Below are 72,089 nucleotides of genomic sequence, written 5' to 3' on the forward strand. Positions count from 1 at the left end.
GTTCAGTTCATGTTGCTTTTTAATGGCTGCTCCACACACACACACTCCCAGGCAAAAGCAATCGAATACCTATACACAATACAATGATAACAGCACTATCAAACTCCATGTGCTCAGGCTAAGGCAATCGAGTACCTATCACCAATGTCAGACATAACAGAGTTGTTCCCAGTAAATAAACTTCTTGTATCCTCATTCCCAGCGTGTGTGGCTGCTGGGGTTATTCCCATTGTATTGGATTTCAGAGGTTTATCCTATTCTCAAAGTCCATGATTTCTGATCTTATTCACAATCCCAGTCTGTTTGATTGTTGATGTTTTTCCCATTCCCAGTGTGTGTGAATACTGGTATCAATCCCATTCCAAGTGTGATTGCATGCCTTATTCCCATTCCAAGTGTGTATGATTGCCTGTATTATCTTTTCCAGTGTATGTGAATGCTAAGTGTTAATTTCATTCCCAGTATATGATTGCCTCCCATTCCCAGTGTGTAATTATCTCCGTTATTCCCATTCTTGGTGCATGATTGCCACTGAGTATGTGCTTGTGTTATTTCCATTCCCAGTGTGTTATTGCCTGTTATTCTCAATTCCAGTGTGTGATTACCTGTTATTCTCATTCCCAATGTCTTTGCCTGCTATTCTAATTCCCAGTGCATGATTGTCTGTTATTCCCATTCCGTGTGCGAATGCCTGTTATTCCCATTCCCAGTGTGCGACTGCCTGTGTTATTCCTACTCCCAATGTGACTGCTTATGATATTCACGTTCCCAGTGTGTAATTGCCTGTTATTCCCATTCCCAGTGTAAATGCCTATGATATTCTCAATTCCTGTGTAAAACTAACTGACTGTTATAACCATTCATAATGCAACTGTGTTATTCACATTAAAGAGTGTAACTGCCTGTTATTCCCATCCGCAGTGTAACTACCTGTCACATTCACATTCCTGGTGTTATTCATACCTCCACTGCCTATAATATTCACATTCCCAGTGTTATTCCCATTCCCACTGCCTGTCATATTCCCATTCTGTGTTATTCCCATTTCCACTGCAGACGATATTCACATTCCCAGTGTTATTCCCATACCCAGTGTCACTGCCTGTGATATTCATATTCCCAGTCCCATTGTACCTGCCTGTTTTATTCCCACTGCCTGTGATATTCGCATTCCGTCTCGCTGCCTGTGATATTCTCATTGCCTGTGATAGTCCCAGTCCCAATGTTATTCCCAATGCTTGTGATAGTGCCAGTGCTATTTCCACTGCCTGTGATATTCCCAATCCCAGTGTCAATACATGTGTTATTCCCAGTCCCAGTGTTATTCCCAATCCCAGTGTCACAGCCTGTGTTAGTCCCAATCCCAGTGTCACTACCTGTGATATTCTCACTCCCAGTGTTATTCCCACTCACAGTGTCACTGCCTGTGTTATTCCCAGTCCCAGTGATATTCCCAGTCCCAGTCACACTACCTGTGATATTCCCAATCCCAGTGTCACTACCTGTGATATTCCCAGTCCCAGTGTTATTCCCAGTCCCAGTGTCACTACCTGTGATATTCCCAGTCCCAGTGTTATTCCCAGTCCCAGTGTCGCTGTGATATTCCCAGTCCCAGTGTCACTACCTGTGATATTCCCAGTCCCAGTCACACTACCTGTGATATTCCCAATCCCAGTGTCACTACCTGTGATATTCCCAGTCCCAGTGTTATTCCCAGTCCCAGTGTCACTACCTGTGATATTCCCAGTCCCAGTGTCACTACCTGTGATATTCCCAGTCCCAGTGTTATTCCCAGTCCCAGTGTCGCTGTGATATTCCCAGTCCCAGTGTCACTGCCTGTGATATTCCCAGTCCCAGGGTCACTGCCTGTGATATTCCCAGTCCCAGGGTCACTGCCTGTGATATTCCCAGTCCCAGGGTCACTGCCTGTGATATTCCCAGTCCCAGTGATATTCCCAGTCCCAGTGTTATTCCCAGTCCCTGTGATTTTTCCAGTCCCTGTGATATTCCCAATCCCAGTGTCACTGCCTGTGTTATTCCCAGTCCCAGTGATATTCCCAATCCCAGTCCCACTACCTGTGATATTCCCAGTCCCAGTGTCACTGCCTGTGATATTCCCAGTCCCAGTGTCACTGCCTGTGATATTCCCAGTCCCAGTGTCACTGCCTGTGATATTCCCAGTCCCAGTGTCACTGCCTGTGATATTCCCAGTCCCAGTGTCACTGCCTGTGATATTCCCAGTCCCAGTGATATTCCCAGTCCCAGTGTTATTCCCAGTCCCAAGGTCACAGCCTGTGATATTCCCAGTCCCAGTGTCACTACCTGTGATTCCCAGTCCCAGGGTCACTGCCTGTGATATTCCCAGTCCCTGTGATATCCCCAGTCCCAGGGTCACTGCCTGTGATATTCCCAGTCCCTGTGATATCCCCAGTCCCAGGGTCACTGCCTGTGATATTCCCAGTCCCAGTGTTATTCCCAGTCCCTGTGATATTCCCAGTCCCAGGGTCACTGCCTGTGATATTCCCAGTCCCTGTGATATCCCCAGTCCCAGTGTTATTCCCAGTCCCAGGGTCACTGCCGGTGATATTCCCAGTCCCTGTGAAATTCCCAGTCCCTGTGAAATTCCCAGTCCCTGTGATATTCCCAGTCCTAGTGTTATTCCCAGTCCCAGTGATATTCCCAGTCCCAGTCTTATTCCCAGTGATATTCCCAGTCCCAGTGTTATTCACAGTCCCAGGGTCATTCCCAGTCTCAGTGATATTCCCAGTCCCTGTAATATTCCCAGTCCCAGTGTTATTCCCAGGGTCACTACCTGTGATATTCCCAGTCCCAGGGTCACTACCTGTGATATTCCCAGTCCCAGTGATATTCCCAGTCCCAGGGTCACTCCCAGTGATATTCTCAGTCCCAGTGTTATTCCCAGGGTCACTACCTGTGATATTCCCAGTCCCAGGGTCACTCCCAGTGTTATTCCCAGTCCCAGGATCATTCCCAGTGATATTCCCAGTGTTATTCCCAGTACCTGTCTCTGTTGTCCTTCTACAATCGACTCCTCCCATCTCGACCGCGCCTTTGTGACGTGGGATTGGAGGGAGGAGCCCACCGTTACCACAGCAACGGCCAGGAGCGCCGTCAGAACCCCTCCGCCCCTCACTGGCCCTGGGCCTTGAATGTCACGTCACTCGTTTCCCCGGTAACAGACAACACCTACTGCGCGTCGCAGTGGACAAAATAGGCGGGCGGGCGGGCGAACTTGTCGGGTGTGCGTTTTGACAACACCTGTCTGAGCTTTCCCTATTTTTTTGGTTTGTGGAAGAGCGTCCATCGGTGCAGCCATGAGTGAGGTAATGACAACCCCCCGGGTTCTTCCGGGCATTAATGGTCAGTAATAATAACAACACTGGGGGGTGGGTGGGGGCTTCACAATGAGCCAGGCCCTGAGCCGCTGGACTATTCTCAATAATTGTACAGAATGTGTGAGCGACAAACGCTTGAAATCAGCCCCTGGCATTTCTGAAATCTGGTCTTGGTCAGAAAACAACATCAACACACACAGCTGGGAATGGAGTGGGGAGTGTGTCACTCGCTGAAAGTTTTCACCATTTCGTTGTGGACAGACCAGAACTCTCAAGTTTACCATAGCAAAATACTGCGGATGCTGGAAATCCGAAATAACAACAGAAAACGCTGGAAAAACTCAGCAGGCCAGGCAACATCCGTGGAGAGAGAAACAGAGTCAACGTTTCAGGTCGAAACCCTTCTAATCTAGAGCCGTCTTTTGTCTCCACTAGCCCCACCGCCATCTCGTCTGGTTTTGAATACCTCTTAATGTCTCTTTACTTCTCTTTTGTTCTTTCATTCCCCAGCCCCCAAACTGGCCTTTTAATCTGTTTCATTTCCTGTGTTTTTTCTCAGTCCTGACGAAGGGTTTCGACCTGAACCATTGACTCTATTTCTCTCTCCACGGATGTTGCCCGGCCTGCTGGGTTTTTCCAGCATTTTCTGTTGTTATTTCTCACAAGTTTACAGTTTGTATGTAGATCCGTTTTTGCTGAGAATTTGCTGTTGAGTAATTTCAGAAAGTGTATTACAGTAAAATTTACAACACAGAACCAGGCCATTGCCGGTGTTTCTACTCCACACCAGCTTCCTCCCACTCCTCTTCATCTCACCCCAACCACATAACTTTATTCCTTTCTCCCTCAGGTACTTATCTAGCTTCCCATTAAATGCATCCATGCTATTCGCCTCCACCACACCATGCGGTAGCGAGTTCCACATTCTCACCTGAAACGTTAACTCTGTTTCTCTCTCCATGGATGTTGCCTGGCCTGCTGAGTTTTTCCAGCGTTTTCTGTTGTTATTCCACATTCTCACTACTCTCTGGGTAAATAACTTTCTCCTGAGTTTCCTTATTGGATTTCTTCGTGACTATCTTATATTTATGTCCCCTAGTTTTGGACTCCCGTATAAGTGGAAACATCTTGTGGAGTTTGCACATTCTCCCTGTGTCTGCGTGGGTTTCCTCCGGGTGCTCCGGTTTCCTCCCACAGTCCAAAGATGTGCGGGTTAGGTTGATTTGGCTATGATAAATTGACCCTTAGTGTGAGGGGATTAAATACATGGGGTTACGGGGATCAGGTGGGATATGTGTCGGTGCAGGCTCGATGGGCCGAAATGGCCTCTATCTGCACTGTAGATTCTGTGATTCTGTGTGATCTTCTCTACGTTACCCTATCAAACCCTTCATAATTTTAAAGATCTCTATCAAGTCACCTCTCTGTCTTCTCTGCTCTAGAGAAGAGTCCTAGCTTGTTTGGTCTTTCCTGATAGTTGTACCCTCATAGTTCTGGTGGTATCCTTGTAAATATTTTTTGTACTTTCTTCAGTGCTTCTATATCCTTTCTGTAATATGGAGACCAGAACTGTGCATGGTACTCGAAGTGCGGTCTAACCAAGGTTCTATACACGTTTATTTATTTATTTATTTATTCCACAAGTGGAACCATCTTCTCTCCCTCTCCACGATTGAACCCCATTCATCATTTTAAAGCCCTCTATCAGGTCACCCCTCAGTCTTCTCTTTCCTAGAGAAAAAAGCCCCAGCTTGTTCAGTCGTTGCTGATAGCTTGTACTTTATCAGTTCTGCAAATCATCATTGTAAATCTTTTTTACACTTTCTCCAGTGCTTCTATATCCTTTTTGTAATGCGGAGACCAGAGCTTTGCACGGTACTTTAATTGTGGTCTAACCAAGGTTCCATTTAAGTTTAACACAACTTCTCTACGCTTTTGAATTCTATTTCTCTAGAAATGAACCCTTCTAGAAGTGCTTTGTTTTCACTTTTTATGGCTTTCTTAATTTGTGTTGCTACTTTTCATGATTTGTGTATCTGCATCCCTACATCCCTTTGTGCCTCTACCCCATTTAAACTTATTTTCCAAGGAATAGCTGGCCTCCTTATTCCTCCTACCAAAATGCACCACCTCACATGTATCTATATTGAAATTGATTTGCCATTGACACGCCCATTCTGCTAGTTTGTTAATGTCTTCTTGTATTTTGTCGCAGTCTCCCTCAGCATTAACTATGCCCCCCAATTTGGTGTCATCTGCAAATTTTGATATTGTACTTCCGATTCCTGAGTCCAAAATCATTTATATAAGTGGTGAACAGCAGTGGCCCCAGCACCAATCCCTGTGGAACACCACTTCAACAACAACAACTTACATTTATATAGCACCTTTAAGTGAAATGTCTCAAGGCACTTCACAGGAGCGTTACCCCACCTTCCTCCAGTCTGAGTAACTACCTTTAATCCCTTTTGTTTCTTAACTTGTCTCATTACCATTTCCTTTTGCCTTGCACCATCTCTTAATCTCTCCTGCCTTCCATCCTATCACAGACCTTCCCTTTTGTTCTTTCCTCCCCTCCCCCCTTTCCCTGCCCCTCCCCCCTTTCCCTGCCCCTCCCCCCCTTTCCCTGCCCCTCCCCCCCTTTCCCTGCCCCTCCCCCCCTTTCCCTGCCCCCCCTTTCCCTGCCCCCGCCCCCTCCCTGCCCCTACACTTGCTTAAAAACCTGTTCGATCTCCAGCTTTTTCCAGTTCTGACGAAGGGTCATCGACCTGAAACGTGAACTCTGTTTCTCTCTCTACAGATGCTGCCTGACCTGCTGAGTATTTCCAACATTTTCTGTTTTAATTTCAGATTTCCAGCATCTGCAGTATTTTGCTTTTGTACCTTTAATCCCTACTCTCTGTTTTCTATTTCATAGCTGGTTTGCTATCCACTCTGCTACTTGTCCCCTGACTCCACATACTCTAACCTTAGTCGTGAGTCTACTATGTGGTACCTAATTGAAGGCCTTTTGAAAGTCCATGTATATCAGATCCACTGCATTACCCGTGTTTACTCTTTCTGTACTTCTTCAAAGAATTCAATAAGGTTGGTCAAGCGTGACCTTCCCTTTTGAAATCTGTGCTGACTATTCTTTATTATATTTTTGGTTTCTAGATGTTTTTCTATTACATCTTTTAGTAAAGTTTCCAATATCTTTCCTACCACTGACGTTAAGCTAACTGATATATAGTTCCCTGGATACAAAAGCAAAATACTGCGGATGCTGGAAATCTGAAATAAAAACAGAAAATGCTGGAAATACTCAGCAGGTCAGGCAGCATCTGTGGAGAGAGAAACAGAGTTCACGTTTCAGGTCGATGACCCTTTGTCAGAACTGGAAAAAGTTGGAGATGTAAAAGGTTTTTAAGCAAGTGTAGGGGCAGGGAGAGGGAGAGGAGAGGAAAGAACAAAAGGGAAGGTCTGTGATAGGATGGAAGACAGGAGAGATTAGGAGACAAAGGGGATGATGGTGCAAGGCAAAAGGAGATGTAACGGGACAAGTTAAGAAACAAAAGATGGCTCTAGATGAGGTGTAACTGGCAGAATGAAAGACAGCTGCCATGTGAAAAAAAAATGGTGAGAGGTTATGGTCTGAAATTGTTGAACTCGATTAGGCACTTTACAGCCTTCTGGACTCAACATCGAGTTCAGCAATTTCAGATCATAACCTCTGCCCCTATTTTTTTCACATGGCAGCTGTCGATCATTCTGCCAGTGCCATTTACACTTCACCTAGACTCATCTTTTGTTTCTTAACTTGTCCCATTACCATCTCCTTTTGCCTCGCACCATCATCCCTTTTGTCTCCTAATCTCTCCTGCCTTCCATCCTATCACAGACCTTCCCTTTGGTTCTTTCCTCCCCTCCCCCCTCTCCCTGCCCCTACATTTGCTTAAAAACCTTTTACATCTCCAACTTTTTCCAGTTCTGACGAAGGGTCATCAACCTGAAACGTGAACTCTGTTTCTCTCTCTAACCTGCTGAGTATTTCCAGCATTTTCTCTTTTTATTTATTGTAGTTCCCTGGATTTGTTCTCCCTCCCTTAACATTAGCTGTCCGCCAGTCCTCCATCAGAATTCCCTTTTCTATTGAATTTTTATATATATGTGTAATAGTGCCTCTGCTATCTTCTCCCTCATTTCTTTTAGTTTGTAGGGATGTAATCCAGCTGGACCCAGGGTTTTATCCTCTCTACTTTTGACTAGTTTATCAATGATCTCCCTCTTTTCGATCTTAAATGTCTTGATATCCTTTTTGACCTCTTCTAATGCTATGCCCACCTTGTTAGTCTCCCTGGTAAATACCGAGGCAAAGTAAATGCTCACTATTTTTGCCATTTCACTGTCATTACCTATGAGTTTATCTTGTGCCTCCCTTAGTCACACTATCCCTATCTTAACTTTCCTTTTGTTATTTATGTGTCTATAGAATACTGTTTCTTTTTATATTCTTTGATAATTTTATTTCTTAATTCCTCGTTGCCTTCCTAATTGTTTTTTTGACTTCTTTCCTGAGGTCGTCTTATTCCCTTTTGTCATCCTCGCCTTTATTGTCTATCTACTTCGTTTTTTTCCCTTTAGATTCAATTTCACCCTTATCTCTTTATTCATCCACAGTGTTTCATTACTGGCTAGTTTGCTCTGGTTTTTTCAAGGAATATATTTCTTCTGAATGCTATCACTTTTTAAAATATTTCCCACTGCTGTTCTGGCTCTTTGTCAATATTTTTTCCAGTTTACCCACCTCAGTTCCATCCTCATCTTCTCATAATTTGTTTTTTTTTGCAGTCTATTACTTTGGTATTTGTCTTACTTATGTCTCTCTCAATCGTTATCTTAAACCTTATTATGTTGTGATCGCTATTGCTTAGATGCACCCTATGCTTACTTCTCCTATCTGCTCTGGTTCATTTCCCCATTACTAGATCCAGCAGTGATCACTCTCTTGTTGGGCTTCTTGCGTTCTGGTAAGAAAGGAGTCCTGTACACACTGTAAAAACTCCATTCCCTTTGGTCCTTTCACTACCTCTTTTTGCCAGTTTATTTGGGTGTAGTTGAAATCTCCCATGATATTATTCTGTCTTTTACTCATTTCATAGATTTGCCTACATATTTCTCCCTCCACTTCCCTTCCACTACAGGAAACTTTGTGATATCCGGCACCGACGGGACCGAGCTGTTGCCGATCTATCAAAACTGCCGGACATACAAAGTTAATGTTGAAGCATACGGAGGTTTTCATCTCCGTATCTGACAACAAACACTGTTGCTTAGCAACAACTTCTAAACAGTCGGCTGCAGCTGCAAGCGTCTCTAGCTGAAGCTGTTGCTATAACTACAGACCTTGCAGTGCTTGACTGGAGTAAAAAAAGCAACGAGAACTAAAAAAACTTATAGAAAATGGCTCCTGATTTTTGCCGTTAGATCGAGTATTCCGGACATATAACCTCCGGATAAACCAAAGTTTCCTGTATTAGGTAGTCTGCAGTATACACCTATTAGCATGATCAATACCTTCTTAACCTTTATCTCAATCCATATGGATTCTGTTTACATCTTAATGTTAGCTATGTCCTTTTTTTCTACTGCCATTTTGTTATGTCTAATTAATACAGCTACCCCAGCCCCTTCTCCCTTCCCTGTCCTTTCTAAATACATTATATCCTGCAATATTTAGCTGCTAATCTTGTTCTTTATACAGCCATTTTTCAGTCATCCTTATTACATCTGGTTCCTCTCTACAAATTAGTACCTCCAGCTCCCCTGTTTTGTTTCAGATGCTGTGCACGTTGCTGTACAGGCAACTTAATTTATTTTTATTAATCTTTCCTCTCACTTTATTTTTAACAGTTATTTTATACTTATGTTCTATAACTTTATCTGATCCCTGACCTTTTATGTTATCCTTATTCCTTTTATTGTTCTGACCTTTACTTTCATCTCTTATTTTTTTTTAATCTTCAGGTTGCTGTTATTTCTGCCAGATCCCTCCTTCTGTCTTACTAGTTTATAGTTTCATCTACAGCCCTATTTATCCTTTCCGCTAGGACCTTTGTCCCATTCCTGTTCAGGTGCAGCCTTTCCCAGCGGTACAGCTCCTTCCTGTCCCAGTACTGATGGCAGTGTCCCATGAAACGGAACACTGCAGAGATAAGAACATAAGAACATAAGAAATAGGAGCAGGAGTAGGCCAATCGGCCCCTCGAGCCTGCTCCACCATTCAATAAGATCATGGCTGATCTGATCCTAACCTCAAATCTACTATCACTCTCCATCCCACCCAAACCCATGTGATCTCCCGGGAGAGGCGAAAAACCACATAAAAAAACCAAATGGCCAATTTGGGAGAAAAAATCTGGGAAATTCCTCTCCGACCCATCTAGGCGATCGAAACTCGTCCAGGAGATCACTCTGTCCCTATATTTTCTACAGTACTTACCTTCTGTAAAAGGTGATCTCCACCCCAGCCAGAAACAGGAATAGAACCATCTCCTGAAATCTAACACATAATTAGAACACAAGAAGTAGGAACAAAACTGCTCCGCTACCCACAGGGCCATGACCGTTCCGAACCTAGACTCATGTCCAATTTCCTGCCCGCTCCCCGTTGTTGTGTCGGTACCTTTCTACCTAGACACAATTTAGGACTCAGAACTCAGATTCAAACATGAAGTGCTTTATTGGAAGGAAAGGAAGTTCTGGAAAGTTCCGAACAAAGAGAGCTAAACTTAACAGAGAACACCCAACCATTTATCTCCTGTGACAGCGCCACCACAGGTGGGAGGAGAACACACAATAGAACACACAATACATAACATTTCCTCCCCTCTTAAATGGAAGGGCCACAGTATTCCTCAACAGGTAAGTTACTTTCAATGCACTCAACGAACCTAGGGTAGAGGTAGACTGCCTCAACCCCTGACTTTACCCTGGGGTTTATTCTGCCCCAGTCTTGTGGGTAAGTCACTAAGCCTACAGAGCCAAGCGTCTTGGAGGCCGCCGCTCTCTGACAGGATACCGGCGGTCATCGCTGGCTTCCACAGCAGTAGGCATTGACACAGGCCTGGATGGAGAAGGTGCCTGTGTCAGTCGAAAGTCAGGAGTTTGCACAGGTGGAACAGTCTGACTTCCTGTGTTGGAGAAGAGCACCGTGGCAAAGGATGCTGGTTTGCGGTATCATCCGGAAACAGTTCAGGCCAACCAGCCGTTGGAGCCTCTGTGGCTGTTTCTGCTCCTAGCAACAGTTGATCTGTGTGTCTTCTCCAGACAACGTCCTCAGCAGTCTCAACCGTGTAAGACACAGGGCCCGTCTGCGCGATCACCGTAGCAGGAACCCATTTCGGTCCAGTGTTGTAGTTTCGAGCTAGGACGTGCTCTCCAGGGTGAAACCGTCTCTCCTTGGCTCTTTTCTCTCTCTTTTCAACTTGAGCTTGTTGTTGACAATGGACAACCTGTTCTGCCCTTGGAGGTTTGAGTAAGTCAAAACTTGTCCGCAACTGCCTCTTCATCATGAGCGAAGCGGGGGAAGTTTTGGTTGTGGCATGCGGCTCGTTCCTGTAGGACAACAGGAAGCTGTTCAGACGTTGGTGGATTGAACCCTGACCTTGCGATGCCTTCAAGGCGTGCTTCAAAGTTTGCACAAACCTTTCTGCCTCGCCGTTAGTAGAGGGATGATAGGGCACAGACCTGATGTGTTGGACACCATTCACATGCAGGAAGGTTGCAAACTTCTGTGATACAAATTGTGGACTGTTGTCACGAGTTGTTCCGGTGAGCCATAACGGCTGAACATCTCACCAAGTTTCTCAATTGTTTTCTCTGCCGTGGTAGACCTCTTCACAGCGACCTCCGGCCACTTGCTACGAGTGTCCACAACCACCATAAACATCTTCTCTTCGAAAGGACCGGCGAAGTCCACATGTACTCGCTGCCACACTTCTGCAGGCCAATCCCAGGGGTGTAGGGTTGCCAGCTGTGGAACATTCCGGACCCTTTGACATGGGGAACATGTTTTGGCTTTCTCCTCAATATTCCCATCGAGACCTGGCCACCAGAAGTAGCTTCTTGCCATTTCCTTCATCCGAACCATCCCACTGTGGCCTGTATGAAGTCCATTGACTCGGGAACAGTACCCGTGGATTGGAGGGTAGCTAATGTTACCCCAATATTTAAAAAGGGGGGTAGAGAGAAAGCAGGGAATTATAGACCAGTAAGCCTTACATCGGTTGTGGGCAAAATGCTAGAGTCCATTATTAAGGATAAAATAGCGGAGCACTTGACAAATGGGGAAAGGATCGGACAGAGTCAACATGGATTTACAAAGGGTAAATCGTGTTTGACTAATCTGCTGGAATTTTTTGAGGAAGTAACTGGTAAAATAGATGGGGGAGAGCCAGTGGATGTGGTGTACCTTGACTTCCAGAAAGCCTTCGATAAGGTTCCACACAAAAGATTATCATGCAAAATTAAGGCTCATGGGATTGGGGGCAAAGTATTAACGTGGATAGAGAACTGGCTGGCGGATAGAAAACAGAGAGTTGGAATAAACGGCTCGTTTTCGGAGTGGCAGGCAGTGACCAGCGGGGTGCCGCAAGGATCTGTCCTGGGACCCCAGCTGTTCACAATATATATAAATGATCTGGATCAGGGAATTGGATGCAATATTTCCAAATTCGCTGACGACACTAAACTAGGAGGAGGGGTGGGCTCTGATGAGGATGTCAGGAGGCTACAGTGCGATTTGGACAGGTTGGGGGAATGGGCGGATACGTGGCAGATGCACTATAATGTGGATAAATGCGAGGTTATCCACTTTGGGGGTAAAAACAGGAGGGTAGATTATTATCTAAATGGCAATAGATTGGGAGATGGGGAAGTGCAGAGGGACCTGGGTGTTCTTGTGCACCAGTCACTGAAGGAGAGCATGCAGGTGCAACAGGCGATTAAGAAGGCAAATGGTATGTTGGCCTTCATATCAAGGGGGTTCGAGTATAGGAATAGGGATACCTTACTACAGCTGTACAAGGTGCTGGTGAGACCGCATCTGGAGTATTGTGTACAGTTTTGGTCGCCCCATCTGCGGAAGGATGTTCTTGCCATGGAAAGAGTGCAGCGGCGATTCACCAGGCTGATACCTGGAATGGCGGGAATGACCTACGAGGAGAGATTGAATAGTTTGGGCTTGTACTCACTGGAGTTTAGAAGATTGAGAGGGGATCTCATCGAAACATATAAAATTATGGCAGGCCTGGACAGGCTGAATTCAGAGAGAATGTTTCCAATGGCAGGGGAGCACAGAACCAGGGGCCACAGTCTAAAAATAGCGGGCAAATCATTTAAAACAGAGATGAGGAAGAATTTCTTCACTCAAAGAGTGGTGAGCCTGTGGAATTCCCTGCCATAGAGGGCTGTGAAGGCTAATTCAATAAATATTTTCAAGAGAGAATTGGATATATTTCTGAAGGCTAAGGGGATTAAGGGTTACGGAGAAAAGGCGGGGACGGGGTACTGAACTGGTAAGATCAGCTATGATCTCAGACGAAGATCAGCCATGATCTCATTGAATGGCGGAGCAGGCTCGAAGGGCCGAATGGCCTACTCCTGTTCCTATCTCTATGTTTCTATGTTTCTATGTTGCAGTATAGGTTCCCTCAGAGGTGGCGGAATGATGACACAGCATCCCCAAAGAAGACAACCTGCCTGGACGGAGAGCTCATTTCTTTTTGAAACGTAAGGTTTCAAACTAGGAGAATCTCCTATAGCTCTCCCTCGAATGACATCGTCCATTACCTCAGACAGGACTGGATCGTTGCGGGTGTACCTTCGCACCTGAACTGCAGTGACAGGTGCTCCCTCCACTTGTCTAAAGTAGAAGATGTCTATCTGACGAGGCTCTGGGGGAGTAACAGGCAAGGGTAGCCTCGAGAGACCGTCTGCGTTGCCGTGCAAGTCTGATTTGCGATATTTGATGTCGTATGTGTGTCCTGACAACAGTAAAGCCCACCTTTGCATCCTGCTTGCAGCGAGAGACGGAATTCCGGTGTGGGGCCCGAAGATTGAAGTCAATGGACGGTGGTCCGTCAGGAGTGTGAACCTTCTCCCAAACAGGTACTGATGAAATTTTCGAATTCCAAAAACGATTCCCAAGGCCTCGCGCTCGATCTGCGCATAGTTACTCTCGGCCTTGTTCAAGGTGCGTGATGCGAAGGCGATAGGTTTCTCTTCACCCGAAGGCATGATGTGGGATATGACTGCTCCCACACCATATGGTGATGCATCACATGCTAGCTGCACGGGCAGCTTTGGGTCGAAGTGTGTCAGGACCTCCGATTTCAGCAATGTTTTCTTTGCTTGGGCGAAAGCTTCGTTGCACAGTTCAGTCCATTTCCATGTTTTGCCTTGACATAGCAACTGATGTAACGGCTTCAGCAATGTTGCTAAGTCTGGAATAAACTTCCCATAGTAGTTAAGTAGCCCCAGAAATGAACGTAACTGGCTCACATTCTGGGGTGCTGGGGCCTCCACGATCGCCTTGACCTTTGACGGCGCCTTATGCAGGCCAGTAGCGTCAATCACATGCCCCAGGTACTCAAATGAAGACTGAAAGAATTCACATTTGTCTTTACGAACTCTGAGTCCGTACTCTTTCAGTCGTTGTAGTGTCGCATCCAAGTTCAGAAGATGATCCTCCTCATTTGTCCCAGTGACAAGGATGTCGTCTAGGTAGCACTGGACTCCTGGCAGTCCACTCAAAATCTGATCCATTGCCCTTTGGAATAGAGCAGGGGCCGACGTAATTCCAAACGGAAGGTGGCAGTACCTGTATAGCCCCTTGTGTGTCACAATTGTCAGCAGCTCCTTTGATTTGTCATCGACATGCATTTGTAGATAAGCCTGGCATAAGTCTATTTTGCTGAACTTTTGCCCTCCGGCCAGGCCCGTAAAAAGATCCTCAATGAGGGGAAGAGGGTGCTTTTCCGCAGACAGCACCGGGTTAATAGTCACTTTAAAATCCCCGCAGATTCGAACAGATCCATCCTTTTTCAGGACAGGAACAATGGGTGTGGCCCATTTGCTCACGCTCACAGGCTCCAGGACTCCATTCTTGATTAAGGCCTCCAAGTTAGCCTCAACTTTTGGCCTAATTGCATAGGGTACAGGTCGGGCTTTGTGAAACTTGGGCTTGCTGTCAGGTTTAATGTCCAGTCTCACGCTGATCTTTTTCATGCTCCCAAGTTCCCCATTGAAGAGTTCTGCATGTTTGTTTAACACTGCAGTCAGACCTGACTCCCCTTTTGACATCATGCGGACTGCAGGCCAGTCCGGCGTGATTTTCTCTAGCCACGCACGTCCCAGTAGCGATGGGTAATTTCCCTTTACCACATATAGTGGCAGTTTTGCAGTCTGTCCGTTCAATGTAACTGTCACCTCAATGACGCCTCTCATGGCCACAGGTTCGCCGGTATACGTCTTTAGCACAATGTTTGTTGGCTGAAGGGTAAGATGCTTTAGCATTTTGTTGTAGACAGTGTCTGAAACAAGGGACACAGCCGCGCCTGTGTCCACCTCCATCCGCACTGATTGTCCCTCCACCAGTGGTGACACCCAGTAGCCATTTGAACCACCTGCAACCGTTAGTATGTGCACCTCTTCCTCCTCAGAGGTGTCGCTCCCCTCTGTTTTGCTTGTTCCATCATACTGCACTGAATGAACACTCTTTTTCCTCTCTTGTCCAAATACAGACATTTTGCTTCCATGCTTCCCATCTCTGTCTGTTCTTTTTTTACCTCTACAGGCGCGTTCAATGTGACCCTTTTTGCCACAATTTCTGCATTCCAGCTCCGTACACCAGCAGTCATTAGCGTGATGGCCCGTTTTCCCACAACGGTAACATGTGCCGTTCCGCGCACCTTTAGGCTCAGACGACACACTGTGAACTCTCCCTGTTGAACTCAACTGGTGAGCCTCCTTTTCCGCCATCTCCATGGAGACACTAACTTCAATGGCCTTTTCAAGAGTAAGGTTGTCCTCAGTAAGAAGGCGCTTCTGTGTGGCTGCATTTTGCAGACCACACACACACACACAAGTCTGTCTCTAATGGTGTCATTCAGCACCTCCTTGAACTGGCAGTGTTCCGACAACCTTTTTAAAGCAGCAATAAACATCGTCACTGATTCCCCCTCCTCTTGATTCCGTTTGTGAAATCTAAATCTCTCAGCAATAACCAGAGGTTTTGGTGAAAAATGTGCTCCAAGAATTTCCACTAGTTGCTTATATGTTTTAGTTCCTGGCTTATCTGGCTGCACGAGGCTGCGAAGTAAATTGAATGTCTTCGGCCCGATTACACTCAAAAAGCTAGGCACGACATTTTCATTTGCCACCGCATTCGCCAATACAAAATAGTCAAAACATTCCTTATATGCGCTCCATTGCTCCACATATTCATCGAAATCACTGATGTTTCCTAATATAGTAGCCATCTCACGTTTCAAATTAAATTTTCTGTTTACTCACTGCACCCGTAACGTACGTAGATTCATCCGCTCCCCGTTGCCACTTGTTGTGTCGGTACCTTTCTACCTGGACACAATTTAGGACTCAGAACTCAGAGATTCAAACATGAAGTGCTTTATTGGAAGGAAAGGAAGTTCTGGAAAGTTCCGAACAAAGAGAGCTAAACTTAACAGAGAACACCCAACCATTTATCTCCTGTGACAGCGCCACCACAGGTGGGAGGAGAACACACAATAGAACACACAATACATAACACCCGTAACCCCTAATTCCCTTTACTTCTAAGAAACTGTCTATTTCTGTTTTAAATTTATTTAATGATGTAGCTTCCACAGCTTTCTGGGGCAGCAAATTCCACAGACCTACTACCCCCTGAGTGAAGAAGTTTCTCCTCATCTCAGTTTTGAAAGAGCAGCCCCTTATTCTAAGATTATGCCCCCTAGTTCTAGTTTCACCCATCATTGGGAACATCCTCACTGCATCCACCTGATCAAGCCCCTTCACAATCTTATATGTTTCCCTTTTGTGTCAAACTACAAAAGTGGAGGCCAATGCACTATAAAAAGAACAGGGAAAGTGCTAGAAATGGCCAGTCAGTATCTGAAGGAGAATGTCATATTAATAACTTCAGGCTTAAGTATCCCTCCATCCCGAAACTTTAACCTATGTTTTCTTTCAAATGATGACTGATTGGCTGTGCATTTCCACCATTTTTAGTGGAAATCACATTTCCAGCATTTCCCTGTCTTTTTGTATAAACCACAGATCTGTGCTACAAAAGCTCTATCTAGGGTACAGGAAACTCTCTGGTATCCGGCACCGATGGGACCGGGATGGTGCCGGTTGATTAAAAATTCCGGATGACGGAGAGGGTTATCTACCGAGGCTATTTTTAACAAACAAAGAGTCAGACTCCTGTTATTGAGGTGTTCGGACTTCAGACAGCACCAAGAAGCTGAGTAGTGGCAGTTTGGAGAACTACCCCCACTGACTAACTCGGACACCGCGGGAGACTCGGATTAGGACTCGGCAACATTTCCGGTTATTGAGGTGTTTTCGGAGTATGAATTTTGCTGATTAATAGAGAATTCCGGATGTTTAGGTGTCGTTTAAACGAGAGTTTCCTGTATATCATTCAAAAATTTGCAAGACTGCATGCATCATTTTCTCCACTAGAACTAAAGAAATGTGAACATACCCGTGAAACATTTTTACAATTAAAGGAAATGGTCTGGATCAATCTTATTTAATCCTGTACCTATTATCCATGACTGTAATACAGATAGACTATCCTTTATCCGAACTTCCGAAAACCGAAAACCTCTAAAAAACGAAAGTTTTTTTGTTCAGCGTAAGTCGTGCGCACGACATGACCAGAATGGCGCACGACTTACGCTGAGCAGGGCAGAGGGTCACAGAGTTCCCTCCTGGGTAGGAGAGTGCAGGCCGAGCCGGGCAGTGTGAAGGAGGTACCGGGAGAGTGAACCCAACAATACAGCGGCCCGTCCGATAGCTGCAGCGGCCCGTCCGATATTCTTTTCTCCCCCCGAACCAAACTGCGGCCCGTCCGATATTCTTTTCTCCCCCACCCCCCGACCCGACCGATATTCTTTTCTCCCGACCTGACCCGAACCGCGGCCCGTCCGATATTCTTTTCTCCCCCAAACCCCCCCCCGGACCCCCCTGACACCCCCCCCGGACCCCCCCGACCCCGACCCCCCCCCGACCCCGACCAACCCCCCCCCCAGACTCCGCCCAACCTGAACCGCGGCCCGTCCGATATTCTTTTCTCCCCCCCGACCCCCAACCTGATTTGCGGGCCAGCTTAGTAGGAGTCAGCCGATATCTGGCTTTCCAGAGAAGCAGGAAGGGGAATGAGACACGGAACAGTCGCAAGAGGTAGCCTGAACTTTTTACAATTTATATTAAATACAAATTTCCCAGTCTTATAATAATACCTTCTGAATTCCGAAAACCGAAAGTCAGCTGGTCCCAAGGCTTTCGGATAAGGGATAGTGTACCTGCATTACCCGTGGCTGAACATGTGTATATGACAAGTTTGCATTGCGGTGATCAAATAAAAGTGACAAAATCGAGGTTGGGATTTTCATCCGTTACATTATACGTAGAATAATGGATGATTGTGTTATAAGATGAAGCTCAAAGAGTTTCCAAAATGGCATCCAAACAAAACACCCATCATGAAGGAAAACACAGAATTTGCAGCACAGAACCAGGCCATTCGGCGCAATCGGTGTTCATGCTCCGCACGAGGCAAAAAACAAAAACAAAAGCAAAATACTGCGGATGCTGGAAATCTGAAATAAAAACAGAAAATGCTGGAAACACTCAGTAGGTCAGGCAACATCTGCGGAGAGAGAGAGAGAAACAGAATTAACATTTCAGGTCGATGGAAGGTCAAGTGTTTCCAGCATTTTCTGCTTTTATTTCGTCAGGAAGGAAATTGTCTTAGATAAGCCTAAAGACAGATGGCTTCAGCTCCGACAGAGTGCCAGCTTGGCTCAATTGGTGACGCTCTGGAACTGGAGTGCACAAACTGAGTGATGCGCCTCAATAACTTCAAGGCTCAAAGTTAACTGGATAAAACAAGGCTTTTATTAGCAAAGAAAGATGCCTGTGTCTTCACCTAGCTTCACCTAGCATTCTGCTGCAAGACAAGCCTGGGCTTGTCTTAAGTAGGGCCAGGTATGGGCGGAGCCGACACACCCAATGGGGAGAAAGGGGGCGGTGCACTATATACAATACAAGGTAAAACACAGGAGCAGGCAATACAATATATGTAGTTAAATACAGAGTCTGATGAATGACATATTTCATCACACTGAGCTGACACTATAGTGCAGTATTTCAGAAGTGCTACATTGTCATAACTGCTATTCTTTGACTGAGGCGTTCAAAGCAAGAACGTGCATTTATATAGCGCCTTTCAGTACCCCAGGATGTCCCAAAACACTTCCCACCCAGCTCAGTACAGTAAACTCTTTCTTATCCGGCACCTATGGGACCAGGATGGTGCCGGTTGATGAAAAATTCTGGATAACAGAGGGGTATACAGTACCTACCAAGGCAATTTTTAACACAAACAAAAATAAAAACCACTGACTAACTCGGCCACCACGGGAGACTCGGACTCGGCAAAACGAGTGCTGGATGTATTTGGCAAGATTACCGGTATCTATTTTGCTGGTTATTAAAGTATTCCGGATGATTAAGTGCCGTTTAAACAAGAGTTTCCTCTTCTCTTGTTAGGCAGTCCCTCGGAACTGAAGATGACTTGCTTCCACACTAAAAATGAGTTCTCGGGTGACTGATGCGTCCAATGCGGGACCTACAGTCTCTGTCACAGGTGGGCCAGACGGAGGTTGAAGGGGCGGGTGGGTGGGGTGCTTGGGTTGACGTGCGCTCCTTGCGCTGTTTGCGCTTGGCTTCCGCTTGCTCCCGGCGAAGAGACTCGAGGTGTTCAGCACCTGAGGAAACAAGTTTATTGTAATTCTGAAGTGCAGGAAATGCGGTAGGCAATTTGCACACAGCAAGGTCCCACAAACAGCAATGATATAAATGGATAAATGGATAGATAATCTGTTTTTGATGGTGTTGGTTGAGTGATAAATGTTGGCCAGGACACGGGGAGAACGCACCTACCCTTCTTCAAAAGGATGTTCTACTTGCACCCAAGAGGGAAGACAGCCCCCAAACTGCCTTTTTTTTCATTTCCTGCCTTTTCTCTCAGTTCTGTAGCAGGGTTTTGACCCGAAACGTTAACTCTATTTCTCTCTCCACGGATGTTGCCTGGCCTGCTGAGTTTTTCCAGCATTTTCTGTTGTTATTAGGGAAGACAGGGACTTAGTTTAACGTCTTCTCCGAATGTTGGCACATCTGACAGTGCAGCACTCACTCAGTACTGCCCCTCCGACAGTGCAGCACTTACTCAGTACTGCCCCTCCGACAGTGCAGCGCTCACTCAGTACTGCCCCTCTGACAGTGCAGCACTCACTCAGTACTGCCCCTCCGACAGTGCAGCACTCACTCAGTACTGCCCCTCTGACAGTGCAGCACTCACTCAGTACTGCCCCTCTGACAGTGCAGCACTCACTCAGTACTGCCCCTCTGACAGTGCAGCACTCACTCAGTACTGCCCCTCTGACAGTGCAGCACTCACTCAGTATTGCCCCTCCGACAGTGCAGCACTTACTCAGTACTGCCCCTCCGACAGTGCAGCACTCACTCAGTACTGCCCCTCTGACAGTGCAGCACTCACTCAGTACTGCCCCTCCGACAGTGCAGCACTTACTCAGTACTGCCCCTCCAACAGTGCAGCACTCCCTCAGTACTGGCCCTCCGACAGTGCAGCACTCACTCAAGTACTGCCCCTCTGACAGTGCAGCACTCACTCAGTACTGGCCCTCCGACAGTGCAGCACTCACTCAAGTACTGCCCCTCTGACAGTGCAGCACTCACTCAGTACTGCCCCTCCAACAGTGCAGCACTCCCTCAGTACTGGCCCTCTGACAGTGCAGCACTTCCTCAGTACTGCCCCTCTGACAGTGCAGCACTCACTCAAGTACTGCCCCTCCGACAGTGCAGCACTCACTCAGTACTGCCCCCCCAAAAGTGCAGCACTCACTCAGTACTACCCCTCCGACAGTGCAGCACTCACTCAGTACTGGCCCTCCGACAGTGCAGCACTCACTCAAGTACTGCCCCTCTGACAGTGCAGCACTCACTCAGTACTGCCCCTCCAACAGTGCAGCACTCCCTCAGTACTGGCCCTCTGACAGTGCAGCACTCCCTCAGTACTGCCCCTCTGACAGTGCAGCACTCACTCAAGTACTGCCCCTCTGACAGTGCAGCACTCACTCAAGTACTGCCCCTCCGACAGTGCAGCACTCACTCAGTACTGCCCCTCCGAAAGTGCAGCACTCACTCAGTACTACCCCTCCGACAGTGCAGCACTCACTCAGTACTGTTTGAGGTGCCAGCCTTTTTTACCTATTGTGTAGATTTTCCTCTCCTACCCCTGAACTAGTTTAAATCTTTCCCCACTGTCTTAACTACCCTTTTTGGAAGGACACAGTTGCCTCTCCCATTTAGATGAAGTTCATCCCATCTGTACAGCCTTCCCTGGCTCCAAAAGTGGTCTCGGTAATCTGAAACCCTCCGTTTTGCAAAATCCTTCCAGTCTCTCATTGCAATCCTAATCTTTCTCTTCCTGTCCGGTCCACCACATGGCACTGGGAGTAATCCAGAGATTACTACCCTGGAGGTTCTGCGCCATAATCTAGAACTTAATTCCTTGAAATCCCTTTGCAGAATCTCAAATCTATATCATTCGTTCCTACATGAACCACAATCTCCCGTATTCGCCCTATGATGGTCCAAACCCTGGAACCTGGGAAGCAACATACCATTCGGGACTCTGGATCACATTTACAAAAGAAACTACCAAGGCTCACCACCCACCCCACCCCACCCCACGACTATAGGATCCTCCGCAATCAACACTCGTCTATTCTTACCACCTGTACTGGTTTCCCCATGGGTAACCACTTGCTCCGCAGTGCCTTGTAGTCCCCCATGATTACCTTTCTCTATGTCACCCTTTCTGTCCTCATCTGCATCTGGCTTTACCCAACCTCTCGTGTACAAACCAAGGTGCACCTTTCGTGACATTGAATTTCATCTGCCACTTTTTTTTTGCCCATACCACCATCTGATAAATATCTCCTTGTAGTTTCCTTTGGTCCCCAGAATTATTTACTATGCCTCCTATATTAGTATCCTCTGCTGTGAGGAGGATGTCGAGAAACTCCAGGATGATTTGGACATGTTGGGTGATTGGGCAGAAACATGGCAGATGCAATATAACGTGGATAAATGTGAGGTTATCCACTTTGGTGGCAAAAACAGGAAGGCAGATTATTATCTAAATGGCAATAGATTGGGAGAAGGGGAAGTGCAACGAGACCTGGGTGTCCTTGTGCACCAGTCGCTGAAGGTAAGCATGCAGGTGCAGCAGGCGATTAAGAAGGCAAATGGTATGTTGGCCTTCGTAGCAAGAGGGTTTGAGTACAGGAACAAGGATGTCTTGCTGCAGTTGTACAGGGCCTTGGTGAGACCACATCTTGAGTATTGTGTGCAGTTTTGGTCGACTTATCTGAGGAAGGATGTTCTTGCCATGGAAGGAGTTCAGCGAAGATTCACCAGGCTGATACCTGGGATGGCAGGAATGACGTATGAGGAGAGATTGGGTCGATTGGACTTGTACTCGCTGGAGTTTAGAAGAATGAGAGGTGATCTCATTGTAACTTATAAAATTCTGACAGGACTGGACAGACTAGATGCAGGAAGGATGTTCCCGATGGCGGGGGAGTCCAGAACCAGGGGTCACAGTCTAAGGATAAGGGGTAAGCCATTTAGGACTGAGACGAGGAGGAATTTCTTCACCCAGAGAGTGGTGAACCTGTGGAATTCTCTACCACAGAAGGCAGTAGAGGCCAATTCATTAAATATATTCAAGAAGGAGTTGGATATATTTCTTAAGGCTAAAGGGATCAAGGGGTATGGGGAGAAGGCAGGGACAGGGTACTGAATTTGGATGATCAGCCATGATCTCATTGAATGGCGGAACAGGCTCAAGGGGCCGAATGGCCTACTCCTGCTCCTATCTTCTATGTTTCTATATTTGGAAGCCAATCCCCCTAGCTTTAAATCTAAATAATTGATATACATGGCGCAAACCCTGTGTGACACTGCTACCCACTTCCAAGTGCCCTTAACTCCTGCATTGTTTATCCCTTCTAACTAGTTTTTAATCCAATTTGCTAAGATTCCTCTAATTCCACACCTTTTATTCTTCTCCAGTAGTCTCCTGTGTATAATGAGGAACACACCACCATTAGGATCATGCTGCAGCAGACTACTGGGAAGTTGAAACAAACATTCTGATGCCTTGACAGATCAAGTGATTGTTGCAATATAGCCCTGCAAAAGATTCTTACGTTCAGTCTGTTGCTTCTTGCATTACTTCACCATCCAAAGAGACATTTGCCATGTACTCATTGGCACAGGATCCAGAAGAAATGTGCGATGATAGGAAGAATCATAAGGCAGGTTCTCACTGGATAAGTGCCTGAAGGAGAAAAAATTGCAGGGCTACAGGGAAAGGGCGGAGGAGTGGGACTAGCTGAAGTGCACTTGCAGAGAGCCGGCATGGGCTCCATGGGCCGAATGGCCTCCTTCTGTGCTGTAATCATTCTATGATTTCCACATGTGCCCAATACAGTGAAACATTATACAATGTCCCACCATCGCCCTGAGTTTTACACTGAGTACCATGGATGCCATTCCTTTCCTTGACTACTATCTTATGTAGCCTCATACCAAATGAACTGTCAGGATACTGCAATGAAAGTTTAGTTGCAAATGTTTAAGTTACTGCAAGAGCTAAATGATACCTGTAACAACTTAATCTCAACGCATGTTTGCTTCTTGAATTAAGTTCCATTCTATCAGCGGTTTGTCAGCCCTTATTATGAGCAGAATGTATCAGGTACTATCAAGCTTGGCTTATTTAATTATATAACGGATATTCAAATGAATCAGTATATTGTCAGGTTCTTATCAAAATGTTACAATTATACATTTATTAACAATATACTCTTACACTTTTTTTTAATCAAAAAGAAGGATGATCTGAATCCTACAGAAAAGGAACCAGGAGTGGAGGCCGCAAATGAACCAGGAGTGAAGCCTGCAGCTGAACCAGAAGCAGAGGCTGCAGATGAACCAGGAGTGGAGGCTGCAGATGAACCAGGAGTGGAGGCCGCAGATGAACCAGGAGTGGAGGCCGCAGATGAACAAGGAGTGGAGGCTGCAGATGAACCAGGAGTGAAGCCTGCAGCTGAACCAGAGGCAGAGGCTGCAGATGAACCAGGAGTGGAGCCTGCAGATGAACCAGAAGTGGAGGCCGCAGATGAACCAGGAGTGAAGCCTGCAGATGAACCAGGAGTGGAGGCTGCAGATGAACCAGGAGCGGAGGCCGCAGATGAACCAGAAGCGGAGGCTGCAGATGAACCAGGAGTGGAGCCTGCAGATGAACCAAGAGTGGAGACTGCAGATGAACCAGGAGTGAAGCCTGCAGCTGAACCAAAAGCGGAGGCCGCAGATGAACCAGGAGTGGAGGCCGCAGATGAACCAGAAGCGGAGGCTGCAGATGAACCAGGAGTGGAGCCTGCAGATGAACCAAGAGTGGAGGCTGCAGGTGAACCAGGAGTGAAGCCTGCAGCTGAACCAGGAGTGGAGGCCGCAGATGAACCAGGAGTGGAGGCCGCAGATGAACCAGGAGCGGAGGCTGCAGATGAACCAGGAGTGGAGGCTATAGTCGAACCTGAAATTGAGCCAATAGTCGAAGGTGAACCTCCAGTTGCATCTGCAGTTGAGCCTGAGATTCAGCCTATATTTAACACTACAATTCAACCTCCAGCTCAACTTACATCTACAGCTACGCCTATAGGTTCAGCTAAGGTGACACAGGAGCCTTCAGTTACTGAAGAAAATTTTTCAAGCTGTTTTGAAGACCCATATACTCGATCTGTGATGTACATGGAGAAACATAATATTCTACAGATTTTTCAGGTTAGTGGGCTGTTCAAAGGTTTTGGGTTAGTACTGGCCTGCCTCATTATCTGGAGTTTAAATTTACTGCAGGAAACGGTTTCCCTTTGATGTTGCCTGTGTAATGTTGCATAGTTCTCCTTAGGGAAGAATGTGTTTGTGTATTAGAAATGGTTTGGTTCAGTTCTCCATTGTTACCCCTCTGCTCTGCCTCATTGCTCATACTGCATTACAGGGACATAGAAAAATAGGAGCAGGAGTAGGCCATTCGGCCCTTTGAGCCTGCTCCGACATTCAATATGATCATGATAGCAAAATACTGCGGATGCTGGAAATCTGAAATAACAACAGAAAATGCTGGAAAAACTCAGCAGGCCAGGCAACATCCATGGAGTGAGAAATAGTCAACATTTCGGGTCGAAACCCTTCTATGATCATGGCTGATCCTCTATCTCAATACCATATTCCCGCTCTCTCCCCATACCCCTTGATGCCTTTTGTGTCTAGAAGTCTTGGAATCTTTCATGAATAAGTGTACTGCTGCGGGAAGGTTACAGGTTCTCTACCTGGTCGGTGCTCAGTTAGCTGATCTTAGCCAGGGCTGCAGTAGGGCCCTTTCAGCTGGCATCAGTGTTCCCTGGGCTAGGAAGGAGAACGATCAGTCAAGTTTCCTGCACCAGCCTGCTATTCAGTGATTCCTGCTGATAATACAGCTGGAGATGTAAGGTGGGGACATGACTTGGCTCAGCTGTGATGCCACACATAGCGAAATAGCCTGCCGACACTCACTGTTCAGGTTCACACATGAAGAATGGCCACTTGGGTGAGGTCTTGGAGGGCAGCATGAATCTTACCCCAGCATAAGCTAGCACATTCAGAAGAGAAAGGAAGAAAATCGAAGGGGAATTAGAGTCATAGAATGAGACAGCACAGGAGGAGGCCATTCGGCCCATTGTGCCTGTGCCGGCTCTTTGAAAGAGCTCTCCAATTAGTCCCACTCCCCTGCTCTTTCCCCATAGCACTGTCATTTTTCCCTTCAAGTATTTATCCAATTCTTTTTTTTGAATGTTACGATTGAATTTGCATCCACCACCCTTTCAGGCAGCGCATTCCAGATCACAGCAACTCACTGTCGAAAAAAATGTTCCCTCCTCTTGCCTCTGGTTCTTTTGCCAATCAGCTTAAAAACACATGCACGCTCTAAGCTGTCCATAGATCAGATGCAATAAATTATTTAGCGGCTTTATGATATTATGATTTGAGGCAAGAAAGCATAGGTAGAATTCTGTGTCACAAATTAGTTAAAGTTCTTCAGTCTACATTATTTTGAAGCACCACAACATGTGATTTTGACCAATTTGTACCATTCTTTTACATAATCTTGCAAGACAGAAATTCCATACAATCAATTTGCGAGGATACATCTCGGCTCGATGATAACTTTGAATCGGTTCAAAAATGTGTTTGAATAAATTATGTTGGATTCTATAATGGCTACAGCATTGAATACCCCTGAATTGGTCCCCTGTTGTAGGATGACCCGGCCTCTTTAAAAGCCAATCATGAATCACTCTTGAATAATTTTATCTTTAATCCATTATGTTGCAGTTCTGAATTACTTGGATTGATAGAACAGATACTGGACATTCCACTCAATACACTGGTGGAGAGGGGTGGGAGGAGATTGTGTTAATTGAGTCTACCATATATACAGTACTGACTTGTACTACCTAATCCTAGGAATATTCAGCGCTCATTCGAGTAAGACAAATTGGCTTTGGAAGGTATAAATTTCATGTCTTCTAAACTCCAATGAGTATAGGCCCAACCTGCTCAACCTTTCGTCATACATCAACCCCTTCATCCCAGGAATCAACCTAGTGAACCTTCTCTGCACTGCCTCCAATGCAAGTATATCCTTCCTTAAATATGGATACCAAAACTGTACGCAGTACTCCAGGTGCGGTCTCACCAGCGCCCTGTAAAGTTGCATCAAAACTTCCCTACTTTTATACTCCATTCCCTTTGCAATAAAGGCCAACATTCCATTAGCCTTCCTAATTACTTGCTGAACCTGCATGCTAACTTTTTGTGTTTCATGTACTAGGACCCCCAGATCCCTTTGTACTGCAGCATTTTGAAATCTCACTCCATTTAAACAATAATTTGCTTTTTCATTCTTCCTTCCAAAGTGGATAACCTCACATTTTACCACATTATACTCCATTTGCCAAGTTTTTGCCCACTCACTGAACCTATCTGTATCCCTTTGCAGACTCTTTGGCCTAGAAATTCAGTTGGGCGCGCCAGCCGTTAGCGCCTTAGGAGGAGTAGATCTCGAGCGCTAGGCGCTTAGCGCCCGGGCGCAGCGCGATCTGCGCCTTGCCCCAACTTCAGTACACATTTAGCGCCGGCGCAAAGTCTTAGCGTGCGCCCTGCTGCGCGCGCAGATCATGACATCATTTCGTCGTGCAACGCCCTTTGTGCGCCCCGAACCGGAACTTCACTCGCGCCGGCCCATTGTGCACCGGGCGGCCCTAACGACTGTGAAGTGGAACGGTACACAGCCGAGGCGGGCCGCGGGGAGCACTAATTAAAGGGCACTTACCCTGCACTATAAAGGCCAGCCATTTTGCAGCATTCACTCTTGTGCAACGGTTTTTTGGAGAGAGACCAAGGAGGAGAGCTTACTGGTTTGGACCAACACTAGGACAGGTCTTTTTGGCTCAGGCCAGAGCTTAGCAATTATCTTTGCCTTCATTGCGAGCTCAGTGTTTGCCAGCATATAATGGGGGCTGCATTGGGTGCCAACGCTGACTTTCAGCCTTATGCCAGAAGGGCTTACAGACGCCGTGAGAGAGTGGCAGCCCTGGCTAGACGCAGAGGGGGCAACAGGCGTCGCCAACTGAGGCCTTACCCACCCAGGGTATACCGCCAGCAGTCCTCCTATCTGACCATGTCTGCCGCGATGTGTGTTAGGAGGCTGCGATTCAGAAGGGAGGTGGTTGCAGACATCTGCCAGCTGCTTCACAGAGATCTGCAGCCACAGCTGATGCGCAGGACGTCTCTGTCGGTGGCAGTGAAGGTGACGGTGGCTCTCAACTTCTGTGCCACCGGCTCCTTCCAATCCGCTGCTGGGGACATCACTAACATCTCCCAGTTCGCCGTGCATTGCTGCATCCGCCAGGTGACCGATGCCCTTTTCAGAAGGAGACATCAATTCATCTCCTTCCCCATGACCCTGGACAAGCAGCAGCAGCGTGCAGTGGGATTTGCAAGAATAGCGGGCTTCCCCATGGTGCAGGGCGCCATTGACTGCACGCATGTGGCTTTGCGGGCACCTCTGGAGCATGCCGAGGATTACCGCAACCGGAAGGGCTACCATTCCCTCAACGTACAGCTGGTGTGTGACCACAGGCAGCGCATCCTAGCTGTCAATGCCCGCTTTCCAGGCAGCAGCCACGATGCCTTTATCCTGCGACAGACAACTGTGGCTGACATGTTCCAGGCACAGCCTCACCCAAGAGGATGGCTTATCGGAGACAAAGGCTATCCTTTGTGTACCTGGCTCATGACCCCGCTCCGTGCGCCCACGACCCCTGCTGAAGAGGCATACAACGAGAGCCATCAAGCGACTAGGAACATCATAGAACAAACAATCGGCATCCTCAAGCAACGGTTCCGCTGTCTCGATCGCTCCGGGGGAGCCCTCCAGTATTCGCAGGAGCGAGTCTCCCAATTCGTCGTCGTTTGCTGCATGCTGCACAACCTGGCTATCCGCAGGACTCAGGCACTGCCACCTCACGTTGGACCACCACCTCAGGAGGAGGAGCAGGAGGAGCATGAGGACGACGAGGACGAGGAGTACCAGCCCAGGAGGGAGGCACAAGGTCCAAGGGCCGCCCGTCGGCGGCTTATTGAACGTCACTTCTAGGCCCCCTGTCAGGGAATGGCTTGCGCCAATGAAAGAACATGATTGCAGCTGCTCCGCAAGCCCTCAGCCGGTTAAGGCAACAAACACTTCAAAGATCAAACATGGACAATGTGAATAAATAAAATGCTTTATTGTACAAACTCAGGGCCCTTCCCACATGAAAACCAAAAACAGACGAAACCCCCAAAAAACACTCAAACACATTACTCGCTCCCACAACCTGGAGAGGATTAACAAAACAGTGCAACTAAAATGGCCGTCATCCTCGGCCTTCGTAAAAAACAAACATCACATCCTCGGCCTTCAAAAAACAAACATCCAATTCTCGGCCTCAAAAAACAAACACAACTGGCCACACATTCGACTTTTTGGCCCGCTAGGGCGATGCCTTGGCCATCTTTGTGTGGCCCCTGCCCGCCCTGCTGCTCCTCCTCAAAGTAAGGCCATTGGCTGCTGCAAGGCTGGGGGCAGGCTCCAGAGGGGCACATGTCGTGACGGCAGATGCCCTTGGGGGTCGGCCTAGTCGAGGTCTGGCCGTCGAGCGGGCGGCTGTTGAATGCTGCAGCTGTGGCTGGCCAGCATCAGTCGCTGCAGCAGCTCCTGGCAGCTCCACTGGGGGAGTGGCAGTGGCGGCTGGAGGAATGGGGGCAAGCTGGCGGATGGCAGGCGCTCGCTGGTTGCCTGAGACACTGGCACTCGCCCGGGCCAGCACTGCAGCATGCGCACCAATCTGCCGAGGGACAGACCGCTGTGCTGCTGCAGCGCGCCGGGTGCCCTGGCGATGCCTGGCTGACACAGCGAGTGTGGCAGCAGTGAGTGCCCGTGTTGACCTGTTCAGTGACCTCATCAGAGCACCCAGTGACTGCACGGCACCACTGATCAGCTGCCCACTCGCTGCCTGAGCTGCCCCGAATGCCGCCCGACTCGCTGCCTGATCTGCCCCGAATGCCGCCCGACTCGCTGCCTGATCTGCCCCGAATGCCGCCCGACTCGCTGCCTGCTCTGCCCCGAATTCCGCCAAACTGATGGCCTGTGAGGCCCCGACGTCGGTCACACTCCGAGAGAGGGACTCGATGGCCTCAGGCAACCGTGCCACTACCCCCATGAGCTCCGTGTGCCGGCGCTCCGAGTCCGTGGACAAGTCCTCGAGGCGTTCCATCTCCTCGGCGAAGACCATCTCCGGACTGGAGGCTGGACTCTCCCTCTGGGGAGAAGGCCGCCGAGCTGGCCGACCCTTCCTGCGTTGCTGGACGCCGCTGGGCCCAGCAATTGGACTCCCCTCCGACCCTTCCCCCCCTCTGGGGAGAAGGCCGCCGAGCTGGCCGACCCTTCCTGCGTTGCTGGACGCCGCTGGGCCCAGCAATTGGACTCTCCTCCGACCCTTCCCCCCTCTGGGGAGAAGGCCGCTGAGCTTCCACCCCCCTCCCCCGTTTCTGCAGGCCGCAGGTCCCATGAGCTCCCCTCCCCTCCGACACTTCCGCCACGCTCCCCTCCAGGGAAGACGTGTCCCCTACATTCGCATGGGTTGCCGCGGCTGAGGGTTCCCCTGATGGGCCGCCTTCCTCTTGCTCCTCCTCCTCCTCCTCTTCTGAGGGGCTTTCACTGGCAAGTTCAGGGACCTCCTCCTCACCATCTGAAAGCAGGAAGGCACAAGAGTAGCTTTAGAGTGAGGAGAGGGCGTCAGCGAGGGATGCATGAGTGGTGGCATTCAGCGCATTGGTCGGACAGTGGCAAAGGATGTAGATCTGATGCGCAAGTGGGACGAGAGAGGTCCAAAAGGTGATGTCCTTACCATTGGTGCCCAGAACAGGGTCGGCATCTCCACATGCAACGGGGCCAATCACCCGGCCACCCATGATGCGCTCCACGCGATGTTGCAGCTCGGTGAGCGGCTGGATCTGGGGTCGGCCTCCCCCGGTCGCAGTCCGGCTCTTCTTATTATTGGCCAGCTTGGCCTGCAAGAGAAAGGACGGCCTCTAAGTACAGTGTGTAGCCCTGATCTTGTGTGCACTGCCTCCCATGGTGGAATAGCCTGGCCAGTGTGTCGCCCTGATCTTGTGTGCACTGCCTCCCATGGTGGGATAGCCTGGCCAGTGTGTAGCCCTGATCTTGTGTGCACTGCCTCCCATGGTGGAATAGCTTGGCCAGTGTGTTAAGTGCAGAATGTGCAATTGATGTTCATGCCTGTCCCATAGCTGCTGGATGAGGGCTGGCCATTAGGGCTTTCAGGTCCCTTTGCCCATAATGTGAGGTGCACATGCAAGGATGAGGAGGACACTGGAAAGGGTACTCACCCTGACAATCCAAGTGAGGTCATTAAACTTTTTGCGGCATTGGACACCGCTCCTGGGGACCTCGCTGTTGGCTGACACCTTGCTGGCGACATGCCTCCAGGCTCTCCGGTAGACGCGGACCGGCGCCTTCCTGCCATTGTCCGGGTACAAAATATGGCGCCTCTTCTCCACAGCACCAACCAGCACACTCAGATCAAGCTCTGAGAAGCACTGCGCTCGTTCACGGGCCTTCTGCATGGCTTCAGGCGCTATTTGGGTCCAGCAGCAGTGTTCAGGCCTAGCTGGAGGGCTCCACTATCCAGGGCGTGGCAGCAGACCAAGTCGACCCTTCCCCCTTAAGAGCTGGCCGGCGCCAGGGTGTCTGCTGTCAGTCACGAGATGGCCGCACCTGCGCTACGCCCGGCCTCAGCGCTCTCGCTCAGCACCTCCGGCTTAGCGCCTAAAGAGAGGCGTGCAGCGCCAGTTTTAGCGCTCGAGCAAACTCTTAGGGCGAAGCTAATGAATATCGGAGAAGTGGCCTCGATTTTGCGCCGGGCGCAAACTTTAGCGGCCGCCCGACTTTACCGCCCCAAAAGTGGCTACAATGAATTTCTAGGCCTTTGTGTCCTCCTCACAACTTGCTAACCCACCTATCTTTGTCCAAGGAGAGGACATATAAATTGGCCAGAAAAGCAATAATCCTGAGGATTGGGAGCAGTTTAGGATTCAACAAAGGAGGACAAAGGGATTAATTAAGAAAGGGAAAATAGAATATGAGAGTAAGCTTTCAGGGAACATAAAAACTGACTGTAAAAGCTTTTATAGATATGTGAAGAGAAAAAGGTTGGTGAAGTCAAGTGTAGGTCCTTTGCAGTCAGAATCAGGGGAATTTATAATGGGGAACAAAGAAATGGCAGACCAACTAAATACATATTTTGGTCCTGTCTTCACAACGGAGGACACAAATAACCTCCCAGAGATGCCAGGGAACATAGGGTCTGATGAAAGGGTGGAACTGAAAAAAATCAGTATTTGTAGGGAAATGGTGTTAGGGAAATTGATGGGACTGAAGGCCGATAAATCCCCAGGGCCTGATAATCTACATCCCAGGGTACTTAAGGAAGTGGCCCTAGAAATAGTAGATGCATTGCTGGTCATCTTCCAGAACTCGATAGACTCTGGAACAGTACCCATGGATTGGAGGGTAGCTAATGTTACCCCACTATTCAAAAAAGGTGGTAGAGAAAAAGCGGGGAATTATAGACCGGTAAGCCTGACATCGGTAGTGGGAAAAATGCTAGAGTCCATTATAAAAGATGTAATAACAGAGCACTTGGAAAGCAGTGACAGGATCGGACAAAGTCAACATGGATTTACAAAAGGTAAATCATGCTTGACTAATCTACTGGAATTTTTTGAGGATGTAACTGGTAAAATAGATAAGGGAGAACCAGTGGATGTGGTGTATTTGGACTTTCAGAAGGTTTTCGATAAGGTCCCGCATAAGAGATTAGCGTGCAAAATTAAGGCACATGGGATTGGGGGCAAGGTATTGACTTGGATAGAGAACTGGTTGGTGGACAGAAAGCAAAGAGTTGGAATAAACGGGTCGTTTTCCGAGTGGCAGGCAGTGACTAGTGGGGTACCGCAAGGATCAGTCCTAGGACCCTAGCTGTTCACAATATATATTAATGATCTGGACGAGGGAATTGGATGTAATATCTCCAGATTTGCAGATGACACAAAGCTGGGTGGGAGGGTATGCTGTGAGGAGGATGTCATGAAACTCCAGTACGATTTGGACAGGTTGGGTGATTGGGCAGAAACATGGCAAATGCACTATAATGTGGATAAATGTGAGGTTATCCACTTTGGTGGCAAAAACAGGAAGGCAGATTATTATTTGAATGGCAATAGATTGGGAGAAGGGGAAGTGCAAAGAGACCTGGGTGTTCTTGTGCACCAGTCGCTGAAGGTAAGCATGCAGGTGCAGCAGGCGGTTAAGAAGGCAAATGGTATGTTGGCCTTCGTAGCAAGAAGGTTCAAGTACAGGAACAAGGATGTCTTGCTACAGTTGTACAGGGCCTTGGTGAGACCGCACCTTGAATATTGTGTGCAGTTTTGGTCGCCTTACCTAAGGAAGGACGTTCTTGCCATGGAGGGAGTGCAGCGAAGATTCACCAGGCTGATACCTGGGATGGCAGGAATGACGTGTGAGGAGAGATTGTGTCGATTGGGCTTATACTCACTGGAGTTTAGAAGATTGAGAGGGGATCTCATCGAAACCTATAAAATTCTGTCAGGCCTGGACAGACTAGATGCAGGAAGGATGTTTCTGATGGCCGGGGAGTCCAGAACCAGGGGTCATAGTCTAAGGATAAGGGGTAAGCCATTTAGGACAGAAATGAGGAGGAATTTCTTCACCCAGAGAGTGGTGAACCTGTGGAATTCTCTGCCACAGAGGGCGGTGGAGGCCAGTTCATTAAATATATTCAAGAAAGAGTTGGATATATTTCTTAAGGCTAAAGGGATCCAGGGATATGGGGAGAAGGCAGGGACAGGGTACTGAATTTGGATGATCAGCCATGATCTCATTGAATGGCGGAGCAGGCTCGAAGGGCCGAATGGCCTACTCCTGCTCCTATCTTCTATGTTTCTATGTATCATCAGCAAATTTGGCTACAGTACATTCGGTCCCTTCATCCAAGTCATTAATATAGATTGTAAATAGTTGAGGCCCCAGCACCGATCCCTGTGGCACCCCACTAGTTACTGATTGCCAACCGGAAAATGACCCCTTTATCCCGACTCTCTGTTTTCTGTTAGTTAGCCAATCCTCTGTCCATGCTAATATATTACCCCCAGCCCCATGCACTCTTATCTTGTGCAGTAACCTTTTATGTGGCACCTTATAGAATGCTTTCTGGAAATCCAAATACACTACATCTACTGGTTCCCCTTTATCCACCCTGCTCGCTACATCCTCAAAGAACTCTAGCAAATTTGTCAAACACAATTTCCCTTTCATAAAACCATGTTGATTCTGTTTGATTGTCTTATGATTTTCTAAATCTCCTGCTATTACCTCCTTAATAATGGATTCCAGCATTTTCCCAATGACAGATGTTAGGCTAACTGGCCTATAGGTTCCTGCTTTCTGTCTCCATCCTTTCTTGAATAGTGGCGTTACATTTGCGGTTTCCCAATCCGCTGGGACCTCTCCAGAATCCAGGGAACTTTGGTAGATTACAACCAACGCATCTACTATCTCTGCAGCCACTTCTTTTAAGACCCTAGGATGCAGGCCATCAGGTCCAGGGGACTTGTCAGGCCTTTAGCCCCATTAGTTTGTCTAGTACTTTTTCTCTAGTGATAGAGATTGTTTTAAGTTCCTCCCTCCCTATAGCCCCTTGATTATTATTATTGGGATGTTTTTAGTGTCTTCTACCGTAAAGACTGATCCAAAATAATTGTTTAGAGTCTCTGACATTTCTCTATTTCCCATTATTAATTCCCCAGTCTCATCCTCTGAGGGACCGACGTTTACTTTAGCTACTCTCTTCCTTTTTATGTACCTGTAGAAGCTCTTACTGTCTGTTTTTATATTATTTGCTAGTTTATTCTCATACTCTATCTTCTCCCTCTTTATAATATTTTTAGTCATCCTTTGCTGGTTTCTAAAAATTTCCCAATCCTCTGGCAACATTATGCCTTTTCTTTCAATTCGATACCATCCTTAACTTCCTTAGTTAGCCACGGATGGTTCATCCTTCTCATAGAGCCTTTCTTTCTCACTGGAATACACCTTTGCTGAGAGTTATGAAATATCTCCTTAAATGTCTGCCACTACTGATCTACCGTCTTACCCTTTAATCTATTTTCCCAGTCCACTTTAGCCAACTCTGTCCTCATACCCTTGAAATTGCCTTTATTTAAGTTTAGGACACTAGTTTCAGACCCAAGTTTCTCACCCTCAAACTGAATTTGAAATTCTGCCATGCTATGATCACTCTTTCCTAGGGGATCCTTTACTATGAGATCATTAATTAATCCTGTCACATTACACATTACCAGGTCTAAAATAGCCTGCTCCCTGGTTGGTTCCTCAACGTATTGCTCTAAGAAACCATCCCGAATACACTCTATGAACTCGTCCTCAAGGCTACCTTTGCCAATTTAATTTATCCAATCTATATGAAGATTAAAATCGCCCATAATTATTGTAGTACCTTTCTTACAAGCCCCCATTATTTCTTGATTTATACACTGTCCTACAGTATAGCTACTGTTAGGGGGCCTATATACTACTCCCACCAGTGACTTCTTACCCTTACTGTTTCTTATCTCCACCCAAACTGATTCTACATCTTGAGCTTCTGAGCCAATATAATTCCTCACCACTGCAGCGATCTCATCCTTTATTAACAGAGCTACCCCACCTCCTTTTCCTTTCTGCCTATCCTTCCGAAATGTCAAATACCCCTGAATATTCAGTTCCCAGCCTTGGTCACCTTGCAACCACGTCTCTGTAATGGCTATCAGATCATATCCATTTATTTCTATTTGTGCCGTCAACTCATCTATCTTGTAACGAATGCTGCGTGCATTCAGATAAAGAGCCTTTAATTTTACCTTATCATTTTTCCTTACTCTGACTGTATTTTCTGGTGCACTTTTATGCTTGTATGCTCTGCCCCTTCCTGATACATTCTGGTATCGTTACCCCAGTTGTTGCCCTGCTCTATTGCCTTCTCCTTTCTCTTTGCCTTCCTAAATACCCCTTTACCTGCACCCCTATCTTCTATTTCCAGCTTAGCTTTTCTCCTTTCTGATTCTACCCTCAGGTTCCCAGCCCCCTGCCAAGCTAGTTTAAACTCTCTCCAACAGCATTAGCAAAACCCCCCGTGAGGACATTGGTCCCGTTCCCATTTCCATTGGGGTGCTACCCGTCTGGCTTGTAGAGGTCCCAGCTCCCCCAGAAACGGTTCCAATTCCTCAGGAATCTAAAGCCCTCCCTCCTACACCATCTCTTCAGCCACACATTCATCTGCTCTGTCTTCCTATTTCTGTACTCACTAGCATGTGGCACTCGTAGTAATCCAGAGATTACTACCTTTGAAGTCCTGCTTTTTAACCTCTTTCCTTCCTCCCTAAACCCTGCCTGCAGGACCTCATCCCTCTTTCTACTTATTTCGTTGGTACCGATATGGACCACGACCTCTGGCTGTTCACCCTCCCCCCTCAGAATGCCCTGCAGCCGTTCAGTGACATCCTGTCTGCTCCCCTAATTATTGAATCCCCTATCACTATTGCTCTCCCTCTCCTCTTCCACACCTCCTGTGCAGCTGAGCCTTCCATGGTGCTGTGGACTTGGCTCTGGCTGCACTCCCCAGAGGAACCATAGCCCTCACCAGTACTCAGCACCAAATACTGGTTGGTGAGCAAGATGAGCTCAGGGGACTCCTGCACTACCTGCCTGGTCCTCCTCTTCTGTCTGGTGGTCACCCATTCCCTCTCTGCCTGCACATTCTTAAGCTGAGGGGTGACCACCTCCCGAAACATGCTATTCACGTAGCGCTCAGCCTCGCGGATGCACAGCAGTGACTGCAGCCGTCGCTCAAAAGCTCCGTAACCCGGTGCTCGAGCTGCTGTAGCTGACGACACTTCCCGCACATGTGGGTCGTCCAGACCACGGGAGGTGTCCAGGACTTCCCACATGGCACAGGATGTGCATTCCACGGGTGTGAGCTGCCCTGCCATACCTCTACTTAACAGACTATTTACTAACCTAGCTGGAATAAACTTAAAACTTTAAGAAAGCCAAGTATAAACACTTACCAGCTACTCACCAATCAGAACCCTCCCCTTGTGCCAACGTCACTTTTTGACTTCTGACGTCACTCTTTCAAAATTCTGCCGGTGCTGAGTTGGTACTGCCGCTGCCTCGCCACTCCTCCTAGGTCCGCTCTGCCGCTGCTGTAGGGCCTACCTACGCCTCGGGCTCCCTTTATACGCCGCCGCCGCCTCGCCACTCCTGGGTCCGCTCTGCCGCCGCCGCCGCTGTCTTGATCTCAGCCTTGAATATACTCATCGACTGATCATCCACAGCCCTCTGGGGTAGAGAATTCCAAAGATTCACAACCCTCTGAGTGAAGAGGTTGCTCCTCGTCTTAGTCCTAAATGGCTGACCCCTTATCCTGAGACTATGGCCCCTAGTTCTAGATTCTCCAGCCAAGGGAAACAGCCTCTCAGCATCTACCCTGTCAATCCCCTTCAGAATCTTGTATGTTTCAATGAGATCACCTCTCATTCTTCTAAACTCCAGAGAATATTGGCCCCATTCTACACAATCTCTCCTCATAGGACAGCCCTCTCATCCCAGGAATCAATCTCGTGAACCTTCGTTGCACCCTCTCTAAGGCAAGTATATCCTTCCTTAGGTAAGGAGACCAAAACTGTACACAGTACTCCAGGTGTAGTCTCAGCAAAGCCCTATATAATTGCAGTAAGACTTCTTGGGGGAGAAATTCGGTATAGCCCTGTTTGGGGCTCCATTAGCGGTCGTGCGCAAAGTTTAGCGCCTGGCGCTAATTATCGCCTCCGACAGCAAACTTGGCTTTTATCGCCCCCTGGAGGTGATTGAACGTTAAATCAGGCGCTTCACACCTGTCTTATGGTGCTAAGGCCGAGGAGCGAGGCGCTACCTCACAGCGCTGGCAAAGCTCATGTGATGTCAGTCAGCAATGGAACACAGACACACTGGCACCGTCCAATTCTTAAAGGGGAGTTCTGACGAATGGTCATTGACCCGAAACGTTAACTCTGTTTCTCTCTTCACAGATGCTGCTTGACCTGCTGAGTTTCTTCTGCATTTTCTCTTTTTATCTTAAAGGGGAGGGTTGATCTTGCTCTCCATCCACATCCTGCTCATTGCAGCCTTGAATCTCGGCCTGGAGAGACCTGTACATCAAATCTGCTGGAAAGAACAATGGAGAGAATCAGGGAAAGAGCTCAGAGTGCAGCCCCCACAGTCTCTTCTAAATCGATACAAGGAAGGGCAAATCAAAATCAACCTGCAAAGTGCTGCTCAGTACCCAAAACTCCTTCACACAGCGTTGAATCTCTCCAGAAGTCTCTCTCTCTCTCTCAGAATGCGTGGCGCAAAAATGTTACTGACAAAAAAAGGCAGGAAGCGGTCACCTTTAAACAGCGCTCCCCCAGTCCCTTTCTTACAGCATAATGCTCCCCTCAACCTGTTGTTGCTAGCGGCAGGCGGTAAGGCAGGGGGCGCCACTCAATTTCTGGTCTGGGGCGCTAACGGGACGTTGCGCCCTCGACTGACGTCACAATCTGCTGGTGCAGGAGATCGTGGCGGTAGTGTTTAGCGCTGCCGCAAAATGTCTAGTTAATTTCGCGAGCAGCGCAAACATCGTTGCGCTCGGGCGCTAGTTGCTTTGTGCCCCATTAGCGCCCTCTTAAGGCGCTAATGGGAGGCGCAAACAACTGAATTTTTCCCCCCTTTACTCTTATTCTCCAATCCCCTTGCAATAAAGGCTAACATACCATTTTCCTTCCTAATTGCTTGCTGTACCTGTATGTTAACCTTCTGTGATTAGTGTAAGAAGACTAGGACCCCCAAATCCCTCTAAATACCAACATTTACTAGTCTCTCACCTTTTAAAATGTATTCTGCTTTTCCATTCTTCCTACCAAAGTGGATAATTTCACACTTCCCCACATTATACTCCATCTGCCACCTTCTTGCCCAGTCACCAACCTGGTCTATGTCCCTTTGCAGCCTCTTTGCATCCTCCTCACAGCTTACTTTCCCAGCTAGCCTTGTAATTTTCCTACCTAGCCTTGTATAAAATAAGACAGTTTAATCTTCGTGACAGATCATGGTTAAGAGCATATGCCATTGGAGTGGTTGTCCATGTAATCTGTAATGTAGGTGTAACACTTTTTTAATTGATGCTACAATTCCTTCCAGACTAAATCATCATGAACTAGATAGATGGATGCACATCACAAAGTCACATGTCGCATCGAACTAAAAAGCAAAAATCTCAACATCACTGCCCACACATGATTGGATATGTTTCTGAAGCAACTACATTTGAATTAGGTCACCTTCAGTTTTATTCAGAGTTAAGTTCAGACTAGTTTAAAATTCTATTTTGCCTTCATCTATCAGACTGAGTATTTATTGGTCATAACATAAAAACAAGCGAGAGTATCTTCTGAATGTCAAAGATAGGGAACTATTTAGGGTATTAAGGGTAATGGCGTGAAATAATTGACACAAAGCCAGATTTACCTATGTAATTTCTGTACTTGTCAAAGTTGAAGACATCAGTGACTGGAAATGTAAACCTTTTTAATGGAAATGTAATCCTTCTTAACTTCTGGTCAGCATCAAGTATTTTCAGGTTTTACACAGCAGAGTGAAAGGCAGAGGAAAGCTCCGTTGACTCTGTTCCAGTAATTGTCCGCATGCCCGATATGAGACTCCCAAAAGAAGCGCTCTACTCGGAGCTCCGGCATGGCAAGAGAGCCCCAGGTGGGCAGAGGAAACACTTCAAGAACACCCTCAAAGCCTCCTTGAAAAAGTGCAACATCCCCACCGACACCTGGGAATCCCCGGCCCAAAACCGCACAAAGTGGAGGAGAAGCATCTGGAAAGGCACCGAACACCTCGAGTCTCTTCGCCGGGAGCAAGCGGAAGCCAAGCGCAGGCAGCGCAAGGAGCGCACGTCAACCCAAGCACCCCACCCACCCGCCCCTTCAACCACCGTCTGCCCCACCTGTGACAGAGACTGTAGGTCCCGCATTGGACTCATCAGCCACCCGAGAACTCATTTTTAATGTGGAAGCAAGTCATCCTCGGTTCCGGGGGACTGCCTGAGAAGAAGAATGGGGCTGAAATTCGGCTCGTGAGCACAGAGGGAGAAGAAAACTGGGATTGGACTCCACGTGCCCTGGGTTTCCCAATGGGAAGGGAAGGAGATGCCCGGTTCCATTATACAAGCCCCATTAGTGCATTTATTTGGGGGCATGTTGGGTGCTCTTGTGAGATTGATATTAAGGAACACTGGGGGTGCAATTTGGAGTCATTGCGCTATTGGCTCAAGGTCAGCTGGAACAAAGCTGGGCAGCACGGTGGCATAGTGGTTAGCACTGTTGCCTCACAGCGCCAGGGACCCGGGTTCAAATCCAGCCTCGGGTGACTGTCTGTGTGGAGTTTGCACATTCTCCCCGTGTTTGCGTGGGTTTTCTCCGGGTGCTCCGGTTTCCTCCCACAGTCCAAAGATGTGCGGGTTAGGTTGATTGGCCATGACAAAAATTGGCTCTTAGTGTTAGGGGGGGATTAAATACATGGGGTTACAGGGTTATGGGGATAGGGCTTGTGTGGGATGGCTGTCGGTGTAGGGACCGGGTGCTAGGGTTTGGATGATCAGCCATGATCTCGTTGAATGGCGGAGCAGGCTCGAAGGGCCAAATGGCCTACTCCTGCTCCTATGTTTAAAGAAAAGGGCAGCACGGTGGCATAGTGGTTAGCACTGTTGCCTCACAGCGCCAGGGACCAGGGTTCAAATCCGGCCTCGGGTGACTGTCTGTGTGGAGTTTGCACATTCTCCCCGTGTTTGCGTGGGTTTTCTCCGGGTGCTCCGGTTTCGTCCCACAGTCCAAAGATGTGCGGGTTAGGTTGATTGGCCATGATAAAAAAAATTGGCCCTTAGTGTTAGGGGGGATTAAATACGTGGGGTTACGGGGATAGGGCTTGGGTGGGATGGCTGTCGGTGTAGGGACCGGGTGCTAGGGTTTGGATGATCAGCTATGATCTCATTGAATGGCGGAGCAGGCTCGAAGGGCCGAATGGCCTACTCCTGCTCCTATCTTCTATGTTCCTATGTTCTAAAGCAGAGTTCTGCAGAGGCACAGCCGCCCAAAGTCATTTGCAAACTGTCTGTCCTAACCGTTTGGTCAGACTAGTCCTCACTATTGGGCTGTTTTTGGTTTCTTTGCATTCCTCTGTACTGCTTGTTTCTTTGGATTGGATCAATATGTTCCCTTTTGTTTGCTTTCAACTTTATTGCTGCACTGCTAAGATATATCATCCAATGTAGGCTGTCCGCTGGACATTGGCAGACTCCTGCCTCATCTTAGCACAAATACACCGCAGAAAATGCCTGATTTCACCGAGACGTGCAAGTGCTGCTTTAAGGAGTTGCTCCTGCACAATCATGCTCTTGCCCAGCAAATCTTGCTTTTAATCCCTACAGGAATGTATTAGCGCTGCACAAACGAGGGGACCGCAGAAATTCCCTCAGTGCACCGGTAGTGCGAAATGCATCAGCACAAATACAGTGGCCCGGATTTTGCAGTGGTAATGATGGCGAAACTGTCAGCGTTCGCCCTCACTATCCCTCTGAAACTGACCGCAACTTCAGGGTTTAGCGCAAGTGCAGATAAACGCGGGATTCCAGAAGTTGCAGTCAGTCATTCCCTGCTCCACCACAGGTTCCGCTGTGGAACTCCCCATAGCTGGCAATCAATTGAAATCACACTGAAGGACAAAGATTCCCTTATTACGCTGGAATATCGCAGTTAAATAACCACCCACCCACCCCCCCACAACCCTGAAAATGTTAAGCCTTGTTGAAAGAGGTGTAACTGGGTTTTTAACAGTGTATTGACTGACGAACAACCATTCTAGCCATGAAAAACTAATTTTATATTTGTGGATTGTCAAATTTTTCCGTTAATATGATTAAGAATTATACGATTTTTAAAATAATATTTTTTTCTTTTTAAAAGTTTGTTCATGATATTTCAGCTTCTACCTTAATCCTATGTGCATGTCCCAATCTTTATTTTTGCTCCTTGTAACATTTCTAAAAAGTAAATTAGAACCTGTACATTTTACTTCTTGGTTTGCTGCCTGTGAGAATTCTGCAATGTGATTGGCTGCTTAGCCAGCTTGACGACATCACTGCTGCTGGACGCTGGAGATTCGTTTGATATGGCACCAGGTTCAAACAAAGGTCAGGAGAACTGAAATTCACGCCACAGAGATCGCTAGAGCTCTGACGCTTTGCTGCTGACCGCGAGTTCCGGGCCAATACTGTAGCCAAATCACTGTCAACAATTTCAGCTCCAACGTTCCTTAAAACCAAACTCGTAAGAGCTCCTTTCCGTACCGGTGTGATTTCTTTTCCATTCCCCAATGCAGCATTCGTTTGGCTCTCTGAATGTCAATTCAGTGCCAAACTGTGAGCAGTTTTACGCTGTGTACTCATGTTCACCATGAACTAGGTGAGGCTGCTGAAACATCTTTCATTTAAGATCCGTATACACAGCCGTTTGTACTGAATCTGAACCTAGGTCCCAGAGAGGAAGGACACTATTCTGCCTTATTGCACACCGACCACCACCCCCTCTGCCCTCCCCCCTGCCAATTAGCATTCAGTTGCTTTTGACTCTTAGAATCATTCTAACTTAGTGTTATTATGAGCCTGGAATGCAATGACTGGGGGCGATTTTGCCAGCCCTGGGGAGGCGGGTTTGGAGGCAGGACTGCTGGGAAAATGGCAGAATTTGGGAGCGGGTGCCCAACCCATCCCCCAACCCGCCTCCGTGTCATCTTCCCGGGAGGCGGGTAGCCATCCCGCGCCGGGTCCTGTCTCCTTGGAGGCAGGAAGGGATTAAAGCCACTTAATTGCCTGTTAACAGGTAGTTAACAGGCAGAAAATAGGATTATCCCCTTTTTACCCTCATAAGTGTGAGCTTCCCGAAGGCTCCGAAACCTGCCAGGGTCACCGAGGCGAGTAGTGGGTCTGCGGGGGTCAGAGGGGTCCAAAAGTGTGCTGTGAAGGTGAGTGATGGGTGCAAGTGTGGAGAGGTGAGTATCTGAGGTAAGTGCAAAGTGTCAGAAAAAGTGTACTTGCCTTTGTTTCTTCCTGCAGGCTTCAGTCGGTGGGTATGCGGAGAGTCTCGCACCTCCGCGGTGGAGATGACAGATGGCCGTTGCATTCTCCAATGCAGCAACCATCTAATTTCTGCTAAAGAAAGAGGTTTGATGAGGTCTTGAATTCAAGAACTCATCAAACTACAGTGAATGTCAGTGTTTGACAGCTTCACAGAGCTGTCAAACAATGACAAATCATCTGTCAAATATTTTTGACAGATGAAACGTCATACGCTGACGTTCTCTGTCACCGGCTTTCCCTTAATTGGCCTGCTAAGCCCGCTGGGCGGGCTTAACAAAGTCAATCAAGGAAAAATAGCGTGGGTTGGCCAGAAGTTGATGGAGACGGGACTGAAACCCGGCAAGTGGGAGTCCCGCCGCCAACAGCTCCCCATTGACAAAATCACCCCCAATGTGTCCGAAATTTCTTGTGAAATATTCTCTCATTTGAACACATTCACCAGTATGAACCTACGCAAAATAACTCAGAACTGAACCAAATATATATCTAGATTTGGACAAAATATTTCCTCATTTGTCCAACGAATACGAGGTATGTCATAGAAACATAGAAGATAGGAGCAGGAGTAGGCCATTCGGCCCCTCGAGCCTGCCCTGCCATTCAATGCGATCATGGCTGATCATCCAAATTCAGTACCCTGTCCTTGCCTTCTCTCCATATCCCTTGATCCCTTTGGCCTTAAGAAATATATCCAACTCCTTCTTGAATATATTTAATGAATTGGCCTCAACTGCCTTCTGTGATAGAGAATTCCACAGGTTCACCACTCTCTGGGTGAAAAAATTCCTCCTCATCTCTGTCCTAAATGGTTTACCCCTTATCTTTAGACTGTGACCCCTGGTTCTGGACTCTCTGGCCATCGGGAACATCCTTCCTGCATCTAGTCTGTCTAGTCCTGTTAGAATTTTATAAGTTTCAATGAGATCATAGTGGATGATAATAAAAATCTACACTGGTGAGACGGTTACATAAAATCACAAATGACTAAGCAATTATGGGTTATGGGCAGCCTTGTGAGTGGAGGTATTTGTCATCTCACACTAGGGCCAGAGGTACTAGCTGAGATATCCAGCTTCTTAAAGTGAATGAGTGGAAAAGCATGACTGGGCTGTGCAAACATGGAAAACTCTGGCTGTTTTATTAATAGTAATGCATAAGATGTGTTTAACTGAAGAAAAACGAATGTTAATGAATACCAGCTGAAAGCAACACTGGCAGAAGGCTGGAGCAAAGGAGATTCCCATGCCCTCATATTAGAATAGCACAATAGTGTGGAGTCTGTGGTCTGCAAGAACGAATAGAGTAACTGTAGTATAACAAAACAATTCTGGGAAAAATGTACATTAAATTTAAATCAAAAGTAAAATATCACAGCAAATAGAAAACAGATTTCCATTCCAGTAAGCTAAGTGGGCAGGCAAAGGGATAAATAATTATATTAATGGATTAGAGCACAGTGGGTTTCACTGTACAGTTTATACATACCTGCAATTAATTAGCTCACCCACGGCACTAATTTTTTATAAAGTAAACACATTTTTATTATCTAACACTTGTAAAATGAAAATATAATAAACTTGTAAACATCCAGATAGCTCAAGTGAGAGCACTCACGACTTGTCAGATTGAATTTCAAAATGTTAACGTTATAAACAAATGTCACAAGATTTTAACTATGTTTTATTTTACAGAGAATGACTGAAAATCTGGTGTACGAAAGACCAGACGACCCCCTTGAGTTCATGCTAAAACAGGTATGAGAAACACCACAAAAGATTTGCAAACGCATCTTTATAGATTGAAACACTGCTGACTGGGGTTGTCCTGATGCCTCAGCGGGGTAAATATACTGTGAGGTGTGGCACTGAGGCAAACAGACCAGGAAGTCCCCAATCAGATCCCTGGTCTGTACTGAGTTACCGGGCTGGAGTTTGTGAATGGAGGCGAGTTGGAGGCGGGACTGCTACTTGTCGTGTCAATGTCCCGCCTCCATCCGCACCTGACCAACCAGGGGGATTTTCCCCTGATTGACCCTGTTAAGCCCGCCCTGCGGGCTCAGCGGACCAATTAGGGACGAAGTCACTGACAGATCACGTCAACGTCAGACATGCTATCTGTCAAGACTTCTTGAAAGAAGAAATGTCAGCGTTTGACAGCTCTATGAAGCTGTCAAACACTGACATTCTCTTTAGTTTGATGAGTCTTTGTGTTGAGGACTCATCAAACCTTTCAAATTTGTAAATTTCACATGGCTATTGGAACGGAGATTCCAACAGCCATTCTATGAAATTGCCAAGCAGGATGTTGGCTCTCCCGATCCACCGCGGCTAAAGGTTGTATGAAGAAAACAAGGTAACTTATCACTCACCTTGCATACTTACCACTCCACACTTGCACCCATCACTCACCTCTACACCTTACTTCCAGGTGCCTCCGACCGCCGCAGACCTCCTTCACGTGTCCTCCAACCCGGCGGGGTTCTCCGAGGTCGGGAAGCCTTTACCTGTGAAGGTAAAATGGCACTAATCCTTTTTTCTGCCTGTTAACTACCTGATAACAGGCAGTTAAAAGGATTAAATGCCTTTCCCACCTCCAGGAGACGGGACCCGAAGCTGCACATCTTCCCGCCTCCTGGCAAAAGGGCACTTTCTCCGAGTTTACTGGCTGTCCCGCCTCCTCGGGGCTGGGAAAATCCAGCCCACCAGATCTCAACTGGGGCAGCTTTAAGGTGCTACAATTGATGTCATTGTTCCAGGGTTAGAAGGTTTTCCAGTTGCTGATGGCTGGATAACGCACACCCACAGTTGTTGGGCAAAGAGAGGATTGGGCTTGGGTGTTGTGTTTATCCCAGGATTGAATGAGCCACCCACCATTCAGCATTCAGGCCTACACATGGTGAAAGTCCATTAGGCTGAAGTACTGAACAGCAGTCAGCTCCTGTGGAGTTGTACCTGGTCATTTCACCTTTCATTTGAGACTTTAAAATGTTCCCTACCACAGATGTTAAACTATCTGGCCTGTCATTGCCAGCCTCTCTCTTTTTAACAATGGGTACTAGATTGGCCATTCTCTAGCCCTCCAACAAGCACACACACCTAATAGAGCCCTGACATATAATTTTTAGGGGCTCGGCAATGTTCTCCCTCATCTCCCTCAGGATCCTTGGATGTATCCGTCGGGCCTTGATAGTTTGTCTTCATCTAGCCTAGCCCAACGAAGTACAGGAAACTTTCTTTTATCCGTCACGGACGGGACCGACGTGGTGCCGGTTCATCAAAAATTCCGGATAACCGAACGCTATAGTAAAAGATACGGAGCTGAGAGCTCCGCATAAAGCAACAAACCCTGTTGCTTAGCAACAGCTTCAGAACAATCGGCACAAGTTGCAAGCGTCTCTGTAGCTTAGCAACAGTTGCAGCCACACCCTTGCACAGCAACAAATGGAGTAAAAAAAGTAATAAAAGTTACCTGAACCTACTCCTGAATTTTGCCGGTTAACCGACATTTCCGGTTATTTAGGGGCCGGTTAATCGAAAGTTTCCTGTATGTTGATAGTCTTGTTCAGGTCCATTGAACAGGGATACCTAGATACACTTATCTAATAATTTCCTTTTATCCATCATAATATCACTTGCCTCGCTGTTAACCACTTCAGGATTCACCCCTGTCAGATATTCTTGTCTCTGTAAAAGACCGATACCTCTGCAATTTTTTGATCATCATCTACAGACTGACAATCCTCTCCTCTCAGGGATCCCACCTCATGTTTAAGAATGATCTTTTACTGATATATTGTTAAAATACTTTATTGTTTTGATATTTTATAATTTTTTTCCCGCTTTCTTTATCCTGATTTTTTTGGCTTTCTTTATCCTGATTTTAACCTCTTTTCCTATTTCTCATATTCTCCTTTAGATTTTTCTTTATTATTGTTATAGTCCTTATAGGCCCACTCTTCCAATTTTACTTAGTTTCTAACCTCTTCATTTATCCATGGAATCCTAAGACTACTATTAGTTTTCTTCTGTGTTAATAGAATATACTTATTCTGAATTATGCAATCTCACTTTGAAAAACATCCACTGTTGCTCTACCACCTCACCTCGGCTAGCTCGCTCCTCATTTTTCTAAAACTGCCCTAATCCAATCTGGCGTTCTAGATTTTGTACTGACTTTTTCCCTTTCTAGTGGATCTTAAACCTTATCACACTGGTCACTGTTCCCAAGGTGTTGACTCAGGCTTAGCTCATCTACCTGATCCGTTTCATCACTCATAACCAGATCTAGTAACGCCTCTGCCCCTGTAGGCCTACTGCCATACTGCTTGAGGAAGGAGTCCTGTATACATTGATGAAAAAGACTACTGAGCACTTGGGTTGAGTATAAAACAAGGCTTTAATCAACTGTTTCAAAACCATGAGATTTCTAGTTACATCACTAGTTCCTGGTTACAGAAACATCCTGAGCAAGCTGGGCCCACGCCCGAGTATTTATACTCCTTGGACGGCGCCACCAGCTGGCCGCCCAGTGTTGCTTCATGAGTCATGATAAGATTCATGACATACATTTTAGGAATTCCATTCCCTTTGCTCTATTTACGCCTTCTCTGTCGCGGTCAATAAATTGATAATTAAAACCTTCCAGATCATTAATTTTGTTATTCTTACTCATCTCTCTAATCTGACTGAAAATTTCCTCTTTCATTTTCTTCCCACAATTGGGAAGTCTGTAATACCCCCGTACTAATGTAATAAGCCCTTTCTTCTCTTTAAGCTCCAACCATAGTGGCTCTGTCTGTACCCCTTTGCTGCATCAACCCTCTCTACAAAATGTTTTCCCTCTTTTACCAAAATTGCCACTCTGTGTCTTTTCTTATCTTTCTCAATAAATTATATCTTGATATGTTTATTTTCCATTCTTGTCCAGTTTTCAGCCAGGTTTCTGTTAATACTATTAAGTCTAGGTCTTCCTGTGAAATACTTGCTTCAAGTTCACCCAGCTTATTTTGCAAATTCCGCAAATTGTAATAAATGCATTTTAACTTGTTTTGGCTTTATTTACCACTGCTCTATTTCCCATTTTTTTGGTGTCTGAACAACCCCCTTTACTTCAGTCTTTTCCCCGTTTAAAACTAGTCCATCCACTCCATATCTTTCTTGCTAAATTGCTTTCTGCGTGAATATTATCCTCACCTATTTCTCACTTCACTATTAGCTGATCCTTGTTAGTTTTATTTTCCCAGCTCCCCTCTTCCTTCCTAGTTGAAATACTTTTGTCACTTCCCTATTTAACTGTTATGACCGTACATTAGCACCCTCCCTATTCAAATGTAGCCCATCCTTGCAGGATAGCTACTATCTGTCCCAGAACTGAGGCCAACAAAGTGGAATCCCTCTTCCTGACACCACACCTTTAGCAGTGGCCTTTTTTCTTCCCGCCCACAGGGCAGCGGCCCTTCATTCTGCCAGCGCAATTCACACTGCATCTAGAGCCATCCTTTGTTCCTTAACCTGTCCCATTACCACCTCCTCTCGCCTTGAATATCCCTTAATGTCTCTCAATGTCTCTTAATCTCTCCTGCTTTCTATCCTATCACTGACCTTCCTTTTTGTTCTTTCATCCCCTCCCCTTTTTCTCTGCTCCTAACTTGCTTTAAAATCTATCCCATTTCCTGCTTTTTTCCAGTTCTGACGAAGGGTTTCGACCTGAAACGTTGACTCTGCTTCTCTCTCCACGGATGCTGCCCTGGCCGGCTGAGTTTTTCCAGCGTTTTCTGTTGTTATTTCGAATTACTTAATCTTTCTTTGCTTCTCTATTCTAGCGCATGGCTGGGGAAGCAATTCTGAGATTACCACCCATGAAGCCTTGCTCCTAAAATTATTTCCTAATCTCCCAAATTCATTTTGTAGGACTACAATGTTTATTTACATCACTGGCTCCACATGGACCACGATAACTGATTGCTCTTCCTTTCCTTGCACAATCTTTTCCAGCCTATGTGATATGTTCCTTATCCTAACACCCGGGAGGCAACAAGGCATTCAAGACTGTCAGTCTAGACAGCACAACATCATATCGGCCCCTCTAACTATTAAATCCGCTATTGTTAATGAATTTCTAGCTGTGTTGTTAACCCCCTTTGAAGCATCTCCTATTTGTTGGAGTCATTGATATTTATTTGATGGCCCTGCCATAGTGCTCATTTTCCCCACAGGATGCTAGAACTTCAAATCTTTTTTCAGAGCGTAAGTTGTTCTGGGCACTCCTGTTTTTGAATCTTCCCTTCCAGGCTTTCCCCACCCCTCAGATGGTCACCTATCTTTCCTCTTCCACAGCCTGCTACCTATCTCTCATTGACGTGACTACTCTCTCCAAACTCTCGCTCCATAAATTGTTCCCTCACCCAATGTGTTGAATTGTCTCCGCCTCCTTATCAAGTTCTGAGATTTTGAGCTCGAGCGATGAGAGTTGGTGACACTTCCATTCAATGGATTCTGCTACAGAATGTCGATAATATTTTCTTCAAGAATTCATAAAGTGTTACTACTGACGTAAGAAAATTACTAGGCACTTGGTCTGAGTATTAAACAAGGCTTTAATCAACTGTTTTCAACATGGAGATCTAGTTGTGTCCTTCACTAGTTCCTGTTAAAGAATGTCCTGAGCAAGCTGGGCCCATGCCCGAGTATTTATACTCTCCCTGGACAGCGCCACCAGCAGGCCACCCAGTATCATTTCATAAGTCATTTCCACATGAATGACAAGATTCATGTCAACTAATTCTTGTCTAATTGTGATAATATTTCTATCTGCTGTTATGACATTTCTGTATTTTATCTCATGAACTAAACTGTATGACACAGAATGTGTTGATGTATTTTAACCTTAGTACAAGTCAGATATTTGCTTGCTCTAGAGTGGGCACAATAAGGTGAAATTCACAGTACACATTTGATGACTGGCTATTTCTGCTCCATAACAGGTACAGGCAATGATCTGGCTGCGTGACCACCAAGAAATCTGTGTGGAATAAACTGCGCTAGAGCATATTGTGCTATGAAAACATTATGTAGGAGTTGACGTGTTTTGATTTTAATCAAGTCTTCTCTTATTGTTTCTATTACTGTAATATCATGTGCAGTACAGTGTACAAATAGAGAACATAAGGCAAGTGAAAAATGACCACGAATTGAATGGCTGAGATAGTATCTCATTTCCTATCAGAAAATCAGGTCACCTATATTTGCAATCATGTATATTTTACATGTTTTTGTTGTTAAGGTGGTGCGGTGATAACTTAAATGTATTCTAAAGGACAATTAAATATCTGAAAGTATCATCTTTTTCACGTCATATTTGCTTTACATTTGCTGGTTTTGTGTTTTGCCTCAATTTTACTTTTCCTCCTATTTTTTTCCTGCCAGTTTTGCGATTTTGAAACCTTGTTGGGTTCGGCTTCCAGGCTCCTGGGAACCTTCTGGTACCATGCGCCAATGGGCATTAACTACGTGTGACCCTTGGCAGTGCGAGCCAGCAGTGCTATTTGACCTTATCCAATGTATACACTTGCACACGTCCAGCGGGGGGGGGGGGTGGTGTTGTTGGACAGCAATCAACAAGGGGAATTCTGACCTGTTTCCCCTCCCTAATCTGGGGCGCTGAGACCAGCTCTGGGCACCTCTGTTGCTGCCCTGGTCAAGATCGGCCAACTCAGCATAGACCAGATCAAACCTGGGACCTAGGTGGTCTGTATGACTCAGCTACTCACGGCCTGATACAGCTGAGGCCTCGGAGGAGCCTGTATCACTTTGTTCATTTGGATGATCAGCCATGATCTCATTAAATGGCGGAGCGGGCTCGAGAGGCCGAATGGCCTACTCCTGCTCCTATCTTCCATGTTTCTATGTTTCTCTCCGCCTGTTTACTCAGTAGGTATAATTCTCTGTCTTTCCGCTTCCACTGGGGAGCCTTGACCCAGTGGGAGTGCCTATTGGAAATTTGGGTGCCCGCTGGACATTTAAAACTAATGGTCGGCGAATCATGCACAGAATGCCCCCAGTGGGGGGCCTTGCTCGCTGGGAGAGTAAAGTCAGGCAGCCATCCCTCATCTGCCACCTTTTGATAGCAGGCTGTAGACAGGTCAGCCTTTACAGAATGTGCCACGACACATTCCCAGCCCCCCGAACTTGCTTTGTAATCTGTTTCATTTCCTGCTTTTTTCTCAGTTCTGACGAAGGGTTTCGACCTGAAACGTTGACTCGGTTTCTCTCTCCACGGATGTTGCCCTGGCCTGCTGGGTTTTTCCAGCGTTTTCTGTTGTTATTTTGGATTTCCAGCATCCGCAGTATTTTGCTATCGCTGACAAAAATAACTTGCCTAAAAAAAAAGCCAGAATAAATCTCGACTTCGCAATGTGATAACTGATACATGAGAGTGTATATATATATATATACACTAGCAGGCCGCCAGTATCATTTCATAAGTCATTTCCACATGAATGACAACATTCATGTCACCTACTGTCTTCCTGCAGGGATGAAGTAGAAAGCAGGAAGCTGCCGCAGTTGCTGAAGAGTGGCACCGCACCCACGATGGATTCCTCCATTCACTGATGCAGCTGTGAAACCGCACATTCAGGAAGTTTGTTATAGTGAAGGAAGTCCTCCCCATGGGATAGTGGTGCAGACTGCATGGAAGGAAGTGGTAGAGAGGGCGAATGCTGTGTCCAACCCTCTGGAGGACCTGGGTGCAGATGACCGAAAAGTTTATTAACATCAGAAAGGTAAGGTAAGCATTTCCCTTTAAACAGGCAGGTGGGAAAGGTAAGGGCCTTCCCTGGGCTGCAGATAGGCCTCCTCCACCTGCCTGTATGGCTGGCAAGGCTACGCAACATGCAGCAGATGACAATGGGCCGGATATTCCGATCCCTACGGGTGGGTACGAGCTGTGTACACACCCGTAGGGACATCGGAAATGCCGGTTTCAGGCATGCCAAGCGCATTTGCTGAAAACCGGCATTTCCGATCTGTCGAGAATGGTCTTGACAGATCAGAAGCCTGCCCTGGAGAAGGGCCTCTGTGGGGGGAGAGTTCCGCTTTCTGCACAACCTCCGCAAAGGTAAGTTTATTTTTAGCCCCGTAAAAAACTTTAATTATTTTTTTCAAAAAATTACATTTTTGTTTAAAATACTTAATTTATTGTCATTTCAAGTCATTTTAAAAATGTGATTTTTTAAAATTTAGTTAAAGTTTTACTATGTTTTGAGGGAGATTTTCATTCATATATTTAACAGGTCTTCCTGTCAAGTGTATGAAGGGAGATTCCCTTCTTTGATTGGCTCCCCATGACCCACGTGATCCCAGGGACACCGCGAACTACCTGCGCCTCTGGGATACGTGGGCCCTGCACACCTGGAGTTTGGGGAGGCCCAGCAGCGGAAGCGTGCGGGCCCCTGGAGCCCTCAGGTAAGGGCGTAGATTTTTCCAGATCGCAGGTCTCCGCCCACGGGAGGCCTGCGATCGGAAAATACGAGCCAATAATCTTGGGGTTGTACAGTAATATTCTCTGATTTGTCCAGGCACTGAAACACGGCCTATCCTGGTATCTGCATTTGTCTTAGAATCATAGAATGGTTACAGCACAGAAGGAGGCCATTCGGCCCGTCGAGCCCGTGCTGGCAAGAGCACTACAGCCAGTCCCACTCCCCCGCCCTTTCCCCATAGCCCTGCAAATTTTTCTCTTTCAGGTACTTATCCAACTCCCTTTTGAAAGCCACGATTGAATCTGCCTCCACCACCCTCTCAGGCAGTGCATTCCAGATCCTAACCACTCGCTGCGTAAAAAAGTTTTTCCTCATGTCGCCTTTGGTTCTTTTGCCAATCACATTAAATCTGTGTCCTCTGGTTCTCGACCCTTCCGCCAATGGGAACAGTTTCTCTCTATCTACTCTGTCCAGAGCCCTCATGATATTGAACACCTCTATCAAATCCCCCCATAACCTTCTCTGCTCTAAGGAGAACAACCCCAGCTTCTCCAGTCTATCCACGTAACTGAAGTCCCTCATCCCTGGAACCATTCTCGTAAATCTTTTCTGCACCCTCTCTAAAGCCTTCACATCCTTCCTAAAGTGCGGAGCCCAGAATTGGTCACAATACTCCAGTTGAGGCCGAACCAGTGTTTTACAAAGGTTCATCATAACTTCCTTGCTTGTGTACTCTATGGGTTCGATTGTGCCAGGCCCGAGGAGGCGGGATTGGAGGTGTGTGAGGTGTTAAAATTGCAGAAACTGGTGGGCGGGCCCGATCCCGCCTCCGAGAAATTTTCCCACATACGAGTTTTCTGACCCCGTCTCCATCCCACCTCCAAGAGGCGGGATAGGCCCTTAACAACCAGTTAAGTGTCTCTATAATTCCATTTTGAGAGGCCTTTCTGATTTTAACAGTTTTCCCACGTTCTGCACGCCTCCTCTGAAACACACCAGTGAATCCTGGCGGCAGCACAAGTGGATTGCTTACTAACAGCTGCAGCTCCACCATTAAAAAGGCGTTTTCACCAATCATCATTTGCAGGTGGCAGAACTTTGTTGTCTCAGGTCTGGGGGAACTTTTAGCAGGCAAACTCATTGTTGTGGAAGTTTGGAGCCTGACACCCATCTCCAGTGTGACCTCCTGGGAAACCCCTCTCCCCACCTTGAATGAGCGCTGACATGAATCAGTCATTCATGAAAGAAAGACTTATGAAATAATACTGAGCGGCCTACGGGTGGCGCTGTCCAGGGAGAGTATAAATACTCAGGCACGGGCCCAGCTTGCGCAGGACATTCTTAACAGGAACTAGTGAAGGACACAACTAGACCTCCATGTTGTAAAACAGTTGATTAAAGCTTTGTTTAACGCTTAGACCAAGTGCCTAGTAGTTTTCTTATGTCAAGCGCTTCCTCAACTGAGGCATATACCAGAAGAATGGGAACCATTTATTTTCTTTCCTCCTGGACATCAGATTCGGATGACGACCAGCCGCGGCAGCAGCAGAACCCTGACCAACAGCAGCACCAACTGCAGGAGCAACAGCAGGAGCTCCAAGCTGCTGCTCACCCACCTGAAGCTGCACAGGCCAGAAGGCGCCAGCGCATGGAAGCCCATCAGCACAGGAGATTCCCCCCAAACAAACCGAGGATCAGCTACCTCAACATGACTGAGCAGCAGTGCCAAAGGAGGCTCAAACTTTCGCGAGAGGTAGTGGGTGACATCTGTGCAATGCTGCAGCAAGACCTGGAGCCCAGAGGAGCAGGTGGACACCCCTTATCAGTGGCCGTCAAAGTCACCACCGCACTCAACTTTTTTGCTTCAGGCTCATTCCAGTGATCAACAGCAGACATCAGCGGCATCACCCAGGCGGCCGCACACACTTACATCACGCAGGTAACCGATGCCCTCTTTGCCATCGCGCACAATCACATCCATTTCTCCAAGGATCAAGCCAGTGTAACTACGCGTTCGGTTGGGTTTGACAATCTGGCAGGCTTTCCAAGGGTGCAGGGCATCGTTGACTGCACACATGTGGCCCTTAAGGCACCCCATCACAGTCCAGGTACTTGTCAACCGCAAGGGCTTCCACACCCTCAACGTACAGCTGGTGTGTGACCACAAGAAGGACATTTTGCATGTTTGTGCCAAGTACCCTGGCAGTTGCCATGACTCCTTCATCCTGCGCCAGTCTAGTGTGCCTCTGCTCTTCAGTCCACCAGACCCTGAAGACATGGCAAATGACGCCGTTGAGGAGGCCAGCCAACGAAGCTGAGGAGAGCTACAACTCCAGCCACATTTCCACCAGATCCATAATCGAGCAAACCATCGGCTTGCTGAAGATGCACTTCAGATGCCTGGATAGATCAGGTGGAGCCCTGCAGTACTCAGCTGCCAGGGTCTCCAGAATTGTCGTGGTCTGCTGTGCACTTCACAACATGGCACAGCATCGTGGATTGCAGATGCCTGAGGAACAAGTGGCTCATCACATAGCCTCCTCAGATGAGGAGGAGGAGGAGGAGGAGGAGAGCGACAATGACCAGCTTGCAGAGGCGCATCAACCAGTGGCGGCAGCATGCGAGCACATTGCTGCCTGGGATGCAAGGAACGCACTCATCTTGGCCAGATTTGCTTAGCCTAGCCAATCAAGCACTTTTGCCTCGCAGCTTCTTACCAGAGCATCGACAATGGCCAAGAACCTGCGGTTCCTACCACTCTGACCACCATACTGACAATTGCAAGTCATCCTAAGCCCTCAATGTGGAAGTCCCATTAGCGATATGACACACGCCACAACTGCAACAGTTGACATCAGAATTTTTAATGACAATAACCAACTGATGGCTTTTCAACATTAAACATAACATTTCACCCAAGTGACTACCATTGTGACTACTTGTGCATTATCTTCCTCTTATGCGTGCTCCTACGTGGTGCTTCCCCTGTGGCTTCAGCAGACGTGGAGGCCCCTTGCTCACTTTCTTGCTGCTCCTGTCTCGACACCTTTGGCGAGCGTCCTCTGGGGTTGTGAACCTGTGAGGGCTCGGCAACAGTCTGCTGCTCCTGCGGCTGTGCAGGGGTTGAGACGTCAATCTCAGTTGGGTGGGGACTCTGGTGTGGCTCTGACCGAGGGCTCTGCAGTGGCATGGTCGTGTGAGCGCTTGGAGAGGAGCCCCCACTTCCTTGTTGTATGCCACCAACATCCCTCTCATGGGTCAGCCCCACTTCAGAGCTAGCAAGTGGCTTGACAGCACCTTGCTGCAATTCAGGGAGGCCATGAGGACCTGTTTCTGTACTGGAAGTCCTACTCCCGAGGACTTGCCTGAAGGTCTGGTTGGTTTGCTCAAGAGCTGACCATCACTCCTCAAGAGATGTCAGTCTATTCTGAACAAATACCATGTTTTCCATACCCTGGCGGCTAAGCTCCTCCATGGACGTAGCCATCCTCTCCTCTACGGTAGCCATCCTCTCCTCTACGGTAGCCAGCCTTACCATGGAGGTAGCCATCCTTTCCATGGAGGTTGCCATCCTTTCCATGGTGATGCGTTCATGCGCCAATGCCTCCACAAAGGCTCTGCTCATGTTCACGATGGACTCCTCCATTCGCTCCACACTCGCAGCGACCCTGGAGACAAAACCTGCCAGAGACTCCTGCATCTCTTCCTGGAGTTCCAGAGTTCCAGCACCGTTCTACTTCTGGATGAACCCGGAGGCAGAGGGTCGACATGCAGCGGAGCCAAGCTGGCAGAGTTCTGCGCCCTCCGACTAGGACTCTCCACTGCTGTCCCTGTCTCCACCATCTGCTGATGCTCACTTGTGAGCTGTGATACACCAGGTGACAACACTACTCTATCTCGCGAAGGTACCACTGAGGTGTGAGTGTCTGCGCTGGTGCTGGGTGCGCTGAATTCTGCTGACGCTGCGCCCTCAGAGGCTGCAGCTTCCTCTGAGGAGTCTGGAGGCTCAGGCTCTTCCTCCTGGATAGTGGGGATGGGGGCTTTCGATGGTCCTGCGGGGGAGTAAAGGAAAGATTCAGAGATGTGAGGCCAAGGTTACATGCACTTTGAATAATGCAGATGATCAAAAGTCAATCTGTTAGAGCATCAGAATCATTATCAGTGACTCATGCAATAAACATAGAAACATAGAAGATAGGAGCAGGAGTAGGCCATTCGGCCCATCGAGCCTGCTCCGCCATTCAATGAGATCATGGCTGATCATCCAAACTCAGTACCCTGTCCCTGCCTTCTCCCCATATCCCTTGATCCCTTTAGCCTTAAGAAATATATCTAACTCCTTCTTGAATATATTTAATGAATTGGCCTCAACTGCCCTGTGTGGTAGAGAATTCCACAGGTTCACCACTCTCTGGGTGAAAAAATTCCTCCTCATCTCTGTTCTAAATGGCTTTCCCCTTATCCTTAGACTGTGACCCCTGGTTCTGGACTCCCCCGCCATCGGGAACATCCTTCCTGCATCTAGTCTGTCTAGTCCTGTTAGAATTTTATATGTTTCAATGAGATCCCCTCTCATTCTTCTAAACTCCAGCGAGTATAAGCCCAGTCGACCCTATCTCTCCTCATATGTCATTCCTGCCATCCCAGGAATCAGTCTGGTGAATCTTTGCTGCACTCCCTCCATGGCAAGAACATACTTCCTCAGAGAAGGTGACCAAAACTGCACACAATACTCAAGGTGTGGTCTCACCAAGGTCCTGTACAACTGTAGCAAGACATCCTTGCTCCTGTACTCGAGTCCTCTCGCTACGAAGGCCAACATACCATTTGCCTTCTTAACCGCCTGCTGCACCTGCATGCTTACCTTCAGCGACTGGTGCACAAGGACACCCAGGTCTCGTTGCACTTCCCCTTCTCCCAACCTATTGCCATTCAGATAATAACCTGCCTTCCTGTTTTTGCCACCAAAGTGGATAACCTCGCATTTATCCACATTATACTGCATCTGCCATGCTTCTGCCCAATCACCCAACCTGTCCAAATCATACTGGAGTTTCTCTGCATCCTCCTCACAGCATACACGCCCACCCAACTTTGTGTTGTCTGCAAACTTGGAGATATTACATCTAGTTCCCTCGTCTAGATCATTAATATATATTGTGAATAGCTGGGGTCCTAGCACTGATCCCTGTGGTACCCCACTAGTCACTGCCTGCCACTCGGAAAAAGACCCATTTATTCCAACTCTTTGCTTCCTGTCTGCCAACCAGTTCTCTATCCAAGTCAGTACCTTACCCCCAATCCCATGTGCTTTAACTTTACACGCTAATCTCTTATATGGGAGCTTATCGAAAGCCTTCTGAAAGTCCAAATACACCACATCCACTGGTTCTCCCTTATCTATTCTACCAGTTACATCCTCAAAAAATCCCAGTAGATTAGTCAAGCACGATTTACCTTTTGTAAATCCATGTTGGCATTGTCCGATCCTGTCACTGTTTTCCAAGTGCTCTGCTATTACATCTTTTATAATGGACTCTAGCATTTTCCCCACTACCGATGTCAGGCTTACCGGTCTATAATTCCCCGTCTTCTCTCTACCACCTTTTTGAATAGTGGGGTAACATTAGCTACCCTCCAATCCATGGGAACTGTTCCAGAGTCTATAGAATTTTGGAAGATGACCAGCAATGCATCTACTATTTCTAGGGCCACTTCCTTAAGTACCCTAGGATGTAGATTATCAGGCCCTGGGGATTTATCGGCCTTCAATCCCATCAATTTCCCTAACACCATTTCCCTACAAATACTGATTTCATTCAGTTCCTCCCTCTCATTAGACCCTATGTTCCCCGACATCTCTGGGAGGTTATTTGTGTTCTCCTTTGTGAAGACAGAACCAAAGTTTGTATTTAATTGGTCAGCCATTTCTTTGTTCCCCATTATAAATTCCCCTGATTCTGACTGCAAGGGACCTACACTTGACTTCACCAATCTTTTTCTCTTCACATATCTATAGAAGCTTTTACAGTCAGTTTTTATGTTCCCTGAAAACTTACTCTCATACTCTATTTTCCCCATCTTAATTAATCCCCTTGTCCTCCTTTGCTGAATCCTAAACTGCTCCCAATCCTCAGGTTTGCTGCTTTTTCTGGCCAATTTATATGTCCTCTCCTTGGATCTTATGCTATCCCTAATTTCCCTTGTTAGCCACGGTTGAGTCACCTTTTTTGTTTTATTTTTATGCCAAGCAGGGATGAACAGATTCTGTAGTTCATCCATGCGATCTTTAAATGTTTGCCATTGCCTAGCCACCATCAACCCTTTAAGTAACATTCCTCAATCCATCCTAGCCAACTCGCGCCTCATACCATGGTAGTTTCCTTTATTTAAATTCAGGACCCTAGTCTCTGAGTCAAATACTTCACTCTCCATCTTAATGAAGAATTCTATGATATTATGATCGCTCCGCCCCAAGGGGCCTCACATAACAAGATTGCTAATTAATCCTCTCTCATTACATAATACCCAGTCTAAGATGGCCTGATCTCTAGTTAGTTCCTCGACATATTGGTCCAGGAAACTCCAGGAATTCCTCCTCCACAGTATTGTTACTAATTTGGTTTGGTTTGTCAATGAGAGAGATGATAAACTATTCTGTCACCAGCTTGCTCTGATGCACCCGTCTGTCCGTCCCCCACTTGCGCATCCTCCTCCACTCCCACGATCTCCAGGGCCGCCTCCTCCCAGGGGGTGAGCTGGGCTACTGAGGGTGGCCCTCCTCCTGTCCTCGCTCTTTCCCTCTTATTGTGAGCACTCTTTTCCTGCAATGAGGGGGACAAGTGGAGTTTGAGTGAGAATGAAGGTGTGAGTGTAGAGAATCCATATCATTGATGGTTAGAAGGAGACAAAGATGGAGTGAGGTGGCAAGACCAAGGGCCCTCCCTGTGTGTTGTAAGTTGTTTTCATAGCATCACAGCGATAGGGAGTGTGAGGGCTGCATAGTCGAATAGTTAGGTGAATGTGACCATATAGAGAGAGGGAATGGGTAAGGGTGCAGGGATGTCAGTGTCAAGTGGGATGTGGAGGAAGAGGTTGTCTAAGCTGAGTGCTGGTGAGGAGAGGCAATGGGGATCAGATTGAGGGTGATGGGAAAGTCACACTCACTTTTCCAGTGCGCAGAAGGTCATGAAAGTAAACTAGCAAAAAATATAAAAACAGATAGCAAGAGTTTCTACAGTTATATAAAAAGAAAAAGGGTGGCTAAAGTGAACGTTGGTCCCTTAGAGGATGGGACCGGGAAACTAGTGGTGGGGAACATGGAGATGGCAAAGACGCTGAACAAATATTTTGTATCAGTCTTTACAGTTGAGGACACTAAAAATATCCCAACACTGGACAAACAAGGGGCAATGGGGGGGGGGGGGGAGGAGCTAAAGACTATTAAAATCACTAAGGAGATGGTACTCAGTAAAATAATGGGACTTAAGGCGGATAAATCCCCCGGACCTGATGGCCTACATCCTAGGGTCTTGAGAGAAGTGGCAGTAGGGATTGTGGATGCATTGGTGATTATTTTCCAGAACTCCCTGGACTCAGGAAAGGTCCCGGCAGATTGGAAAACTACTAATGTAATACCCTTATTTAAGAAGGGAAGTAGACAAAAAGCTGGAAACTATAGACCAGTTAGCCTAACATCTGTGGTTGGCAAAATGTTGGAGTCCATTATTAAGGAAACAGTAACAGAGCATTTGGATAAACATAATTTAATAGGACAGAGTCAGCATGGTTTTATGAAGGGGAAGTCATGTTTGACAAATTTGCTCGAATTCTTTGAGGATGTAACATACAGGGTGGATAAAGGGGAACCAGTGGATGTGGTGTATTTGGACTTCCAAAAGGCATTTGACAAGGTTCCACACAAAAGATTACTGATCAAGATAAGAAATCACGGGATTGGGGGTAATATACTGGCATGGGTGGAAGATTGGCTATCTAACAGAAAACAAAGAGTTGGGATAAATGGTTCATTCTCGGGCTGGCAATCAGTAACTAGTGGTGTTCCGCAGGGGTCAGTGCTGGAACCCCAACTCTTTACAATCTATATTAATGATTTGGAGGAAGGGACCGAGTGCAACATATCCAAGTTTGCCGACGATACAAAGATGGGAGGGAAAGCAATGAGTGAGGAGGACATAAAAACCTGCAAAAGGACATAGACAGGCTAAGTGAGTGGGCAGAGATTTGGCAGATGCAATATAATGTTGGAAAGTGTGAGGTTATGCACTTTGGCAGAAAAAAATCAAAGAGCAAGTTATTGTCTAAATGGAGAGAAACTGCAAAGTGCTACAGTACAAAGGGATCTGGGGGTCCTGGTGCATGAAACGGAAAAAGTTAGTATGCAGGTGCAGCAGGTGATCAGGAAGGCCAATGGAATCTTGGCTTTTATTGCAAGGGGGATGGAGTATAAAAACAGGGAAGTCTTGCTGCAGTTATACAGGGTATTGGTGAGGCCACACCTGGAATACTGCGTGCAGTTTTGGTTTCCATATTTAAGAAAAGATATACTTGCTCTCGAGGCGGTTCAGAGAAGGTTCACTTGGTTGATTCCGGAGATGAGGGGGTTGACCTATGAGGAAAGGTTGAGTAGGTTGGGACTCTACTCATTGGAGTTCAGAAGAATGAGTGGCGATCTTATCGAAACATATAAGATTGTGAGGGGGCTTGATCGGGTGGATGCGAGGAGGATGTTTCCACTGATGGGTGAGACTAGAACTAGGGGGCATAATCTAAGAATAAGGGGCTGCCCTTTCAAAACTGAGATGAGGAGAAACTTCTTCACTCAGAGGGTAGTAAATCTATGGAATTTGCTACCCCAGAGAGCTGTGGAAGCTGCAACATTAAATAAATTTAAAATGGAGATAGACAGTTTCCTAGCAGATAAGGGAATTAGGTTTTGCGGGGAGAGGGCAGGGAAGTGGACGTGAGTCTAGATTCGGATCAGCCATGATCCTATTGAATGGCGGAGCAGGCCCGAGGGGCCGTATGGCCTACTCCTGCTCCTACTTCTTATGAAACCTCTTCCTGCATTGCAGCCAGGTTCTGCGGCACATAGACAAAGAGTTGACCTCCTGGGCCACTTGCATCCACACAGCTTTCGTCTGCTGGGGAGGCTTCTTCCTCCCTGAGGCACTTCCTTATTTCCTCTTGCTCTCTCCACCAGAGCTTGCAGGGCGGAGTCATCGAACCTTGGTGCAGACTTTGGCCTACTGCTGGACATATTGGCTGGAGGAATCTATCACAGCAAAGGGCATAAGGTTTGCAGTCTGCAGAAGAAGCAAGGCTGCTTGCAGGCCTTAAATCCAGCAGCACTGATGACGTCATCGGAGGCAACTTTCAGGATGGAAAGACTAAGTGGGCCAGGGGTTCCCAAACGCTGGAAATCAATTGCCCAATTAGGGGAAAATCGCATATTTTTCCCACAACAAATTGGAGTCGGGTGGCTAACACGAAAAGCGGCTGACACGCCCCCAGCCCACACCAATGGCAAAATCGAGCCCTATGGCTCTATTAAGTCTTGTATCTTAGCTTAGCTAGTTGTTGTAATTGCATCGCGAGCAGGGATAACGTAGGTAGCTTTGCTCTGCTACAAGCTGTCCTTCCCTTTCAACCTGATAAGCTAAGTGCCCAGCGCATTCCCTGTGATCAAACTGAGGAGCCGCACAAGCACTCACTTCAATACATCGCCATGGATTCACATAATTAAAATGAAACTCTTGCGCATAATATGCACAGTTTAGGCCAGCCTAAAAAACACAGTTGAAGATTAAAATACTGCTGAGTTTAATTGGCGATTTGCTGCTATCAGTCTCCACCTAATTTCTTGATTCATTCTGTACTGGCAAAAACAAATCCTACCAGCTGCAAATCTACCTTTACATAGCCCTAGTTTCTTTGCAAAAAGCTGCAGCATCATAACCACATGAGGGCGCTGTTTCTCATTTAATCACAGTGAGCTTTATTTAACACTCATATATTGAGGGTTTGGTGCCTACCTTGATTGGGTTGCACAGAGGCAAGTAGTTTCTGCAGAAGCTCTGCACCTCCAACTAGTGGAACCATGATTTGATGGGGTATGGTGTGTGTCCACGTTGTGGTTCTCTTCTTAGGCAGTCCCTCGGAACCGAGGATGACTTGCTTCCACATTAAAAATTCGTTCTCAGGTGACTGATGAGTCCAATGCAGGACCTACAGTCTCTGTCACAGGTGGGGCAGACGGTGGTTGAAGGGGGCGGGTGGGTGGGGTGCTTGGGTTGACGTGTGCTCCTTCCGCTGTTTGCGCTTGGCTTCCGCTTGCTCCCGGCGAAGAGACTTGAGGTGTTCGGTGCCTTCCCGGATGCTTCTCCTCCACTTTGTGCGGTCTTGGGCCGGGGATTCCCAGGTGTCGGTGGGGATGTTACACTTTTTCAAGGAGGCTTTGAGGGTGTCCTTGAAGCGTTTCCTCTGCCCACCTGGGGCTCTCTTGCCGTGCCGGAGCTCCGAGTAGAGCGCTTGTTTTGGGAGTCTCGTATCGGGCAAGCGGACGATGTGACCCGTCCATCGGAGCTGATCGAGCGTGGTCAAAGCTTCGATGCTGGGGATGTTGGCCTGAGCGAGAACACTGACGTTGGTGCGCCTACCCTGCCAATGGATTTGCAGGATCTTGCGGAGGCAGCGTTGGTGGTACCTCTCCAGTGCTTTGAGGTGCCTGCTGTACAAGGTCCATGTCTCTGAGGCATACAGCAGGGCGGGTATCACTGCTGCTCTGTAGACCATAAGCTTAGCGTCGGGTCTGAGGTCCTGGTCTTCAAACACTCTCTTCCTCAGGCGACCGAAGGCTGCACTGTGGTTAACAAGATGGTGGCAACACACTCACATGCCACGGTGAGTTGTGGTGCTTACCATATATCCTCGTACTTAGAATAAAATTTTCTTGACATCGTCGGTAAAAGGGCAGAGTGGAATTTCTGCCTGCCCACGTGATCCCACCGGCGCCTGATCGCATTGAGCATAGGGGGGCGTCATTGACTATGGGGGGCGAGATTTCAGCAAGAATCCCACTCCTGACAGGCTCAGCCACTGGCCGGAAGGGGAATCGGGGTAGACTGCAGCAGTTAAATGGCTGCTGCAGCTGAAATGGCCAGACCCACAGCAAGTCACTCGAGGTGGGGGGGAAAGAGAAGTGCAGCTGTATTTGAATGTTAAACAGTGATGGCAGAAGGAAGAACATCATTTAGTGGAGGGGTTGGGGGGAGTGGGGTGATCTATAATGACCTAGGCTCCAAGAGTCTCAGAAGCTGTGGTGAAGACAATGGCCAGAAGACGTTGGGGGATAAATTGGGCTCTGCAGCTTTCCATACCTGTCTAAAGTTTCAGTAGTCTACAGGGAGTGAGCTGGCTGGTGCTGAAGTACTTTTTGGGTGACTTTGCTAAAACCAATTGCTTGCAGACATGGGTGGCCTGGTAGGTCTGCCTCTGGGAATTGAGCATGACTGGGAGAATGAAGAGAGGACATGCAGAGCAGGACAAGCTGCTAGAAGGGAGAGGAGGGGGGAGAAGGGCTCTCAGCAGGAGGCCATATCTGCAGAGGGTGTTTAGGGTTCAACTCTCTGATCTGAATTTCAGCGACGACCAATGCTTGAGTCGTCTGCGCTTCCCTAAAGAGATCGCGACTGAAATCTGCCAACTGCTGCAGCCACAACTGAAACCTCAAAGCAGGGCGAGGATGCATTGGCTCTGGCTGTCAAGGTGACTGTGGCTCAGCATTTTTATGCGTCTGCCTCCTTCCAGGCTGCTGCTGGAGATTTAAGCAACATCTCGCAGTTTGCAGTGCCCTGCTGTACAAGGGAGGTCACTGAGGCTCTCTACAGACAGAGAGACAGCTTGATCTCATTCCCTCTTGCCAGAGACAAGCAGGCGGAGCGAGCACGTGGGTTTGCTCAGATTGCAGGCTTCCTCATGGTGCAGGGTGCCACTGATCGCAGGCACATTGCTTTGCGGGCGCCTCGTGTCAGGTCTGCCATTTTCCTGAACCGAACGGGATTCCACTCCCTCAATGTGCAGCTGGTGTGCGACCACAGGCAGCGCACCATGCAGATCAATGCCCGGTATCCCGGCAGTAGTCAGCTGTGAGGAGGATGCAGAGAAACTCCAGTACGATTTGGACAGGTTGGGTGATTGGGCAGATGCAGTATAATGTGGATAAATGCGAGGTTATCCACTTCGGTGGCAAAAACAGGAAGGCAGATTATTATCTGAACGGCAATAGATTGGGAGAAGGGGAAGCGCAACGAGACTTGGGTGTCCTTGTGCACCAGTCGCCGAAGGTAAGCATGCAGGTGCAGCAGGCGGTTAAGAAGGCAAATGGTATGTTGGCCTTCATAGCGAGAGGATTCGAGTACAGGAGCAAGGATGTCTTGTTGCAGTTGTACAGGGCCTTGGTGAGACCACACCTTGAGTATTGTGTGCAGTTTTGGTCGCCTTATCTGAGGAAGGATGTTCTTGCCATGGAGGGAGTGCAGCGAATATTCACCAGACTGATACCTGGGATGGCAGGAATGACGTATGAAGAGAAATTGGGTCGATTGGGCTTGTATTCGCTAGAGTTTAGAAGAATGAGAGGGGATCTCATTGAAACGTATAAAATTCTAACAGGACTGGACAGACTAGATGCAGGAAGGATGTTCCCGATGGCGGGGGAGTCCAGAACCAGAGGTCACAGTCTAAGGATAAGGGGTAAGCCATTTAGGACTGAGATGAGGAGGAATTTCTTCACCCAGAGAGTGGTGAACGTGTGGAATTCTCTACCACAGAAGGCAATTGAGGCCAATTCATTAAATATATTCAAGAAGAAGTTAGATATATTTCTTCAGGCTAAAGGGATCAAGGGATATGGGGAGAAGGCAGGGACAGGGTACTGAATTTGAATGATCAGTCATGATCTCATTAAATGGCGGAACAGGCTTGAGGAGCCGAATAGCCTACTCCTGCTCCTATCTTCTATGTTTCTATGATTCCTTCATTCTGCAGCAGTCCTCTGTGCCAGCTGTATTTGACCCATCACGGCAAGTCAAAGGCTGGCTACTCGGCGACAAGGGCTATCCTCAAGCAATACTTCCACTGCCTGGACCACTCAGGAGTAGCCTTGCAGTACTCAGCTGAGTGGGTCTCGGAATTTGTGGTGGTCTGCTGCACGCTGCACGACCATGCCATTCTGAGGGAGCAGCCCTTGCCGCCATCCATCAGGCGAGAAGCCAAGGAGCAGAAGCACGAGGAGGAAGAGGAGGAGGAAGTGGAGATGGAGGAAGTGGAGGGACAGGATGAGGAAGGGAGGCTGCAATGTAGACAGCCTCTTTCTGCCCGTGCTCTGTGTGATCAAATAATTAATGAGCAAGACCAGTAACCTCAACCACAGCTCCTCATTCACCAACAGTCCCACTCCTTGCCTTTCCTCTATCACTGACCATCACATCGTCATCTTTCCCACAATGTACAAATAAAAGCCAACACAAAATACACATTCCAATCCAAATTTATAAATTATAAGAACATAAGAAATAGGAGCAGGAGTCGGCCATTTGGCCCTTCGAGCCTGCTCCGCCATTCAATGAGATCATGGCTGATCTTCTACCTCAACTCCACCTTCCCACACTATCCCCATATCCCTTGATTCCCTTAGTTCCCAAAAATTTATCGACCCCTGTCTTGAATATACTCAACGACTGAGCCTCCACAGCTCTTTGGGGTAGAGAATGCCAAAGATTCACCACCCTCCGAGTGAAGAAATTTCACCCCCTATGTCTTTACTTATACTGAGTTCTTTAAGTTCCTCATTCTCTCGAGACCCTTGGTTCTCCATTATTTCCAGAATGTTCTTGTGTCTTCTACCGTGAAGACAGATACTATGGGTTGGATTTTACCAGCCCTGCGGAGGCGGGACTGCTGGAAAAATGGGAAAAATTGGGAGCGGGTTCCAACCCTGCTCTCAACCAGCCTCCGAACCATCTTCCCAGGAGGCAGGTCCTGGGCTCGCGCAGGGACCCGTCTCCTAGCAGCGGGAAGGGGATTAGAGACAATTAAGAGTCTTATCCCCATTTTACGCCTGCTGATGCAGCCTTCCTGACGTCGGGAAACCCCGCCAGGGTCAGCGAGGCGAGCTGTGGGTCTGCTGCAGTGTAAGTGTGCAAATGACAGCTGCAGAGGTAGTGTGATGCGTGCAATGGTGCACAGGTAAGTATGACAGGTGAGAGAATGTAGTGAGAAATATTTTTATTCTGTTTATATGTATTTGCAGGTGACAAGATTTGAAGTTTCTGTGAAGTCTCATCTGATTGGGAGAATTGACAGATGGCTTCTGCAATCTCACATGCAGCTGCCATCTGTTTTCTCCTAAGGAGAGAGTTATGGTGAGCCTGGGTGCAAGGGCTCACCTTTGGACAGTGATTGTCAGTGTTTGACAGCACCTCAATGCTGTCAAACACTGACAATTCATCTGTCAAACAAGTGTGGTGCCTGTCACTTTACCAAAACCGGCAGATGAAGCGTCATGCACTGAGGTCATCTGACACTGGCTTTTCCTTAATTGGCCAGCAAGCCTGCAGGGCGGGCTTAACAAGGCCAATCGGGAAAATAGCATCAGGTCGTCAGACGTCGCTGGGGGCGGGACTGAAACCCGAAACCCAGCAGTCCCACCTCCAACGCGCCTCCAGAGGTAAGATCGCGGCCAAAGTATTTGTTTAATGGCCCAGAAATTCGGGTCGGGGGCTTCCCGCGGGTGCAAGCCCCCGACCTGCACTTACCTTGCGCGCCAGCAGTTGAGCTCTGGGCTCCCATGGAATTCCGCTCCGGGGCCTGCTCCAACTCCCGGCGCGCTGTGCTTGCGTGTCCCAGGGACGTAGTTAGTGTGATGCGTCCCCTGGGATCACGTGAGCCATGGGCAGCCAATCAGAGGAGGGAAAAGCCCATTCATAAGATTGACAGGAAGACCTGTCTAAACTTATGAATATACGGGCCCCAAAATAACAGTAAACCTTCAAATAAAAATTTTTTAAATCACACTTTTTAAATAAACTATAAATTACATTAAATAACTATTTTAAACAATAATTTAAATATTTGAAAAAAATAAGTTTATAAAAAAAACGGGGCTAAAAATAAACTTACCTTGCTTTAAAGTATTTAAAAATAATAAACCTGTGGAAAAAATGTTTTAATTTTAATTAATTGACCACTTACCTTTTAAAATGCAGGCCTTACGCCTGGTTTTTACATTTCTAAAATCTAAAGACTTACCCTCACGGAAAAGCCTGTAAAAAAAAACGTAAGTTCAAAGCACACGCGCAGACTCCCGCGCGCATGCGTTCGACCTCTGAACCCCTTCGTTCAGAGGAACAGAAGTGCCGGTTTCCCGCACATGCGTAATGCATGCAAGAAACCGGCACTTCCATCAGGCCCACGCGTGAGTACTCTGTGCGTACTCACGCGTTGGGACCCGAATTTCTGGGCCATTGTCTCTGCCATTTCCTTATTGCCCATTATAATTTCTCCTGTCTCTGCCTCTAATGGGCCCACGTTTACTTTCACTGATCTCTTCCTATTTACATACCTATAGAAACGTTTACAATCTGTTTTTATGTCTTTTGTTAATTTACTCTCATTCTTTTTTCTCTTTCCTTATCAATTTCTTGGTCCTCCTTTGCTGAATTCTAAAATCCTCCCAATCCTCAAGCTTACTACTTTTTTTGGCAACATTATAAGCCTCTTCCTTTGATCTAATACCATCTTTAACTTCTCTTGTTAGCCACAGTTGGACCACTTTTCCTGTGGGGTTTTTGTGCCTTAAAGGAATGTATATTTATTGTAAATTATGTATTAATTCTTTAAATGCTAGCCATTGCTTGTCTACTGTCATACCTTTTAATGTAGTTTCCCAATCTACCTTAGCCAACTCGCCTACGTAGTTTGCTTTGTTTAGATTTAAGACCCTAGTTTTGGACTTAACTAAATCACTTTCAAACTCAGTATAAAATTCTATCATATTATGGTCACTCTTCCCTAAAGGCCCCTTTACTACAAGGTTATTAATTAACCCTTTCTCATTGCACAAATAGTCTGTTCCCTAGTTGGTTTCTCAACATACTGATCTAGAAAACTATCTTGTATATATTCCATGAACTTGTCCTCCACAGTATTACTGCAAATTTGGTTTGCCCAGTCTATATGTAGATTAAAGTCCCCCATGATTACTGTATTACCCTTGTTATATGCACCTCTAATTTCCTGATTTATACTCTGCCCTACATTACAACTACTCTTTTTGGCAAAATTATAAGCCTCCTCCTTTGATCTAATACTATCTTTAACTTCTTGTTGTTTGGGAGCCTATAAACAACTCCCACCAATGTTTTCTGCCCCTTGCTGTTTCTTAGCTCCACCCAAACTGATTCTACTTCTTGATTTTCGGAGCTAAGATCTTTTCTCTCTACTGTCTTTATTCCATCCTTTATTATCAGGGCTACCCCTCCTCCTTTTCCATTTTGCCTATCTCTTCTAAAAGTTAAGTATCTTGTAATATTTAGTTCCCAACCTTGGTCACTTTGTAACCATGTCTCTGTTATGGCTATTAGATCAAACCTGTTCATTTCTATCTGTGCTATTAATTCATCTATTTTGTTGTGAATGCTTCGCGCATTCAGATATAGTGCCTTGAGCTTTGACTTATTTTTATTTTTCCCTAATGTCACCTTAGTCACTGATGCCCTATTACCTTTGTTACTCTCTCTGTCCCTTCCTGACCCACGCTGCTTATTTTTACACAAAACTCTACTCTGCTCTAGAGCCTTGACATTTCTCTTGCTGCTTTTAAATTTATTCTTTCCTGAATCCTCCCCCCCTACCTTTATTAGTTTAAAGCTCTGTCTACTGCCCTAGTTATTCGATTCACCAGGACACTGGTTCCAGCCTGGTTTAAGTGGAGCCTGTCCCAACGGAACAGCCCCCTCTTTCCCCAGTACTGGTGCCAGTGGCCTATGAAGCAAAACCCCTGCCTCCCACACCACTCTTTCAGCCACACATCTAACCTTCTAATCTGCTTATCCCTATGCCAATTGGCGCGTGGCTCAGGTAACAATCCAGAGATTATTACCTTTGAGGTCCTGCTTTTTAATTTGGACCCCAACTCCTCAAACTCTCTCAGCAGAACCTCATTCCTAGTTGTACCTATGTCGTTGGTTCCTACGTGGACCATGACAACTGGATCCTCCCCTTCCCACTCCAAGTTCTTCTCCAGCTGTGAAGAGATGTCTTTAACTCTGGCACCAGGCAGGCAACACAACCTTCGGAGCTCCCGGTCGCGGCTGCAAAGAACAGAGTGGGAAGGGGAGGATTCAGTATTTGGTTTTGTATACCCATCAGCCTTCTTCTGTAGCCTGACCCATTGAAGTCCTCATCTGAGTTCTCTGCAGCAGAACTAGTGTGCGACGTTGCCCTCCGGCGAGCTGGCACCTGCGCTACCCCTCCCCGCCACCCCCACCCCCCGCCCTGGTTCCTGCGCACTTGTGTCCGGTGTCTCACCACGTGCACATTCCCTCCTCTATTCTGTCCTCTAAAACACACGCAGTGCCAGTATCTGAGCTGGTGGCTGCGACTGTGAGAGCGAGTGACGGTGCCTCTTCATTTTCACTTTCTTCTTCCTTTTCCTCCACTGCCTGGGCAGGTTCCCGTTCTTGAGTCTCTGAACTGAAAAAGGGACAAGGGTTGGGTTGTGGTGAGGGGAGAGGAGAAAGTAAGAAGTGCATGCTTCCACCAATGTTCCCTTTAAGCTGCATGGCTGCGTGGCCGCCCAGTGCTCTGCAGTTCCCGCACAGCCAGCTCACTTTAAAGGGGCGGCGCACCCCCCAAAAAATTAAAGGGCTTTCACCCCCTGCAACTTCTCAGTCTGAAGAGATTGAGGGATGAGGAAGAAGTGTGATGAGAGGAGGAGGATTAGGTATGGAGATAACCTCATCATCGATCGCTTCAGCCCCGCCAGTGGCCATGGCCTCAGCGATGCCCCTTCTCATGGTGGCCGGCATTGTCTCCTCCCTGGGGGTTAAACCATGCTGGTGCGCTTCTCCCCCTCCGGTTCTTTCCTGCTGCCTCCTGTTACGCGCCACCTTGTCCTGCAAGAAAGGAGGAACTGTGTCAGCGAGGGTCGTGCAATATGTTTGGGTGATGTGGCTGTCATGGTTGGATAGCTGCCAGTGAGTGTGAGCTGTGAGATGTGTGTGTGAGGCTTGCAACAGTGCCAAGTGTGTGGGTCAGGTAAACCATATTAATGGTTGGGTTGAGTCCTGATTGATAGAGATTGTTGGTAGAGCAGTGGATGAGGCTAGTGGTGCAGTTGGTAGGATATGGCATTTGAAGATAAATTCACTCACCTTGACAACTCGTGTGAGATTGTTAAGTCCATGTCAGGCAAAAAAACTACTTCTGTGGATTTCTCGTAGTTGGGTTTGGAAAGTCTTAAGCATGATGAAGTGAAGGGAGTGAAGGGTTATGAGGAGCGGGCTGGGAAGTGGCTTTGCGCCCAAGATCAGCCATGATCTTATTGAATGGTGGAGCAGGCTCGAGGGGCCAAGTGGCCTATTCCTGCTCCTATTTCTTATGTTCTTATGATGTTGGGTTTCTAGCTGAGGAAAAATGGTGAGCCAAGGGTCCATTTTGGGTCCAATTCTCTTTTTAATTTTTATGAATGACCTAGACTCGGGTGTAAGGAGCAGCATTATAAAGTTTGCAGATGTTACAAAACTTGGCAACGTAGTAGATAGTGATGAGGATAGTTGTAGACTTTAGGATAACAGAGACAGGATGGTGAAATGGGCAGAAGCATGGCAGATGGAGCTCAATGCGGAGATGTGTGAAGCACTTTGGGAGGACTAATATGGAAAGACAGTAGACTATAAATGGAACAATTTTGAAAAGTGTAGATGAGCAGAGAGACCTTGGTGTCCATATACACAAATCATTAAAGAATCATAGAATCATAGATTGGTTACAGCACGGAAGAAGGCCATTCGGCCCATCGAGCCCGTGCCAACTCTCAGCTAGTCCCACTCCCCCGCCCTTTCCCCGTAGCCCTGCAAATTTTTTTCCTTCAGATACTTATACAATTCCCTTTTGAAAGATAAGATCAGGCAGTGCATTCCAGATCCTAACCACTCGCTACGTAAAAAAGCTTTTTCTTAGTCGCCTTTGGTTCTTTTGCCAATCACCTTAAATCTGTGTCCTCTGGTTCTCGATCCTTCTGCCACTGGGAACAGTTTCTCTCTATCTACTCTATCCAGGCCCCTCATGATTTTGAACACCTCTATCAAATCTCCTCTCAATCTTCTCTGCTCCAAGGAGAACAACCCCAGCTTCTCCAGTCTATCCACGTAACTGAAGTCACTTATCCCTGGAATCATTCTCGTAAATCTTTTCTGCACCCTCTCGAAGGCCTTCACCTCCTTCCTAAAGCGCGGAGCCCAGAATTGGACACAATACTCCAGTTGCGGCCAAACCAGTGTTTTATAAAGGTTCATCATAATTTCCACACTTTTTTGTACTCTATCCCTCTGTTCATGAAGCCCAGGATCCCGTAAGCCTCTTTAACTGCTTTCTCAACCTGCCCTGCCACCTTCAATGATTTGTGCACATATACCCCCCGGTCTCTCTGTTCATGCACCCCCTTTAGGATTGTACCCATTGGTTTCTATTTCCTCGCCTCATTCTTTCTACCAAAATGTATCACTTCACACTTTTCTGCGTTAAATTTCATCTGCCACGTGTCCGCCCATTCCACCAGCCTGT

General features: G+C 47.2%; 1 protein-coding gene across 1 annotated transcript; it reads left to right on the top strand.

Moving 5' to 3' along the window:
* The first annotated feature begins 3,213 nt into the window (after window positions 1-3,213).
* LOC147107320 (uncharacterized) lies at window positions 3,214-50,078 on the top strand. The gene is made up of 4 exons (XM_086006224.1): window positions 3,214-3,344; window positions 23,616-24,566; window positions 44,434-44,496; window positions 49,725-50,078. Exons 1-4 carry the CDS (start codon window positions 3,336-3,338, stop codon window positions 49,773-49,775), a joined length of 1,074 nt encoding a protein of 357 aa, XP_085862350.1. The 5' UTR covers window positions 3,214-3,335; the 3' UTR covers window positions 49,776-50,078.
* The last annotated feature ends 22,011 nt before the right edge of the window (window positions 50,079-72,089 follow it).

This window comes from Somniosus microcephalus, chromosome 14 (genome assembly GCF_052327205.1).
Source record: "Somniosus microcephalus isolate GS21.2 chromosome 14, FLI_Smic_1.0, whole genome shotgun sequence".
Taxonomy (NCBI): domain Eukaryota; kingdom Metazoa; phylum Chordata; class Chondrichthyes; order Squaliformes; family Somniosidae; genus Somniosus; species Somniosus microcephalus.

Excerpts from the sequence above, each read along its gene's own strand:
- LOC147107320 (XM_086006224.1), top strand. Across the intron at positions 24,567-44,433 it reads ATATTCTACAGATTTTTCAG|AGAATGACTGAAAATCTGGT; the intron begins GTTAGTGGGCTG and ends TTTATTTTACAG. Across the intron at positions 44,497-49,724 it reads TTGAGTTCATGCTAAAACAG|GTACAGGCAATGATCTGGCT; the intron begins GTATGAGAAACA and ends GCTCCATAACAG.